Here is a 72089-nt window from a genome sequence, read left to right as displayed (position 1 = left end):
ATGTGGCAGTAACTAAATGCATGAAAGCATGCAGCATGGTCAAGAGGTTCAGCTGTTATTCAGGCAAAATGTCAGAATGGGGAAGAAATGTGATCTAAGTCACTTTGACCGTGGAATGATTGTTGGTGCCAGACAGGGTGGTTTGAGTATCTCAGAAACTGCTGATCTCATGGGATTTTCACACACAACAGGCACCTTTGTTGTTGTGTTGCATGGCAGCAGTACACCTGGCTAGTGCAGCGGGGCTTGGTCAGGGTTGCCAACTGGATGTTAGACGCCCTCACAAGCTCTGTGTTATGCCCCCACGCCAAATTAATACCACAACTAAAAACAAAACCACTCCCTGATTCAACAAACTGTGCATCCGTTTGCAGGACAGAGTGAGATTGGCTCATAATGCATTGGCAACCCTGGGCCCACCCGTTAACAAATGTTCATCAAGCATATGTTAAATGCACAAAATTGCACATATGTGGCCACATTGTCAAACATACGCATGGATGCACACACGTGTACACACATAATGAGACATGCTGAAGGATGCACAGACGTACGCATGTGTGCACGTACTCACGTGGGCATAAGCACATGCACTACTGTACGTGTGGTTCACACTGCTGTTGGAAGCGTGGCTGAATCAGCCTCGGACAGTGCTGAGTTTGGTAGAACTGGAGTGCTGTGCTAATGTGTGATGTGGCCTCTCTTTTGTCAGGATTCAGGGGAGCAGATCAGTCATGGACAGCTGTGCGTGATGTGTAATCCCAGTGTAGCCCAATAATATTTCCATCCCAGCGGACATGCTATTATGTAATGCAGTCCTGTGGCAGAGCAATGAGTACAGTAGAAACTGACATGTTGTTCCAAGCCTTAGTCATCTAGCCTGATGGCCTAAGTTGGGAAATGAAGCATGCTCTCTTCCTGATATTCAGGCCTGTTCATAAAAGCCGAGAGTGTGTCTACACACACACACACACACACACACACACACACACAATAGGAAAAAATTATATTTCCTTGTGGATGTGTGTATATGTGTGTTTGTGTGTGTGTGTGTAGACACTCGTCTTTTATGAACAGGCCTGAGTGATTTGTGAGATGTGATTGGTTTGCTTGGCCCACTCTGGCTACTCTGGATGAGGAACAGATATTATGAATGGAGTGCTGAGAGGTGGTGTAGCAGTTCTGGGGCTCTTTCCAATCACTTTCCAATCCAATTTTTCACTTCCTTATTTCACCTCCTATCTCCTTGTTCTTTGCCTGACCCTGAAATCTGTTAAATGTTCCTTCTAAGAGTTAGAAGCTAGAACTTAGGAGGCTCCCAAACTTTTCTTGAGCAAGGAAATATGAGCTCATCCTTTGCAAAAGTATTTTTTTCAGAAAGTATTATGTATGAATGATCTGTCTGTGGATCCCCCTCTCCCCCATCTGCCACGCATAACAGTAACTGACATGCACTCTGTAACTGACGTCGCTTCAAACTGACATTTCATGGATCAAGGATATTCCAATGGCCTAATTCACATTTTCTCGATTTCCCGGTCTTGACTTTGTTTTTTCGGCACGGATGGTGCAGTGGGTAGCACTGCTGCCTCACGGCAAGGAGGTCCTGGGTTTGAATCCCCGTCGGCCGGAGTTTGCATGTTCTCCCCGTGTCTGCGTGGGTTTCCTCCGGGTACTCCGGTTTCCTCCCACAGTCCAAAGACATGCAGGTTAGGCTGATTGGAGAGTCTAAATTGCCCATAGGTATGAGTGTGTGAGTGAATGGTGTGTGTGCCCTGCGATGGACTGGCGACCTGTCCAGGGTGTATTCCTGCCTTTTGCCCAATATATGCTGGGATAGGCTCCAGCCCCCCTGCGACCCTGTTCAGGATAAGCGGGTTCAGATAATGGATGGATGGATGGACTTTGTTTTCTCACCTCTTTGTCTTGCCTCTCCCGATGGGTGGAGGTAGTAGCAGGAAAAGGATCAAGGAAAGGAATAAGCGAACGGAAAGAGCCCCAGGTCTCTGACTGAAGTTCTCGGAGAGTCCTGGCTCAGATACGAGGTGAGGACTGAGTACAGCACATGCAGCCTCTGTTTGGGTTAATGTCAGGATGTTTATATACCAGGACAGCAAAGTTTGAAACGCTGGCCCTTGTGAAGTTTCTGGACTGCTGAGTTCTTGTTCATTTAATGTATTTGCATTGCAATAGGATAGGACATTTAATGAATTTTGAATGATTTGTTGAATGCTCTGTAAAAAAAGAAAAGGTCTGTTGTGCACCGTATTGGGTTGCATGATACTCTGCCACACATTTTATCTCACTCATTGTAGCCATGGACATTTCTCAGATAACATTTCTGGAGCAACTCTCTTCCAGTTTACTTTGTGGATTCTCGGTTGACTTCATTAAATAATGCATGAGGTGCATGTTTCATGGATATTGACTGTAAACAAATTCAACACTGTATACTGAAGGCACTGAATGTAACTTCGAATTTTGTGTGAACACACCTTGTATTGGTCCACCTGCCGGATATCCTTATTTCTGCCATTGAGATAGGCTTTTCCCAGAAGGTTTGCAGTTTAATCATGAGTAGTGTTCATTGACTGACTCATCTGGGCCCATGCCAGGGGTAAAAGCTCTGATCATTGACTGGTTGTGCAGACAGACCTCTGACTCTGCTGCCTCTGCATAATGTGAACTGGGGATACAGTGTCATAAGAAACTTAATTATTTATTAATATTGTGGGAAGCTTTTGTCATTTGCACTTTTGAGCATTGGCACTCTGCAGCCATCCCATTTACAGACCCATTAGGCTATTACATTAACAGTGTGTTATACTTTAAATGTTTTGTGCTGGAAAATCTATTTGTGTCAGCCACCAGTACCATACAGTAAAGTATTTCTGGAATATTGCATTTGCTGGAATTGAACATAATATCCGTTAGAAATCATGAGTGTTTGTTGAACAAAATATCTGTTTATATTTCACATTAATTAATGCCACAGACTCATTAAGCCTTCATGAAAGTTAATGAAGTGCAATACAAAAGTAATGTGCACCGCATTTAGGAGCAGTAATCAGTGGCTGTACAAGGTAATTATAGTTCTTACTCTCACAAACTGCTTAGTTACCTGGCCCATCCCAAATGCATTTCCATTGTACTCTGCTGGACAAAGGAGAGACCGAATTTTAAAAAACAACAAAAATAACAGTGAATTCATCACATGCTACAAGAGTCCATTTCCCGTTCCCCATTTCTGTAATTTGCGATATGAAGGGAGGGTATACGTTTCCACATTTAGAAACATACAACTTCCTTTTAGAAGAAGGCTTCTTTTTTTCCTACAAACAGCCTCTTAAGTATTTCCGACGTGATTGAGAAACTTTACATCATGGCTACAGCCACGGCTACGGCGACATTGTCCTCTGACCCTGGTGCGTGCTTGAGCTCCGGGGTCTTTTGTGAGGAGAAGTCCTTTCATGGAGGTTTAGAGGTAGGCTTTCAGTGTTATGGGGGAGGGGTTGATACTCAGCCAAATGGAGAAATTAAAATCCTGGCTGATCAGTCGTTGTTGTCTTGAAGCATACCAGAGTTCAGTAAGGGCAGATGATTAATTGGGTTGATGCACAGACTAGATGCACGACTGGCCATATCCTTCATAATTCACTGCCTTATGACAGTGCTGTATTATTGGAGCCATAGAGGAATCCTCCTAGCAGAAAATTATGGAGCAGGGTTTTATTGTTCTTTCATGAAGGAAGACTGTCTCTTTCGTTTTCACATCACAGTTTGGGTCAGTTTGGGTAAAGCCAGGCTCACGTATCGAATGTCCAGTCACCTGAATGATAAGTGGCAGGTGACAGTGGCAGGTCGTGCTCTTTAGACTGTTTCTGGTGCATGCAGTTTCATTCTCTGACGTCTCCTGAAGCTGCTTCTGCCACTTCAGCCCTCTCCATGACCTTTCCGTTATGAGAGTGCTTTTGTGCTGTAGCTTCCTACTGTGTCTCCCTTTTTCCCCCAGTCTCTGTGGGCCCACAGACGCTACTCCGTAACCATGGCTCCGAAGATCTGGCACCAGGCAAGCCCACTTCCTTTCGCATCCCGGACACTTGGGAAATAAAATGTGGCAGCAAGCAGGGGGGTTGATGTGTGAAGAAATATCTGATAGTAAATTAGCAGTAATAATTGCTGTTTGACCCCTGTCACGCTTAGTGAAGATGGAATGAATGTGCTGTACACTGGATGCCAAATGGAGCCGGGAGACATAGCAACGGAAAACAAAGCAGGGATTGAGCCTGAGGCCTGTGGCGTTGCGGTGCGATCTATCACCCCCCCAAATCATTGCCCCCCCTGCATAACCCCTCCCTACAACTCCCAAAAAGTGATCCTTTGTGTGAGGAAGAGGAGCCTTTTGGGGTGGGGGGTACATGGCTGAGCTGTCCCCCCTAAGCCTCCGATTCCTCTAAAGGACTTATAGGAGGGGGAGGGCTTGCTTTGCATTTGGATGCTTGTCATGCTGGGTAATGGGAAGTGGCTATAGCTCCCATGGGAAGAAAATGGGCTTGGAAAAGTACTGGAAAAAATGGCTGGGAAAAGTTCACATGACAACAAGGAGGAATGGAGATGTAAACAGCAATTTCACCAATGGCAATCTTTCTGATTTTATCAGAGATTTTGTGTCATGCAGAGATGTTGGGCAGGAGAATGGGATTAGCTCTGTGTTTGTGGACTGAGTGATGAACCGAGTGATGAACTGATTCAGTGTGTTGACTGATTGACGATTGATTAGGTTTGTGGACTAGGTATTGTAGGTGTCGTATCTGCAGGTTCATGGTATGGCTGTTTTCTCACCATTGAAGAGAGTTTGCTATCTCAACAGAAGCTTGATGAACAACTGGATATGCTAATGAAGTGTGCCTGGGGCAGTTTTTCTTCCATTTCAATTACAATGATTTGTAATGAATGTAACTTGTATTTCGTTTTCCAAATGTAGTTTAGTGCGAACGGTATGGCTGCCCCCTCATCTAAATGAAGTATTGTGTGGATTGTATGGCTTGTGCAGGATGGCAAGGGCAGGATAAAAAGTCTCAGGATATTCCTGTGCTAAAAAAAATCCTACGATACCAACATTGTTTTGATGGAACACAATGGTCCGCTCAGCTTGGACTGCTTCCCACATGCTAAGAGCTGGACAAGCCCAGACTCCACTGCTCTCTACTCGTGGAAAAGCACACTGTATGACTGGCCAAATGTTTCACTTCATTTGAGATGAACATATCCTGAAATCATTCATTTGCACAGGTGATCAGATACGTTTTTATTCCATGAGTTTCAGTAAAGTTTCAACATTTTTCAAGAAGCTAGACGTTTCAGAGCTGCCACGGCCCTCACAGATGAGTTTTCAACCCCCGTTACAGTCTGTTCTGGTCTTATCACAGAAATATGACGGTGGAATGCTTTGTGGGTACTGCTGCACATTCTCCTGCAGACAGGCTGTTTACTCGATTTAACTGATATAGGGTGCTCACCTTGTCCAGGTTTAATGCGATGGCATGCAGATGGCATAGCCAAAGTGTGTCTGACACTGGGATGTGTTCAGGCCTGCATGTGATTCTCTCCCTATTCCTAAGATTTGTCCGTCAGTCCATTTGCATCCATGCCAAGTCTTAGAATCTTGGATCTGTGTCTAAAGTAAAGAGTCTAAAGTAATGCACTAATAACCAGAGCACTGTGTGTACACAAGCGTGTTATTTGTTCAAACTGATATATTTGACATCTGGGAGAGTATGTTTTTGAGCTACGTAATGTTCCTAGCAACTAGTCTTCTTTTTTTACTTGTCAGTCAATGCGATTCAGGGATTGAAATAGCCCTCCCAGTTTCAGCTGTGGAGGCTGTAAACAGGTTAGTGGCTTATGATTAGCGCAGTTAATAAATGTGTTTACATCAAGCACAGGCTTAGCCTTATCACTGTGCATTGTGAGCTTGAATCTCTGGGCTATGTCATTGGCTATGACTGGGATTCCACATCTGTAGGGTAGGCTTAATTAGATTACCGCTGCCTAAGAACAACTAAGCTACTCACCAAGTCCATACAGCTTATCATTGTCATACTCCCTGATTGAACTATTGGCATTACGTATGTGCGCCTTATCAGAACTTCCCGAGCTTGCTATCATGACGGGCTAGTAACTGATAACTGACTTTAAAACCAATCAGATGACTCAACCTTCCTGACTCCCAGTAGTGAGTAAAATGCTCTGAAATGGGGCCACTTTAAGCTCAGAGAAGGACAGTGGAAAACATAGGTGTGCATCACACGTCTGTGGAAGATCTGCTGTGGCTTCTGCAGCTTGATCCACAGATGGGAAGGTCCACATTTCCACCCCTAAGAAATGGAGTCCATGAGAGTGATTTCCGAGTGGGGCTGTGCTTTAGAGCGAGCTTCACGTGTACCCCTCTTCTTTTGATTGGCTAGCCTGTTCGGCAATATTTCACTGGCAGCAGATAATGTTTTTCTGCTTTATACAACATGATGTTTGATGGCTAATGTGCCGTAATTGAGATCAGGTGAAATTAAGATCAAGTTATTTTTTTATGACTGAGTAATGAATCAGTAAATTGTAATTAATGAAGTGTGGCCTCATACTGTAGCTGTGTCTGAAGAAGAGTTGGAAGTTTCATGTGTGTTTGAGAGATCTAAATGTGGCTGCTTGGAAACGGCTCTCTGTTGGGTTTCCCTCCAACAGAGTAAATCACAGAACTGCACAGACGTTTCTCCCGATTCTGCCTTGAAAAGGCCTTTAATTCTATCTCAGTGCATGTTCCTCTTGAGTCCGGCTGTAGGCTGTGATGTCACTTCCTGAATTCTCTGCAAGAATAGCAACCTCTCAGTTAAGACTGCAGGACAGTGCTTGGAGACCACAATGAGAGAGGTCCCATTTGTATCCATTACTTCTTATTTCTTTCTTTCCCTTTCTACGCGTGGATTATTTGTTGAAATATTGTCATGAAAAGTTGAGCGGTAATTTTAGGAATCTCATTCCATGTGATTTTCCTATTATACCTGTCACCATACACCAGCAGCAGTAGCCACAGTTTCTGTGCACAGGGTGCAAATACACACATACATGCATGCACACCAGCAGTAGATACTACACCTCAAAAATGGCTGGAATAGACATTAATTTCACAGTCATTCTGAACTTAATTCCTCTTAATTAGATAAGGATCAACCATTAGCAACTGATTCATGTTTTCACTGGTTTTCTCAGTTTCGTGATTGCGTTGAACGATATGCCCTTCTGCATTACACAAATGCCTATTCATTTGTCTGTGACAGCAGTGTTTCCCTCACTTCCCTACGCCTGACAGACGCAAACAGAGGAAACACTAGAAGTTATTCTTTTGAAATGTGTCACTAGGCTAAAATAGATGGTGGATAAGGGAAATAATCCCATTCTCTATGCCCTCTACTCTAAATGATTTGAATCCCTGGGTTTTGGTCCCAGGTCAGTGTACCAAGGTGTGTTGTTAGCTTTTTAACTGCTTTACTTTTCCGAGTTTCTATGTATTTATTCAGTCTGGGGCAATGAATACAAACGGGGATTATCAACTGGTGATTGGATCACAGCAGTCTTTAGTCTTTGAGACTAAGCAGATAATAGTTAAGAAGGTATTACACCTACTGTGCTTTTAATCTCATTGCTGATGTGCATTAACTGAGTAGCTGAGTAACACATGATGCAGGTTCTAAAAGCACAATTCAGAGGTGCCGTGCTCCTGGGAGATAAGGAGCTAAGTGAAGGGAAAGACTGTTTCCTCCTTGGTTTGCTATTGTAGATGTTACTATATTAAGCGTTTTGAATACCTCTTTCATACCCTTTTTCTTGCTAAAAAGATAATATCAGCATTATGTAATTGTTGTGATCCATGCTCTGTGTGGATACATTCTGGGAAGGGACATTGTGAATGAGCCCTGAATCTCCTGTATTTTAGGTAAACTGCTAAGAGCTGAATGAGCCCTGAATCTCCTGTATTTAGGGTAAACTGCTAAGAGCTGAATGAGCCCTGAATCTCCTGTATTTAGGAGTCTGTGTGTGTCTCTCCCCACCCCCAGCCGTGCGTTCTTTGACCGTCTGTGCCTGGTGTGAACGCGCTCATTGAAGTGGTTTATCCAGCAGCCGGAGAGCGGGCTGCCGCGCTGCAGTCTGGCTCCAGAGCTGGAGCGGTCCCAACACGAAGGACGTGTTGCGGGACACGGCCCTGGAGCTGACCTGGGCTCCCCGGGGAATGTTCCTGGATTACAGGGGACTTGTGACCGGCCCCCTCTTAAATTTCATCCATGCCCTGCAGGCACCTCTTTGGGAGCTGAGGGTGGGGGTTGGGGGGGAGGGGGTCGTCAGTGTTACAGTTGGAGCTGAGGGTGGGGGTTGGGGGGGAGGGGGTCGTCAGTGTTACAGTTGGAGCTGAGGGTGGGGGTTGGGGGGAGGGGGTCGTCAGTGTTACAGTTGGAGTTGGGGGCACTTGTGATGATTTGGGAAGTCCCAGCTGGAATTATAGTATGGTTGTAGGACAGTGGGCTCTCTACCCCTGTATGAAAGTGTGCCCTACATTCTGTTCAGACTATCACATGGGCCACAATCAGACCTGTTTTCAGTGCTTTTCTCTCCTCAGACTATGGTTCTGTATGTCTCATTATCTTCTCTTCTTGGCAGCAGTAGTGTCAGGCAGGCTATGTCCAGACCAATTACAGGTCTCTGCTGATTAGAATAAACCACAGTCCAGATTTATCTTTGCTGTTATGGCCAGTTAGAAAGGAAAATAACAATGTAACTATTCATATTTACTACTAGTTACATAGTTACTTTGCTGCTGAAACTCACACCCATCTGGTTACAAGACCAGGTACCTTATCACTGTAGCAGGCTGCACAGAGAAGGAGAGCCTTATAGACACAAACTTCAGATTCAACAGAATGGAACCGTAGAAGTTCCTGGAAAAAAGGGTGAATCCTTCAGAAAACTGGCAAATAAAATAATCAATGATAATGTGTTCATTCATTAAGCTACAAATTGAGGCTAGCTCATTACGAAATAAGGCTATAGTAAATTAGGCTATAGTAGTATACCGTAAGGCATTACGGATAAGAGCGTCCGTCAAATGCCATTAAATTTAAATCAAAAAAGGATAGGAATTTTAGAGTGGCGTACTTTGAAGTTGCTTTCAAAATAATGTACATTTCAGATTTGGGAACAGCCTCTATTCCTGATACTTTCTTAGATATTAGAGGTTGTAACATGTCATAACATGGAAGACTGAGGTTTTGCTGTATTGGTGATGGGTGTGGTACAGTGGGCAGAAATGAGCAGGCTGGAAAAACTCACTCACCAGGAAACCTCTCCCCAGACCAGCGCAGTGCTGATAGGGTGAGGGAAACGCTCCTTTCTGGATCAACCACTTTTGCTGAAAAATTCAAACAAAAATGTCTTTGCTCAAAAGTAATAAAATTGGGGCAATGTTGAGATAGGCAATGGTTTACATTCACCTTTAACATATTGTACACACATTATTTATGCAAAAACAAGTGAGAATGTGAAAGAAACTTTCTTTATTATTTACGAGGAACTATTTATTTTGAGGCTTCCATTTTCCCAGAAATGGAATCAGTCACACCCTTGTTATTAAAAGCATTTCTCATCTGTTTTGCCTATTGGTGCAGTTTGTGAAAATGAGGAGGATCAGGAAGATTGGGGTGGAAAACTTTCAGACAATTAGTTTGAATTCCACCTGACCTTCATAGAGAGGCATGTGTAGAGAAAGCACTGTTGTTATGGTGATGTTTGAGGGGGATGTATTATAATGAACCAATTGCCTGAGAGAATCTTGAAAGTGGGGGTAGAGAACCACAAAAAGACAGCCATTGAGCCGCCAACGCCACCGAACGGGGTACGTAAATGGCATCTCCTCGTGCTACCGCGCGTGCAGCCAGCCCACTCTTGCTGCGGCTGCCCTGCTCTCCCCCCGCGGGGTGTTTTGATTTGAATCACTCGTACCCGAGGCGTTCTCACGCGTGTGCGTGTCTGTGAAGGGCACGTGTGTGGTCTCGCGCCGGCCGCAATGCCCTCGGTGTCACGGGCCGATCTTCCGCACGGCTTCCTCCGCGCGCGGCTCGCTGGGAAGCAGACTGGCCCACAATGCACTGCTGTAGGAGAAAGGGCAATAGAGTGCTATAGAGGGCATCCATACTGACACAGAGTGCTCACCAATGGCAATTAATGTGCAGGAGAAGCCTATTTACAGTGTTACTGTTGTTTAAATACAGCTGGAAGGAGTCTGAGAAAGGTATCTGTGTTTATCTGTGTGCCTTTGTGCGTACGTGCATGTGTAAGAGTGTGAGTGTAAGAAGCCAGGGACTGACAGCTTTGCTGATTGGTTTCTGCATTTGGAAGCACAGTGACAGCTCTGGTGTCACCCCCGAGGGACCCGACCAGTAATACAAGTCATCCCAGTGAACAGATCTATAGGACTGTGCTTAATTTAACCACTACTGCTGCTCCCTGCCAAGCTCCCAACACAGCGACACAAATTCAGATACTGACCTCTACATGATACATATACACAACATTAGTACCAAGGCCTAAACTGACCTCTAAATTACAAATATACACAGACCCAAATTGCTGAAACAGTGACATCTACATTACAGATCAACACAAACCCAAAGTACTGATGCCAACTAGGGCTGCACGATATATAAAATTAATTCTTTTTTTTCATGCGTAATATGAATAGCAGCCGCCATGGGGCATATAGGTCTTTCAGTTTTGTTCTTTAATTATACCTGATGCAGTAGTAAACAACCGTCAGAGATTATGTGAAATGCTTCTGGGAATAAATATCACTGATATCTACTGGGTGTTAAGCCAATCAGCAGCAAGGTCATGATCATGTGATTTTTTTGTTTCAATCACATGGAAGCTACAAGGCTTTGCTGCTGATTGGCTGTCTATCAGCACCCAATGGAAATCAGTGATGTTTTCTTCCAAACGCAAGACAAATATACACAACCCAATATACTGAGGCTGACACTGACCTCTACATGACAAATATACACACCCCAGTGTACTGAGGCCCACACTGACCTCTACATGACAGATATACACACCCCAGTGTACTGAGGCCCACACTGACCTCTACATGACAGATATACACACCCCAGTGTACTGAGGCCCACACTGACCTCTACATGACAGATATACACACCCCAGTGTACTGAGGCCCACACTGACCTCTACATGACAAATATACACACCCCAGTGTACTGAGGCCCACACTGACCTCTACATGACAGATATACACACCCCAGTGTACTGAGGCCCACACTGACCTCTACATGACAGATATACACACCCCAGTGTACTGAGGCCCACACTGACCTCTACATGACAAATATACACACCCCAGTGTACTGAGGCCCACACTGACCTCTACATGACAGATATACACACCCCAGTGTACTGAGGCCCACACTGACCTCTACATGACAGATATACACACCCCAGTGTACTGAGGCCCACACTGACCTCTACATGACAGATATACACACCCCAGTGTACTGAGGCCCACACTGACCTCTACATGACAGATATACACACCCCAGTGTACTGAGGCCCACACTGACCTCTACATGACAGATATACACACCCCAGTGCAGTGTACTGAGGCCCACACTGACCTCTACATGACAAATATAACCCAATGTACTGAGGCCCACACTAACCTAGACACAACTAATATACACAACCCAATGTACTGGCCTGTAGATTACAGGGACGTAGAGGTCCAGAGTACTCAGGCCCACATAGCACAGAGCAGTACAGAGCCTCGGGGCCTCAGCAGGACTGACGTGGGGCAGTTTCTCTCAGCCCTGGGTTCATGGCCAGGCCTCAGTCCCAGCAGTGACCTCTCTGCAGTAATGAAATCCCTCACAATAAGGAGGGCGTTGCTAATGTAATCTGATTTTATCATGAATGTGAGCAAGCCCTTTGATCTCTTTGGCTTTTGGCAATTTGAACCCAATAATATCAGGTATTCAATAGAAGACGAAGTGCACAGATATTGTTGCAAACAACCGCAAGAAGGGTTGGGTGTTGCGTACTCAGAGATATCAGCACTTCTATATATTGTTTGTTTCTGGCTGGGAATTTGAAAGGTAAAAATGTTACAGGAACACGAATACAAATAAGTTATCACAATGCCGTGCATTTTCTTGCTTTCCTGTTAGTGCCTCTTCTTCGCAGAATTCTTCATGCAAGAATTGAACCTGATAATCAGTCTTTAGACTCCTATTTGCACCCAGTTTGTTAGCTGGGCATTGTTATTGATATAGTTGCATTGGATTGATATTTGGTAAAGACTACACAGTTATACAGTAGCTACAATTGAGATTGAATTTCTTTCTCTATGTAACATCACCTCACGTCAGTCTTCCTCCTATTGACTTCAGGACCACATATTTGCAATTAATCAGTCATCTATAACTTGATGGAAAAAATGATGAATCTGTTTAAATGATTTCTAGATAGTAGCCATGTACCTCCACAGTACTCAGGGTTTGCCTTTGCAAAGAGCCAAATCTCACTTGTTAATCAATGAAGGTGAACCAAACCAATAAAGTCGTTCTTAATCTAAATGGCCTGTGTGCTCTTATTTTATCCTGTCACTTGAGATAATGGGTGCTTAGAACAGGAGAGTAAACTCTACGCTGTGCTGAGGTGCACTGAGACGTGCTGAGCTGAGAGTAGGGTTGCTCAGCAGAGCTTAGTGCTGTGGTGAAATGCTGAATTGGCGTCCTGGGCTTGTAGAGATATGGGGGGGCTGTATTGTGACACTGAAGTCTAGAAGACAGGTGAACCCAGCTCTGTCTTAGCTGATAAAGTCTAATGACAACTGGGGTCAGCACGCTTGACAGACGTTTTGTCTGTTTTTCTGTTGGAAGTAGCAGATATATGGTACTGTGGAATCTCTTTTTGGCTGCCTTCTTTGGCCGAGTTTCAGTTTCAGACTTGGGTTACAGACTGCCTCGGGGGTCATACGTTGGCTTATATTAAGAAGAAGTCGGAGTTTCACACCGGTCCGTGAGTTCACTTCCCTCTTCATGTGGCGAGTGGCTGGGTTTGGGTGCGTGCAGCAGCCATTCATGGGTTTGACTGTAAATTGAAAAGCTGTGATGTGGGCCCCTGTCATAATGGTTATCTGCAGGTACAGTATTAATATAATTAAGGCCTGTCGTAGATTGTGTTTGAAGTGTTTGCGTAATGTGACTGTTGCACTCGATGCACTGGGCTCATGTTCAGGGGCCTCGCCTTTCTGAATGACTCACGCGTGCTACTCCAGCACATGGTCTCCTGATGATCTGCCGTAGCCTGCTGTCACACCAAGTGCCCTCAGGGCAGCAAAGTTCAAACCGCAGTCAGCAGAGCCCTCAGGGCTCAGTTCTGGAGATGTTTGTGAAAAACACACACAGTATTTAGAAAACACTATAAGACACAAGACCTTCCGCTGACATTTTAATAAGCAAAAAAAAATATCTTTAACAGAAATGTACTACTAGGGACTGGAACAACAGACATAACAAATGTATGAGGTGGGTCACAGAATGAGCCTGTAGTCCGCTACGCCTGAAAGGTACTCAATTTATAATTTGAGTCCCGATATTAAAAAAACCGTAAGCAACAGTGAAACGCATGAATAAATAACCGTGAAAGTGGCCACTCTAATGTTAGTCATGACATCCTGTCGGCTTAACGTGTGCTGATACTGATGTGTTTTTGGATGGGGCCGTGGGCTGGGACGTGACGTTTGCCTGCCCTGTGTTCACAGGTGTCCTCCTCCGCCCCTCAGCTGTGCAGAAACAGGCCCCCGCCCCGGGCTGCCTCCCTGCCCGCCCGCCCCGCGGCCCACGCTGACCCCACACATGGCCCCTGGAGCCCCCCTGTGAAAAGCAGCCAAGCTGGACACCGCAGCTTCGCCCCCCCACGCCTCCACCTCGGCCCCCTCGGGGCCCCCGCGCCCGTGGACGGAGCCAGACTCCGGCCCTGCTGCCGATGAGGAGCAGTACGTGAACGAGGCCCTCAGCCCCGAGGACATCATCCTCAGAGATGCCGGGACCATCACCGGTACGTATGCCTGCGCTTTTCTTCATGCAGCTGCGTCCTTACACTACCTGGGCATTTACTCCAGGACTTACACTACCTGGGTATCTACTCCAGGACTTACACTACCTGGGCATTTACTCCAGGACTTACACTACCTGGGTATTTACTCCAGGACTTACACTACCTGGGTATTTACTCCAGGACTTACACTACCTGGGCATTTACTCCAGGACTTACACTACCTGGGCATTTACTCCAGGACTTACACTACCTGGGTATTTACTCCAGGACTTACACTACCTGGGTATTTACTCCAGGATTTACACTACCTGGGAATTTCCTCCAGGACTTACACTACCTGGGTATTTACTCCAGGACTTACACTACCTGGGCATTTACTCCAGGACTTACACTACCTGGGTATTTACTCCAGGACTTACGCTACCTGGGCATTTACTCCAGGACTTACACTACGTAACCTACGTGTTATTTAGCTGATGCTTTTATCCAAAGCGACTTACTGTTGATTAGACGAAGCAGGGGCCAATCCCCCAGGAGAAATGTGGGGTGAAGGGCCTTGCTCAAGCCCAACAACTTTGCAGATCTTAACATGGCTATAACAGGGCTTGAACCATCAACCTTCCAGGCCCCAGTCATGTACCTTTGGGTCTGTGTCCACTACGCTTCTCTTCTGGCTGAAAAGCACTGGTAGTGTGCTGGGAAACCCTGGGTGTGCTGAGAAAAAAAGCGGTGTGCATGGGTTACGTATCTATGACAATATCTCACCTAAACATTCTAACGTATACCATCCGTCCGTTGCGGAATATATTGCTCGTTGTTGTTTATTTATTTATAGTTTTTGATATGAGTTCAACAAACCGAAGGATGCTTGCCCTAGTACTCACCCTGGAGGTGCGTCACTGTGACATTGTCACTGTGACATTGTCGAGGGCTGCGCCTTTCTGAAAAGTTGACCTGTTTTGAACTTGAAGCCTGAAGCAACCGCACAAAAGAGGCGGAGAGCTCTGAGAAAAGGTGCAGCATGCAGCACTTTCGCTGGAGGAGCTCCTGTGTCAATGTGTCACTGTGTCACTGTGTCAATGCATCACTGTGTCAATGCATCACTGCATCACTGTGTCACTGTGTCAATGCATCACTGTGTCACTGTCAATGCATCACTGTGTCACTGCATCACTGTGTCACTGTATCAATGCATCACTGCATCACTGTGTCACTGTGTCAATGCATCACTGCATCACTGTGTCACTATGTCAATGTGTCAATGCGTCAATGTGTCACTGCTCTACAGGCTACCCCAACTTGTATGCCATGTGAGGTCAAATAAGTCTGTTGCTATAATATCACCCTGGAGTACTGGGTACTGTGGTCTTTCAACTCAGTGACTGGAAGGTCATGAGCTCTAGACTCACTGACAGCAAGGTTAAAGGCTTTAGACTCAGTGAAAGTTAGGTTATATCCTCTTGACACAGTGACCTCTATACAGTAATATGAGCTTTCAGTTCAGTTACAAGAGGATTATGAGTTTCAAATTCAATTGCAATGATTGTTGTTCTGATTACAGTTGGGCACGCAACCACACTAAGTTTGACATTTTATTTAACAATGAAGGCTTTCTCGGATTGGGCATAGTATCATTACCCTTCTGCCATTGCATGTTTTGTATAGATTTTTAATGTGCGAGTGGGAAAGTTAAGGTATGTCAGATATAAAGAATATGCACTAAAAATAGCCTTGGAGAGAAGCTGTTGTCAGGTGCATTGGCACTCTTGATTGACATTTCCTCTGTCTTAGTTGGAGCTCTGATTATTATAATACACTCTTCTATCTGTTCTATCTATCCTCTCTGTCCTATACCCCCACAAAAATCCCCTCAGGCTTACCTTCCATTTGTTCTTTCTAGTGACAAAGGATTATCTATAGCTAGGAGCACTGTCATTATTTGCTACTAGAGAAGATGGTGATTTGAGATCTAGGCCTTTTCTTTGTTGGGTCTTGTTGCTCTGGAGAAGATCTTCTAAACGGCTAAAATATAACATGTAAAATGTCAATGTTTTTCCTTGTCTGCTTAGTCCCAAAAACAGGCATACAGTGCCTAATGCATTTGGTTCATTATCATTATTAACTGGCCCGGTCTGGATCTCTCTGCCAGTCAGTAAATAGATGACATATGTAAGAGCAGTGGCCTGGAATGAAAGCCTTGCTAAAAATGGACTTTATTGCACTGAGGAGATGCTAATATTCATTTGCATTCCACAGTTATAGCTGGGCTCTGAGAAACGGGCTGACTCCTTCCTTTATGTACTCTTCATGTGACAACATTTTCCAAGGCTGTTAGAGTCGAGTTAAAAATAAAACAAAGCTGGAAGGCAGGCAGGAGTCAGTGCCTGGGTGCTGATTAAAGGCACGTAGCACCAGACTGGAAGGGACATGGAGGCTGCTACTCTCTCCCAGTTAAAGCACTAGCAACGTAGCCGTATGTTTCAGTGTCACCAAGGCTCAGCAGTTGAGTGTCCACACAGCCTTATCCATGTTCAGCTGCAAGGCACGTTGTGCCTCTTTGAGTAAAAACACACTTAAGCAAGTGGTACATTCTTCTGGCCGCTCAGTATGACGAAATGGACTGTTGCTAAAATGAGGGTTGCGTAAGACGAAAAAAATGTTAAGTACAGAAGAGAAATCTTGCTCTCACAAAGACGAAGTGTTGCATTTGAGTCATTAATGTCTGTGTTCTGGCTCACTCAAAGGAAGTTCTCTACTGCTTTTTTTTTTTTCAACTCGAGGGAGCGGAGATAATGGAAATCATGAGACAAATTCACGGCTTTGTTTAATCTGTGCTGCTGTAAATGCCCTGCTTTATGGCTTATAGAGATGTATCAGCCTTGTCTCTTGTTAGTTTCACTACTGAAGACCTGGGGCTGATAAGAGACTTGGCAGGTGTGTGTGTGTACGTGCGTGCGTGTGAATGTGCAAGTGTGTTTTATGTGTACGTGTGTGTGTGCATGTGTGAGCATCTGTGCTAGATGTCTGTTGGACCATTTATGTATTTATATTCGAATTCATATATACCTTCGAGTGGGGAAATTTATTTAATAATTTTTTTGTGGGCTTCAAAGCTATTTTGCTTTCAATTAAGTGGTTAATATTTAATGAAACTACACATACACTATTTGAAGTGCTGATTTTTGTGAAGTGTAACATGTGTGTTACACTGTTTTGACATTTTGACTGTTTTAATGTGGGAACGGAAGAGTGTTTCACATTAACATAAACTGACTGCGATTCAACATTAAGTTGCAGCTTAAATTGCAACTGAATTTATTCTGAAGTACAAGCTTGGAAAAAAAAGTTTATATATGACACTCCTGTATATTTAAATACAGTATATGTGTACAGTACAGTGTTTGAACACATTTAAAACATGTTACATGTTATATGTCACAGCTATGTTCTGTATTTGTATGTGGGTGCGTTTGTCAGTGGGAGCCACAGGAAGTGTGTTAAATGCTTTCTCATATGCTGTTGTGGAGGCCTGATAGTACACTAGCACTTCCTCCGGTCTCTAGAGAGGCAAACACTCAAGGGCACTCAAGGACTGATTAGGGGTCTGCTGCAAATCAGTGCTGCCCCCTGCTGCTCGACTGCTGCCTCACAGAGGGGTGTCGGCAAACACCGGTCAGGGCTTATCCAATACCCCACTCCACAACACTACAAATGTAAAATCTATTCAGTCGTGAATGCATCCTTTCCAAAGTAAATGAATAAATAAATAAAATAAATTAATAAAATAGATTAAAAACCTATCTTTGATTTATGTTATGCGAGTCCTCTGCTGCCATTAATACTCACCGCACCCGGTTTTCTCTTGATTGTAGACTTGGAAACAGGTTTGCTGCTGATGTTGGCAGTACATTATGTTTTAGGCTCTTTTAAATGACCTACTCATCGGAGTCTTCAAAAGTGTGTATTTGTCGTCTGCTTTATAAAGACACAGTGGTGTTCATGATTGTCACAATAGACCATTGTTATATTAAATAATTTGGTAGGCCTAAGATGCTAGACAAAGAGTCAGTGATATTGTGAAGTAATAAAGTTCCTGTAGACTCAGGAGCACCTTCTTCACCCTCTCTGAAGGTTGTTTACAGGGTGTTTGGTATGTGGACATGTGGCACCATCTAGTGGAATGGAGGTGAAACTGCTGTAAAAGTGTTGGATGTAAAATTCAATATATATATATATATATATATATATATATATATATATATATATATATATATATATATATATATATATATAATAAAGTCTAGGGTGCCGAAGACTTTTGCACAGTACTGTAGATATTTCTTTTCTGGAACTCTTTCAGTCTCGGTCTGAGTGTGAGGTTTTTTTTCCCCCACTTGTTCAGCATTTCTCATAAATGGTTAACCCTCTCAAAGCAAAATGAAAGCCACAAGTTGGACTTTGTTATGTGTTGTAAAGTTTGGCTGAGTTGTCAGTATCTACTGCTGACCCAAGTATGGCTTTTACCTTTAGAAGACTTTTTTTAAGCCTGAAGTACACATTGAGTGTGTGCGTGTGGGTGTGTCTACTGTCTACTGACATGCTGAATGACTGGGTCACCCAGACTGCTCACTCAGCTCTTTGTGCCACATGTAGACACATTCCTAATCCTCTTTGTTCAACTCCAGAGCCACGGATGCGTGCAGCTGATTGCTTTGCACACTACTTCCAAGTGTTTCTTTTGGGGGGTTTTTTAACACTCATCTGTAAAATCTTTAACCGATAGCCTCAAACATTTTTTCTTAAAGCACCCCTCCCGGCCCTAGTGTGTTACAATGGTGCGCTGGTTCTTCACTGAAACACTTGGTCATTCTCCTCCATTACGGCTTGTAGCCCCATTGAGGACTTGATTCATTTCCTCAAGTGTTCACATGTTTCTGTGATTGTTTTCCTGGGCTGACCCAAGACAAAATGTTCAGGCAGGCCTCGGTTGCCATGGCATTGGGAGCTGTTTTTCTGTCAGGCTAAAAGGGCTGTTGTCAGGTCTGATGCAGTGCAGAGGAACAGAGTGGGGATTCCAGCTGAAGGAAACGCAGAGAAGCAGCCCTGGGTCTGCTCTGTGTAAACCCGCCATTCTGGCTCCTCCGGGTTACTTTCTGCTGGTTTTGCTGGTGAGGCCGATGGCTGCTTTCCTGAATGGAGCCTCTCTGGGGTCTTGTCTGGCACTGAGAGGGTGGACGAATGGACTCAGCATTTAAGCCCGGCAGCTGCCCCCGGCTCCAGCCAGTTGGACCCCTCCCAGCAGAGATGCACAGCAAATAGGTTTTCACGCTGCCTCCCCCTCACGCGGGTGACGTGCAGAACGGCACGCTCTGGCAGGTTCTGCACTCTTTTTGGCAGCTCGTGTTTTTTAGATTAGAGAAAGCGACCTGTTTTCTCTCAGCTACACAACAATGTTGTATTGAGAAGACTAAATATTTATATTTGGAGAAGAGACAGAAGCTCCATTTTGTGATTAATCTCTCCCTATTGTCTACTGACGGCAGTGCTGAGTAGAGGGCTCTTTGTAAAGCTTGTGGGTGGGGCGTGAGATGTCCCCAGCTGTTGATTCTCTCATATTAAACCGGCAGTTTCTTTCTGTTCTGTTGCTTTGTTACTTATTTACAGGATGAAGCTTTCATCATCCAGGAAGCTCGCCAGTGTGCTGCCTGACATTTACAACGGCAGTTATTGTCGTTATTCAGTGTCATTTACCTTGCAGTAGCTGAAATACGTGACTGTCATACTGGCTTTCGTTAGGTATGGTGACATCACTGCCAGCTGAACTTGGAAAAGTAGGGTAGAGGTCTGGAAATACTCTAGCTCTACTGTACTGATTTATTATAAGTCGGGAGCTATAATATTACCCGCCCACATTAAATTAACATGCACCACTTTCAAAAGACAACACAGACGTTGCACCGTAATACCACTCACTTAGGCTTCGTGCCATTCATGAAATAAAAGACTCAGGACAAATGCCTATTGGCTCCTGTGCCGTAGGAATTGATTTCCTTCCAAACTCTTAACGTCTTTCGTTCCAAAACTGAAGTTCAGACCAGCGACCGAGGACTGAGACGGCAGACCAGCTATGTCTGTCCTGTGTTCGAAGGCCCACCCCCTCTCTCCCCCCGGCCCCCGGCCCCCGACCCCGGGCCCCTGGCCCCTCCCCCGGCCCACAGCTCAGCGCGCAGTGACTGGCCCAGCACTGGAGACCCGACGGGCTGGCGGTACTGAGGCTATGTATAGTTAGGAGGCTGCCGCCCATGTGACTGCGAGCGCTGGTATGCGCAGTTGGCCGCGGTCTGTGTGGCGTCCCCCTCTCCTTCTCTCGCTCGCTCGCGCTCTCTCTCTGCCCTTTCCTGGCGCGGAGTGGGAAATGTAACTGCCGCCGACTGGAGGGAGAGCCCCGGGCAGCGGCACCATGAGTAAGTACTCCACTCTGACTTTGAGCTTGGGACCGTAACCTTCCGTGGCCCACCTTAACTTTGAGCTGCGCTTTGTGACATTTCCAGATGCTAATATGTGAGCTATGCTGCCGGACGCGGTGTGGCTCGGGGGTGCTCCGTGCTCCATCACACTTTCCCTCGCGCGGTTATTTAGCACTGGGACGTATTCTGACCTTTAATACGTTTGGATTAAAGGTCACTATGTACACAGCTGACATTAAGCCACTGCTGCAATAAAGTGTGTAGTGTTAAAAGGGCTGGAACATTTTAACAGGACACTTTAAAAGCAGTGTTTAACAGCGTTCATTTCATCGAAATGGACACTTTTTCTGGGGGAGTTTTAGGGAGTGGTGGCAGTTCCTGTGGCTTGTTGGAAAGGAAATGTTTGGAACTGAACAGATTGTTTTTACATGATATGCACATACATCACACAGAGATTGCGATGTAGCATAAACGTGTGTGTAGGCTGTCTGTGTGTTTATGCTGATATTTTTGTAGTATATTTATAATTGTTAAATGTGGCCATTGGCTCCTCTTCAAGGTTGAATCTGTTCTAGGGTCAGTCTCTGTGAGGCCAGGGGAGGGGTTATATTGTGTGAAAATGCCAGCGAGGTAGAGGAGAGAGGAAGGACAGAGGATCATAGCTAACAGCGCGCACAGAAATGCGCCTATAAATACAGCACATCCACAGATAATCACCACTTAACACTCAGCAACTGTTATGCGGCTATACATGTAGAAATGAGTCAGTGAGTGAGAGTTCAATTGATTAGATCCAGCAAAAGTGTACGGTGTAGTGGTCAGCACACTGAATTTATCACCAAAGTGCTGAGGGCTTCACTTCTAGACAAGACCACTATTTTACCACTTAGCAAAATCCATTTTTACAGTATTTGTCAACACATTCCCAAGCAGCCCTTCAGAGCAGAGAGAGTGGGGGGAGAAAAATAAAAGCAGTAAATGTGATTTATTGGCTATTCCTGCACCCAAGGCTCTGTGCAGAATACCACTGAAAATCCAGTGAACCAGGTCCAGAATGAAATTGGGCAAATGAACAGTGAATTAGAAACAGAGCGTGTATGGCACATCTGAAGTGAAGAGGGTGATTGACAGACATTGATGCAACTCCAGAGGCATGGGGCTGTGTGGTTACAGAGAGCTGTGTCTGCTAAGGCTAACCGACTGCAGAAACGCTATATGAGCCTGAAATAGGAGACGATTTAACGAGTCAGTATTTCATTGCTACATCTTTGCTATTCTTCTAACTACTGTAAGTTTTACAACCAGCTCCTATAGATAATGTAGTCGGTAGCCTTGTAATTCACCCTTATCTGCAGCTCTGTCTGGTTGACTGATGAGCGTTAAAGGACGTTGAACTTTGAACTTGTGGGCTTTTCCATGAAAATTGCCTCCACATGCCATAGTGTTGCCTCCTTTTGAAGTATGCTTTCTTAGCATGAACTAGCTGGCCAATTAGCTACCTGTGTCTTGTATATGTATCATATGTGCTTATACATCAGATAGACAACTGTGTGACTGCTGTATGTAGCTTGGTTTAGCATTCCCTGCATGTTAAATTAAATGTTAGCTAGCTAACAGCGCTGCATTGATACAACAGAATAAAGCTACTTTTAAGCTACTTGGCTTGGTAATAGGTAGATAGATTGCTAGCTTCAGGAATTAGTTACTATAAGCTGTCATAGGTAGCTGGTTTGTTTATTTGGTCCTATTGTATGCTTCTCCCTCGCACTGTCTCCATTCCTGTCTGCTTGTACCTCTCACATTAGCGCTTTACGGAATTGCCCTCTTGCTTTAGGTCTGTACAGGCCGTCACTGTTCGTGGAAAAGACTGTCACACATATGGATCCTTTGCAGAGTATGAACTGACTTTATTTAAGAGGATAAAGCTCTGTTACCGTGCCAACAAAAGCTTGTTTTCAGAGATTATGCCAGTGTTTTCATAGATCAGCACATCTCATACATCTGTCACTCTGCTTAGAGTGAAGTCTACTGAAGTGTGTATTTTGCAGTGCCAGCGAGGAGTTTTGTTATGGACCTGAAAATGAGGTCGGTGACTTAACTCCCATATCTGGCTATATGGCTATATTATCCATATTATCAGAGATAACTCCCCTGTCTGGCTGTATAGCTATATATGCACCATGATCCATATTATCTGAATTTGCCCTCTTAAATCCTGAATCCTGAGGTTAATGCAAACAATACAACGTCTGTTGCCTCAGTGTTTCCTGTATCTTGGTAAATGATCATTCCTAGACATGCCACAAGAGGTCTTACTGCACCAGTGTGGAAAGGACCGGAAGCAGTAAGTGGAGCCACCACATTCCAGCCTCATTCATATGGATGGAATGTGAGGGGAAAAATATATTTTTCATTTTTCAGTTCACTATTAATCAGCCTTGAGTCTTCATTTTAGATGTAGATGTAATAGTACTAAACCTGTCTTCACAGATGTTACAGTCAATATCTCTCCCTGCAGATATGTGACTTTCATCTCTTTTGCAGATGTGTCTAACAGTACTGATCTCTCTCACAGATGTTACAGTGAAGGTCTCTCTGCAGATGTGTGTAACAGTACTGATCTCTCTCACAGATGTTACAGTAAAGGTCTCTCTTTCTCTCTCTGCAGATGTGTGTAACAGTACTGATCTCCCTGAGGTGGAAATCATCAGTCTTTTGGAGGAGCAGCTGCCCCACTACAAGCTGAGAGCCGACACCATTTACGGGTATGACCACGACGACTGGCTGCACACACCACTCATCTCGCCCGACGCCAACATCGACCTCACCACAGAGCAGATTGAGGAGACCCTCAAGTACTTCCGTAAGTCCCTCTCTCTCTCTAGCGCTGGCTGTCCTGTGTGGCTCTCCTTTCTGTTTAGGTTCTCAGTTAGCACCACTCTGCCAGGGGTGTCTGTCGCCTGCCTGTGGAATCTCATAAATACTAAATACTGTACAGGCAATGGGCATAGCAAATTCAGCCACATCCAGGCCTGCTTGTGTCCTGGGATGCCTCTCACTATTCTCCTTCTGCTGAGTTCTTTCGGTTTTCCTATTACCATATCATTTCAGCTTTAATATATGAAGCTCCCTGTGAGATAAGGAATATTAATGAATGAAGAAGGCAGACACAGAGAAAAGACAATGCGTCTGCATTGACATGACTTCTTTTTCGATTAATAATAATAACAACACCATCGCAGTGCTTCGCTGTTTGGTTCCAAAGCCATTACAGAATGCACATGGACTAAACGTGCATTAGCTTCATTCATGTGTAATAGCTGAGATAAGTGATCTATTTTATGCTCGTGCGTTATGACAAACACTTGTGTGTGATGAGTATTTTCCTCATGAGCGTCCCCATTCTCAAGGTATCCCTCAGCAGAGTGAGTCTGAATGGCTGGCTGTGCCTGTGGCCTGTGGGCTCTGTGGCCTGGTGTTTGTGGCGGAATGAGTCAGCTTTGTGTGCGCATGTGGCTTCACAAAGCCAGACAGGCCATGTGACCTGGCCTTCCTTTCACAGTGAACCCGCTGAGGTCACAGCCCAAACTGATGATGCAAATGCTGGCTGTGATTGAGAAAAACATGAGAGGATGCAGACATCTACTCACCACCATTAGGAGACGCATTAGAACCGAACACATACTGTTGATAGAGGTCATCCGTTTTAAAGCAGGGGTCACTGTCGGGTTCCCTTCCCCCTGAGGTACATCGAGATAAACCGTATAAGAACTGGAGACAGCTTCCATTTACCAGTTCCATGAATTCCTATAGGAGCTGCTCAGTGGAGCATGCAGCCAGTTTATGGAGGCTTCCATGTTTGATTATGGGGCTTTTGGCACCTGAGCATGCTCACCGGGTACCAAACGTGAAGGGATGAATGGGAATTAAATCTTATATCTTCTCTGGAGAGTAATTATTTCAGTGTGAAGACATTTTGGTATTTAAAAGTACTGTCTAAATTATGAGAACAAGGTGAATTCATTGGGGAAATCCCTGACTTTCACTTCCTCTTTAGCTTTTCCTCTTGACCTCTGCCCAGCCTCAAGGGTCACTGCGCATAATAAAGATTACACAGAGGGTGAGGCTTTCCTGTAGATAACTACTGTACCACGTGCTGTCAATCACTGGTTTGTTTCAACCAATCAAAGAAGGGAACTCAGTGAAAATGTTTATCTCTCTTGATCAGTGGAATACAGTTATAGTATTCTCCTGCAGGGTGTCTGTGGCCGCCATGTTAGTTTTCGCTGGAAGGATATTTTAAGCGGCTGGTGACTGCGGGAGGGGGTGTGAGGAGGTATTTACATCCCTCCCCAGGGAGGGGGGACTGGAGTCATGCTGCATGTGAACTGATGGTGATGTGTAAAGCCAGCAGGTCACCGGCACTTTGATGTGTTTTTGCTGTTGATGGGGCGCTCAGCTCAGTGTCTGAAAGGCCAATGGGCGTGTACTGCTTTCTGTTCCAACCAATCACTGTGTCCTTGTTGATCCAGTTGGTATATCCTGTATCATGTATATACAGTACAGTGTATCCTCCCGCAATCTAACAATGTGCAACGTGCAAAGCTGAGTCAACCAGATTTTAGCGCCAGTGTCATGATCATGAATGGCGTGCAACTATCTTTTACCAGAGGGTTGCATTTGAATCCTGTGTATGTCATTGCTGCTGCATTTCTGAGCAAGGTGTCTGAGCTGTGTCATGCCATAAGACACGTACATCACCCTGGATATTGGCATCTAAGGAAGTAGGTAATTAATTATGCGGAACGCATTTTAAAGAAGGGCGGTGAGCACAGTAAATATTCACATACTCAGAACCAGTGACCTCATCTCTCTGGAATCTTTTCAACCATTTGCCTGACATTTCTGTGTTCAACTTCAGTGAATATATTTGCATTAGGCTGCTCTTTGCATTAGGTGCTTTAATGGTTATCATCTCAGAAATGTGTGTGGCCAGCATATCGATTGTATGCCCTTCCCCCTATCCTTCTCTCAGTCACTGTGCTTATTTCATCTCCTCCATTTGGCATTTGCTTTTGGACACTAGACAGCATCATTCTACTAAATCCATTTATATTGTTTCCCTGCCTGTGGATTTCTGGAACAGGGATTATTTTAGCAGTTGGAAAGTGGGAAAGTGATGCATGAGGGTGGTTTCCATTTCAAATAGTGTTTGCAGAGCATAATCCAGGGTGCATCCTTGTGTTTTTAGGAGTGGCCAAGCCCTTATGTTCACATAGACTTAGAGCTGTGTCTATGAACACTGAATCGCAGACAGATGTCTCATTATGTGTACTGTATTATACGTATCAATATTGTGTGGATGGATACGGAATTGATATAGTCGCCATGCTTTTGGATACATGGCATTGTTGTTCCTGTGGAAACATGCTTGCTAAATGGAGTGGTTCGTTTCTTAAGGGGGGAAGGCTCTATCAGTGCGTTTCGGATTTGCAGTTCAGTTCATATTAATAACTGCAGGAGGCCTTTTAGCTTTTTTGTTAAAGGGAGAGTATGTCCAAGAATTAAATACAGACATGTTTTTATAGATAGCTGGAGAGCTATCTTTCCATCCGCTGCGATTTGAGTTTTCTCGATATGTTCTGTGTTTTCTAGACCCTGATGCAACAGACAGCAATGGAACCAAGGTTCTGTGGCACTCAAAGTACCAAAATGTTTCATTTGAAAAGCTCATCAGCAACGTCTTTTTTACAAATATACATAATGACATGATTTCTCACGAAAATCCAGAGACCTTGTTGTGCATGGTTTCATTCAAAACGACTTTCTACCAAAGTACGGCAACTGTCTATATCCAAGCAAAGTCTCAAGCAAAGCATGTCGGAATTCTGGGATGCAGTGTCAAAATTGTTAAAACAAACAATATCTAAAAAACAATGTTGACAGTGAACTCCAGAAAATCTTGGTTGAGATTTTGTGCGGATATACAGTTGGTGTAATGTAAAATTCAAAGAAACCATGCTCAAATCAAGCTCTGTGCTTTGAGCGCCTCAAACATTGGCACTTTTGAACACTGAAACTGTCTTCAGGTGTGCCGTGTCAAAAAATCATTTTCAAAAAAGTTAGGATTTAACAAAACGTAAATAAACAAATGTTATTCACAAAAGCCAAAATAAGTCATTAAAATGTTTATTGCGTAATTAAAACCCCAAAAGAATGATTTAGGCCTACTTGTCAGTATGTTGCTCACATTTCAGTCAGGTCAGTATGTTGCTCACATTTCACAGTGGTGTGCCTTCAGATTCTGATTTGCCGTCTCTCCTGTTCTCCTAATGGGCAAGATAGTGTGTGCTAGTTCTTAATTCTGTGTCCATGTTTTGTTTTGTTTTGCATTTTCATGAGCACAGGAGGGAGGGAGGATATGCACATACAATACTGCCAATAAAGTCTGTTTTAGTATCCATCTATCCATCTAGATTTATTTTGGACAGATTTTTGGGCATTTTCCCCCACCCTGGGCAGTTTCAGTGAAAATAATTAGCATTCAAAATTCTTGTCTGTAGTCATACCTTGATATTCCTTTGTCATGTATTACAATGCTAGCTTCATGGTGAGGCTACCTTACTGGTGTATTTGAGGAGTATAATAATTTGCTTATATGGTCATGGTCTATTAGCACTCCTGTTAGTGCTCTTCTCCTGTTAAAATTTTGGTCAGATTGTCTTGTTTTGTTTGACTATCTGATTTGCAGACTGTGGATTAGCGCTAGTCAGCTGCCCTTCTTGGTCCTCTGGTTCTGTTAGCATGAGGAAAATACGTGACTGATTAGCAGACCCTTCTTCCTACCTGAAATAGATGTGAAACGATCTCTAATGAGTAATGATCAGGCGTGACCCATGCGAGTGTCGTAAATGAAGGTGCGTGAAAGTTAAAACGAACAGCGTTTATTAGGAGCTGGAGTCAGAGCCAGTCTCCATAGCAACGGATAATAGGAAAAGATGTGCCGTGTCCTCACGTAGAGCTGGGAGGGCGGGGGTGGTGATGATTGATACGGGCTCACCAGGGGCGTGTTCCTCTGACGTAGCCGGTTGCGACTGGATGTCACTTGCCCCGACTCCACCTCCTGGGTGGCTCAACCTTGAATCAGCAGCCGGAGCTCCAGGACTGTGGAAGCGGCTACGCAGCGTCCCGTTTGCCGGCGTTCGGGTGTTTTCGGGCCGCTCGCTCTGCTCTGGGTCTGAGGGAGGCGGCGTGCGGAGCGGGGCGCGGTCGGGCCGGACGTGTGAAAGGATGGTGACCGCGTCGGCGCCGGACGGCCGGACCCCTGCAGAGGGACTCTGATGATGCAGAGATTCGTGGAGGCGGATTACTACGAGCTGGACTGGTACTACGACGAGTGCACTGACGGTACGGAGCCCGGGTCCGCCGCGCTCCTTCAGCGTGTCCTTTTCACTTTCGTTAGAGGAGAGAGAGAGAGAGAGAGAGAGTGAGAGACAGGGAGAGGGAGAGAGGAGGCAGCGATAATGAGAGAATACTGGTGATGCAGTGATTCTATATATGTGTGTGTGTGTGTGTGTGTGTGTGTGTGTGTGTAATTCTGTTTTAATGCTGCAGTGTCCGTTTGCACGTGCATTTGTGTGGATGTGTGCGTGCGCGTGTGTTTGTAATGTCTTCAGTCTCTTTGCAGTCTATTGCATCAGACGAGAGTAGCTGAGGAGATGTAAAACTCAGTCCTGAAGAGCCCTGTGATGTGATTTCTCCCAGCGGAGATGATTTAGTGTGTAATGACCTTTTTATAAAGTCTGCCAAGACTTAAATGTAATGTAAATTTGATTTATTGATCGATCGATTTACAATCGTACAAGTACAGAAATACCTGCTGTTCATTTCCTTTGCTCCATATCAGATTTGTTTATGGTTAGATTGCTTAGTTTATCGGTTAGATTATGGGTAAACTGGTGCACTGCTGTGTTTGGTCCCTGCTCTGGTTTGTGTGTAACTGGCATGCTGTGGTTCTGTTCCACACGTACAGTAGTAGTTATTAATCATTTTGGTCACTGCTTCTCACACTGCCTGTATGGTGGCTAAATGTGAAAAACAGGTGAAACTAAACCACGGGGGGATGTGTCAAGAGGAGCTGAGTTTCTCCAGAGTTTTCCGGCGTTTCCCAGTGTGCTCAGAGGGTGGAGGTGGAACAGACCCTGGCCCAAGGAGAGCTCGCTTTCCCTGGGCTCAGCCAGCAGCGGGCTGCGTCTGTAACAGGCGTGCTCCATGGCGTGGAAGGCCGACGTGACCGTTTCATAATGTTTCAGGGCCTGAGTCATTGACCACACTCCTCGCTGTGTGCCTTACATAAGCCTGAATGGAGACGCGGCGAGACCGTTGCAGCAGTTTAGCGCGTGGAAGATTTGGGACAAAGCGGGTTTAATGTTTTACACTGAAGATGGGGCAGTAGGACCGGAAGGTGCAGTGTGAGCACAGAGAGAGAGGGAGGGGGGGGGGGGGGGACAGGAGGAAGAAGGGTGGGAGTAAAGAGTGGAAAAAGAGGGAGAGAGGGAGGGAGGGGGCAGCACGCAGAGCTGCAGAGCGGAGAGATGCACGCATGGCGACGCGCAGCACTGACCACATGACCAGGCTGTGTCGCAGCGCATGCTGCTCCGCCGGGTGTCGGTGCGAATATCGATCGCCCCGGCCGACGGGAGGAGGAGAACGGGGGTTCACGTGCTTCCCGGGGCGGCGCTAGAACGCTGTTCTCTCTCTGCCCGCTTTGCAAACCCTCACAAAAGGGCTGGCAGAACCGGGGCGGGTCTTCTCCCTTGTGTAACCCCGCTGTTCTTTGCCTTTATGTTTGTGGTTGCCACGGCGCCTGTGCTGGAATGCAGGCTTTTCTTGCGGGTGTCCGTGAGCCTGAACCACCGCTTTCAGTGCCGCAGCGACACACAGCAACAACAACAGAGAGCGACAATGAGGGTGTCGACGGACGCACTGAAGCGTAAAACCTTCCTGCCAGCGTGTCTCTTCTAGACACCCGTTTACCGGACGAGCGGAGTGAAGTCACTGGGCGGTTTTGTTTGTCATGCGTCCCGGGTGAATTCAGCATACCGCTCCTGTCTGGGTTCCCTTACCTCTGCAGCTCTCCGGGGAAGCCGCATCACATTTCTTAGCAACACTGTCAACACAGGAGACCGGGGAATGGGAAGGAGTTCAAGTTTAACAGTGTTCAGCTTGGCAACAATACAGAGCAACAATTCAAAAATGTAACCTTTTAAAGTATGTGCGATGTTTAAAACGAGCTTTCATTATAAGAGCTTGTTACTTATTTATTTATGTACTTATTTGGCATAATTTGTCATTTAAAAGTGTTAAAGTATACTGTTAAATTGTCGAGTTTCTTTTTAAATAGTTTTCTAACCTGCTCTACTAAAAAAAAGACTTAAATAAGGTTTACTCATCAATTACATGCAGTTGAAGAATAAGTCCTTTATTCTTATTTTTTGTGTTGTCATATAGTCTGTTTGTTGTACTATTATGCAATGCTTTGCCCTCTACCTTACAGTAGAGATTAGACTATTGCTTCCTGTTATTTGGCACTTTGCATGTATTTGCAATAAGAGCAGAAGGACCTACCTGTGGATATCTCTGACCACGCCCTTGGAACAGGTGTGTGTCTGACTCTGCCTTGTCTTGTTTCCATGGTGTCTCTTGTGGGAGCTACCATTCCATACAAGGAATGGGGGGGATCAACTATACCCACATGTACATAAAAGGGAATTGTCGTGGAATCCCAGATAATTGCTACTTCATTTGTGGCATATAATAATACTTAATCCCTTGCCTTTTAACTGGGGTGAAAGTCTTCTCGGAACTGGAGTATTTCTGGGAAGGTTTTTGGTGACACCCCCCCTCCCCGGCGTTGCCTTGGTGGTTGAGCGTACACGCAGAGCTGGGGACACGGGTGCTGTGAGTGTGGGTGTGTTTAGGAAGGCTGGCTACAGGAGCTGGACAGAGCCTCAGACATGGCTGTGGAGCTCAGGCTGTCTGGGTTGGCTTAGACTCTCGCCCCTGAGAACATGTCAGAGCCTGCTCCCACAGAGGAGAGAGGAGAGTACTGCTATTCCCCCGAGCCCTCCGACGGGCCACTTCTTCTGGAGGAAGATGATAATGAGGAGGAGGAGGAGGAGGAGGAGGAGGGGGGGGAGGACAACGATGATGATGATGATGATGATGATGATACTAGAAATGAAGAGTTTTCCCTGGAGGAAGGTACACTCTGTTTTTCGGTATTCCTTTATAATTTTTGCTTTGTGATGTTTTGCATTGTTTTGCCAAGCTGGTTTTTGTGCCAGTGCTTAGCCTGGGGCTTTCTGTTTGATGGGCACACTGCCAAGATGTGCGTTGATTTGCAGTGTTCATGTCTACAGATCCGGCGCAAGAATGGACTGCTATTGTATTCAACCGTGCTAATGGATATGCATTTGAAATACTTTTAGTGCATTTTAGTACATGAGAAATGGAAAGAACATTTGAACTTGGGTGTAAGAGAGGAAAATTCCCGTGTGCACTCCTGTTTGAGGACTGCACAGAACACCGTGCATACGAGCGTACGAGTCGTTTAGCTCAGTTGCCTTCTGCACGTGTGGAGCACATTGATATTCCCTCTCAGGTCCCGAAGTTAAGCGATGCAGACTGTCTCTCCTTGCTTATTGTTGTCTTGAGCAGGGAACTTCGCCCCTGGGTGTGTGGGTGAAGCAGGTAGTACAGAATAGCATCTGTGTGTGGGTAAACAGGAATGCTAAGAGGCAAAACCTGGGCTGGATACTATCAACAACCAAATGCCATCAGTGCACGTCACAGGCTAGGTGCTTCATGACTGCTATGTAATTTTCTGTTCGTAATAACTTTGTGTGATTAATTTAATTAAGGAGCTAACTTAATGTCATCACTATTTTGGATTGCATTCATTTTTGTAAATATACTTGCTGAAACGTGTTGGTTAGTGGAAAGAACAACCGACTGCTGTGAATGTATAGCATGCCTGTACCTACAGTACTGTAGTTCTCTAAAATATGGAAAGGGAAACCAATACTGTAATATATTATTCTGGAGCAGAAGTGGGATTCCAGGTCTTACAATGAATGATCTGATTCCTAATGAACAAAAGATGTATTTTAACAGGCAACACATTGGCAAAATAATTTCACAGTACCACATAGTACTACAGTACAACACTTTCCGCAAGTATATAGCGACTATGGTGGCTTAGTGCATTATTAGTGTTGTACTCGTTATCCTGTGTTCTTGTGTTTTTCGGGTGAACAGTGTTTTGTTTTACCACTGCCTTTTACCTGCAAAAAATGGTTTAATATTAAGAAACTAAACACTGAAATGCACCTCTTCCTGAGTGTATTTGTGTACCTCCTTGGAATTTAGATAATACTTTCTTGGCAATGCCTCTATTAGAAAGTAAGCATTGTCTTATTTTCCTCAGAAGTACACAGTTACACTTGGCAATTGCCAAGATAAGCTTTTGATGAATACAATACAGCCACTTAGATTGCAATAGAGGAGGTGTTTCTAAAGTACTTCAGTTTTAGTTTACCTATTTTTACCTGTGGCCTAGTACTTGGGGGACTGTAGAAGGAAGCATTTGCATTAATTTAGATGAAAACAGGTACCATACAGTACATTATTATGAAATACTGCCAGTTTGTATACTTTGGGGGAAATCTCACCCTTTGAGGGATTTTTATTTTCTATTATAAAACTACTGAATGTAAACCATGTATTTGCTATTATTTTTAGCATTATGTGATGTCAACTATTAAGAGACCCCTGCAGTATTGTAATCGTGACTGAAATGAATGTCATATTCATTCAGGACCGACTGCATTTGTGTTAACTTGCAGTATTTTTGCCAGCTAAAAATGATGCTGCTGAGAGGGTCTTTATTGCTGAGATTGCACTAACTGCAGAGCCTTAGCTGTCTTTGTGCAGCAGTGTAGTATATTATCTTCCACCTATAGTGGCTACCATACTATATGGCATTCCTTTCATACCCAGGGTGTTTAACACCAGTGCTGGGGAGCCACAGTATATGCAGGTATTTGTGGTTTCAGTTCAGGCAGAAGCCAGCTAAGACCTTGAGAACAAGGTGTGTGCATTATTTAGACAGTCAGCAACTTAAATAAAACAGTGGTGCTGAAATTCACTAAAACGCACTGGAGTGTTTGGCACTCCAGGACTGGATCCTGACTCCGTAGGTTGAGGCACTGTTCACTGCATGTAGTCTCCCTCATAGATCTGTGTTACATTCTACACACAGACATATCATCCCTTTGTGTGTAGCTTGAGAACAGTTTGCGTGTTTGATTAATCATTTGTTCAGCATTAGCTCACTATTTACTAATTAATCCAACCCTAATGCTGCCCTTGAATAAGGTGACTTCTGTGTGCTGTTGAGCAGGGAACAGTACAGCTGAAAGGCTTAAAATGCTACAGCTAGCCTGTGCTGAATTTGAGTGTAGGAAGTACTGCAGGCAAGTATACAGTTGTGTTTCCCGGGAAACTTTAAGGGCCCATCCCAACCGGACAATGCGTGAATTCAGCTCCATGTAAATCTGCGTGTGGTCGTGTGCGACGTGTCTGTCCTCAGTAGTGCCCACAGAAAGACGTTTACATGTGGCCTGATTTACATTGTTTCCGTAATGGGAAAGTCAGCTGTGGTGCAGCTTCTCACCAAACGCATTGGGCTGCAGAACCTGAGCATCTGTAAGACTGAACTCTCTGCTGGCCCCCAGCACTGCCCACCCCACATCTGTGTGTTCACTAGCTGGTGGTGGAGGAAAACTGGAGAGCAAGCCTTTGACACGTGCCTCCTTTTTGATTAGAGCTCATTGTGGAGAATAGTGCTGTGTATTAACACAAATCAAACATTTGGTCCCTGCCATGAACTATTAATGAAATACAAACTAGTTCTGGGCAGGTCTGTGTTGTGCGCATGAGGATTGAATTTTTAATAATAACAGGCTGTCGGTGAATCTTATCACAGGCATTAGCCGCCGCTAATGACAGGCTTTCCTTAGCTCTGCAGGGGCCTCATTGTGCATTGTGTGTGTTTTATGGGTGTATATCTTGTGCATTCTGCTTGTATGGAGTGTACTCTGTGCGCCGTGTTTGTTTCTGGCTGGACTCCTGTTTAGTCTGTGGAGTTGCCAGTTATGGTCTCTCTGTAGCAGGTGCAGCAGTGCAGCCTGAATTAAAAGTCTGGCAGGTCGTGGGGTGGGGCGGGGGGCGGGTTCACATCTCCAGCGTTGGCTTTGTCTGTAGGAGACGTTCACCCACGTGAATAATATGATATTGATATGATTGAAAATGGTCTTCCATTTAATTTGATTTTATTTGCATTGCGGTTTTTATTGAGACGCTGTCATGAAGATGCACATGAGAATAGAATGAAAACAAACCAGGACACTGCTGGATGGGACATGGTGTGGTATTTTGGCATTGCTGGTAGTAGGTGACACAGGGTGCAGTTAGGTTTCTTATCATTTCTTTTTCCATAATTCCCCCATTCCTTCCCCCAGTGATATTCATTAAGCAAATTCAAATCTCAAATCCTCCAGAAATTCAAAACCTTTGCTGTGTAACTTTGTATTTGCTTTCCAAATAACTTTACATGAATTCCTTTGATTATGATGCAAAATAAAGAAGAATTACAATGTCTACTACTAATTAGGTCAAGTGAGTCTGATTACTATGCCTTGTTTTTTTGGGCCTGTTTGCCGCAGGAGAGCTCAGTGTATGTGCGCTATGTGAAGAAGGGTGAGTCAGCCGGGCAGGGCCTGGGTGTGGAACAGGTGTCACAAGTCCAACTGATAAGAGCAGGGAGACTGGGCCATGTTGTCATCCTGCATGCCACACATAGATATGGACATTCTCACCGCAGGGGAAAGATGTCTCCTGCACCACAAAATCACCCGTGTGGCACTGGAAATAACCCCTTTCTCTCCTCTCCTCTCCTCTCTCTGCAGTTCTATGTGCTGAACGAGTGGGCCAGATGACTAAGACTTACAATGACATAGATGCTGTGACACGTCTGCTGGAAGAGGTAAGCCTTCACCGAGCGTCCGGCGCTGCGTGGCTAATGCGGCAGGGTCCCTCTATTGTCCGCGCCGGTGAGCACAGTTTACAGCCGCGGCCGTGCGGAGATGCAAAGCAGCCTCACCGTTCGGAAGAGTTCCGGCCTCAAAAGCACAAAAGCTGAACGGCAGCCAGTGTTACCATGGTGCCGTCTCACTCCCTGCTTACAGTAGTTCTGCAACAGGGCCTGGTCCACTGGGGTATGGGGGAGGGGGGTGTTTCTGAGAATAGAACTGATTTCAGCACAGTCCTCTACAGAAGTGGAAGTTCCTCCCCCCCCAACCAGAACTCCTGGTATTCTCTCCCTAGAAATGGAGATAGTGTGATGAAACAGTAGATGTCTGCGTGTCTTTGTGTGGGAGAGTGTGTGGGGTGGGTGTGGTGCAGCACTGGTGGCTAATAGTGGTGATGCTGTGGGAAGTCTTGTCCTCTGAACTTAACTGCCTGATGGAATGTGACGTTCAACAGTGGAGCATAGAGACAGCTGGTCTCATTTATTTATTCTTATCTCTTTTTCTTTTTTTTATGTACGCCCCCCTCCCTTTCCCTATTTGGAATACCCCACATATTCATCAGCACTCCCTGCCACAACATCTGCTATCAATTTGGGAGGCTGCAGTCAGGCATGTGCTCTCCTCTGAAGCACGCCTGCCCCCTACTGCTGCTTATCCTACTGCAGTGGTCGGTCTCACTGACATCAGTGTGTGGAAGGTGCTTCCAACAGCACGTACCTGTATGCAGCTCAACAGGCAGATTTGTGGGGGACTCGGATCAACCAGCTGGGGTTGCTAGCGTGTGCTAAAACTGTCTCCCTGGCTGACTGAAACCCTCCCATCCCTGGCTGATGCTAATTGTGCCTCGTCCTTTGTGGCTGTTGGGCTCAGATTCAGTACGCTGAACACTTCATCTCAGTGCAGTGTGTTTTTACACTGAACACTTCACTTCAGCACAGAGTGTTTCCACTCTGAACACTTCACTTCAGCACAGTGTGTTTCCACTCTGAACACTTCAGCACAGTGTGTTTCCACTCTGAACACTTCAGCACAGTGTGTTTCCACTCTGAACACTTCAGCACAGTGTGTTTCCACTCTGAACACTTCAGCACAGTGTGTTTCCACTCTGAACACTTCAGCACAGTGTGTTTCCACTCTGAACACTTCAGCACAGTGTGTTTCCACTCTGAACACTTCAGCACAGCCTGTTTCCACTCTGAACACTTCAGCACAGTCTGTTTCCACTCTGAACACTTCAGCACAGTGTGTTTCCACTCTGAACACTTCAGCACAGTCTGTTTCCACTCTGAACTCTCGTGCAGTACGTGACTGTGTGTTTGTTCACAGTTTTGCCAAGGTTGCTGATTCGGCTTATCAGTGCTTTTGTGTACTTTGTAATTTGTCGCGTTGTTATGACTTTCATCCTGCGCACCTCCATTTGTCCAGAGAAATCTGGGCGGGCCTAATTGAATCTGAGTCATGCTATTAGCTGACTGTGCCTCCCAGTCTGTGGGCTGGAAAACATTTGGCTTCCTCGTAAGGTTGGGCTGAGATGCAGTCTGCCAGGCATTCTAGGGTTTCTGCTGCATGGGCAGTTCAGTCAGTTGGAGGCTATCTGCTATAGAGAGAGTGGTGGCTCTGTGCCTGTAGTACGCTGTAGGGCAGGGGTGCACAACTCTGGTCCTCGAGGGCCGATCCACATGCTGTTTTTGCTCCAATCACATTCTTGAATTTTAATTTACTGATAGCTATAAATTATCCTTGTTCACTTCTGTACTTGAGCTCAGTCTAATATTTAGGATACACATGCAGTCTGTGACTGTAGCTGGTGCTTACACAAATGACCAAGATATAGTATGATTGAGCTAGTTAAGTAATTAAGAGCAGAAGTTGCCACAGAAGTCTGAAATGGATGCTGTGCACCCCTGCTGTAGGAGTTATAGTGTGGGAAATGGCCGTCTGCAGGTCTGTGTGAGAAGTCCAGGCTCAGCTGAAGTGCTCTGAATGCAGGGCAGGTAGCTTACTGCTAATGAGAGCAGAGAGCAACTGGCCATTCCAAAAGAGAGTCAAAATCAGTGAGTGAAAGGGTAGAGAAACAAACGAAAAAGTGGAAGAGCTCTGCTATGTATGAATGATGGATCTGATATGAAGTTGTAGCCTGAAGCCTCTGATGTTTGTGAAATGAGAATGGACACTCCAGCCTGGACCCTCCAATTAAAATCAATTCAGTCAATTCTTCATGAGCATACGAACATGTATTAACAAGTAAAAAATGTATTAAATTGTAATACCTCTGTATTTTCGCAACACACCATCCTCTTCCTGGAACACAAGATTTTATAAGATTCATTGTGTACCAGTGAAAGAATGGAAGTGTTCTCTTGGCTATGCCTGAATGGTTGGCTGCAGATATGTCCTTACAGTATATTTGTCACACGGCTGCCTCTTGTGTGTTTGCTTTGCACTGCCTAACCCATCAGACAGAACAATGCCTTAATTCAGGACTGCGTCCTATTAGGTATGCACGTTCAATGTTTGTTCTTTGGTGAAGTACTAAGAAGTTTCAGTTGACCAATATACTCAGTTTAGCCTTTTTGCAGTGTATGCTCTCAAATAACAACTAGGTAGGGAAACGTTGGTGGAAGCCAGCCTGCAACCACAATCAGTTCAAAAGATTACATTTATTCATCGACAAGTTTCCGCTAATGCCATGGTCAACACTGAGAACGTCTTTTTGCCGAAACATGTCTGTCAGTAAATTGTATCTACTGCTGAACTGATCATGGTTCCTGTCATTTAAGAGTGCCAGACCCAGATAACAGCCATAGGCAGCAATTTAAAACAGTATGATAGTTGTCCTTTTCAGAGATGACATTGGGAGTATTTGCATGGTGTACATGCCTCTTAGTAAAATCAGTGGTTAACTGTTCTGAAACCCATCTCCTTTTGGTGAAAACATTTGAATATCACGTCTGGTCCAGCCCACAGAGTACAGTGGAAAGGACTGCTGGTGCTAGTACAGCTCTTTGCAAGACACTCAGGTCACTGAAACACTCTGTATACTATTGCTTATTATCCAAGCGAAGAATACATATCTAGTTATAAAATGATACCAGTTTGTTATCGGTAGCAACAAGCAAATTAGCTATTAGTTACCTTGTTGAATTTACAAATATCCACGTGAGACACAACGTGTGTGCAACAATGCTCGCAACGCCCCCTACTATGTTCGTGGATATTTGTAAATTTGTCAATAAAGGGTTTCACAGTTGTTATATTTTGAAGCAGCCCCACATACCTGCAGTGGCTGAGTCTACATTTTCATAAGGTATGAGCTTCATTCCTGCTCTTCCTACTTGCTTTCTAACCAGAGTCTTTATTCCCCACAGAAAGAGCGTGACTTGGAGCTGGCTGCGCGAATTGGCCAATCACTACTGAAGAAAAACAAAACTCTCGGTGAGAGAAATGAGTTCCTGGAGGAGCAGGTGGAGCACATTCGAGAAGAGGTGAGGGTGGCTCGTTTGGGGTGGAGTAGCAGGGGTCAGGGGCGGAGTAGCAGGGGTCAGGGGCGGAGTAGCAGGCGTCAAGGGTGGAGTAGCAGGGGTCAGGGGTGGAGTAGTAGGGGTCAGTTGGGATGCTGGTCTGGGTGGAGGGGTTGGTATCTCCAGGAGAAGGACAGTGGGTGGTGCTTTGCGGGTCACATGGTAGTGATGTCAGGCAGACGTCGTCATGGTGCTGTTGTTCTCCTGCAGGTTTCTCAGCTGCGACATGAGCTGTCTATGAAGGATGAGCTGCTCCAGTTCTATACCAGTGCAGCCGAGGAGAGTGAAGGGGAGTCTACCACCACCACCCCGTGAGTTTGACACCCTGCACCTCTACTAGTGCCCGCCCTCCCCTGACCCTCCCTCCTCTTACCCTCCCAAAACCCTCCTCTCCATGCCTAACTCCTACTTGCCCTAACGCTCCCCTCACCCTCCACCTGTCCTCTTCTCCTCCAGACGTCCTCTAAACCCACCTCTGCTTTCCTTTATGACCACTCAGCATTCTCTTCTCAAACCGTCAAGACAAAGACGGGTCCTCCTACTGCCTATTTGTTAAGTACTGTATGTGCTGTTTTCCTGTATCATTTAGACAGCCCACTATTTACTTATTGTCCATTTGTGCTGCTCGATAATTACCAGAGTAGTTCACCTTGCTGACATTAGTTACTAATTTCGGATTCTAAGAAACCCACATTGTGGTTACATGATGGTCCGGTGGATAGCATTGTTCTCTCACAGTGAGAAGGTCCTGGATTTGAATCCCGGCCGTGGCCTCTCTGTGTGGAGTTTGCATGTTCTCTTCGTGTTCGTGTGGGTTTCCTCCGGGTACTCCGGTTTCCTCCCACAATCCAAAGATATGGGGGAGGGAGGAGGGGTTAACAGGGCATTGCTGTAAATTAGCATGTGTGCTCAGTCAGCCTACCCTGTATATAAATTAAGGTAAATAAATAATTACACCTAACAGACCTCCACACTAGACCCTGTAGACCTGGTCAGGTTATGGTCTTCGTACAGGGCCTGCCTGTGTGCACAGCAGAGCAGACCACCTGGGGGCTCATTACATTGAGTGCTTCAGTGTGAGGTATGGAGTATAGGAAGGCCTCTCCTCCTGAGGTTTCCTTACAGGTTATGCGCCCTGTAGCTGTACTCCTCCTACCTTGTGTGTCTGTTGACACGCATTCAACAGGCTTCGTTTTACATCTTCAGTGTTGGGTTCCCTGCCATACTGAGGCCACATTCTCAGGCGAATCTGATACCTGGTCGTTCATGCCTTGGCTCCAGCTGAAAAGGAGCAGAAGAGAGATAATGGCCTTTTCATTCCACAAGGAAGTTTTTTCTTACTGAGAGCTCTTCGTGTATGACTCAACTGGTTTATCGCTGTTTTCTGTCACATGGGCCTAATGGACACCAGCCTGGAATCCACCGGGGCCCGCCCCTCCTGCCCTACGGTTACAGTAGTGGACAGTAATGAAAAAAACATGGAGCAGCACCTGAGCCATGGGGCTGGAGGCATGGAAGACGTACTGTATTACAGGCAACGTGCACTGCAGAGCAATCATATGAGAGTCCACCGTCCATCTATTCCACCTAGTTTAGTTTCTTCTTTAATGAAGGTGGTCCTCTCCTGTCCTGCTGGCCCTGTATTGCTGGTTTGAACTTGGTGCCAGTGGATTTTGCAGGTATTTCTAACTTGTGCAGGGTCAGGGCCTCCACACCAGAGGGCTGCTTCTCCTGGATTAGAAGAATAGTGTCTGGTAGAGGGAATGGTGATTTTCATACCAATATGAGACTGTTGCCATGGGGCTTTTTCCTCGCTAGTGTTCAAATGCATGTTTGCTGGGGCCGGTTTGAGTTATTTTCTTGTTGATTTGCTCTGATACAAATCCATCAGGCAGACCAGCTGTCATTTGAGCATCAACACAGCACTACAATAGCCACTTTCACAGATTTGCTGTCTCCCTAGGCTCACATTTGTGGGAGTTTTAGGCCAGTGTATTGTGACAAATGGTAAATGGACTGAATTTGTCCAAAGTGCTTTACAATTGATGCCTCTCATTCACCCATTCACACACTCACACACCAACAGTGACAGGCTGCCATGCAAGGCACCAGTGAGCTCCTCGTGAGCTATTGGGGGTTAGGTGTCTTGCTCAGGGACTCTTCGACACACCCAGGGCGGGGGATCGCCAGACGACCGCTCTTTCCTCCTGAGCTAATGTCCCTAATGTTCTGTAAAATGAGGTGCATAAAAAAAAATTGGTTTGTTTTGAAGTACAGAGACATGAGCGGGCTTTGTTTTGTGTGTGGAGTGATAAGTAATTGACACTCACTCTCTCGCACCCTGTCTCCCCTGCTAGGATCCGGCGGAATGAGTCCACGTCCTCCCTGCCGAGTTATTTTCCCCTGGACTCTCTGCAGAAGAAGCTCAAAGAACTGGAGGAGGAGAATACGGTGTTGAGATCGGAGGTGTGACCCTGTGACCCTGTGTCCTGTGTCCTGTCTGAGCACTGCCAGGGAGCCTGAAGTGCCATTCAGACCCACATTTCACTGCAATGTACTATGTCAGGGGGTGCATCCCAATGCTTGAAAAATGCATTCTCCTTTTCTCCACTTTGGGGGGATGTGGGGATGAGATGAGTGGAGAAAAGGTTTTGGGGTGTGTATTGGGGTGTGAATAAGAATGGCCCTTTCTGAATGTATGTGATGAGACTGCTGGTCTTGCCTTAGCCTCTGTTAGCGGTGTTAGCAGAGTTTAATGTTTCTACAGCCAAGCTGAGTGGCAAGCCTGTCATCTGCAAGAGGTAGCAGACAAAAGAAACCACACTAGGTCTTGTAGTAGTATTTGCATTTGTCCACACCTCTGTCAGACCAAGAAAGCAGACATTCATTTACAAGGAGAAGTGTTTCCATGTCTGACTGAGTTGTATGTAAAGTACACAGTGCTGACACTATGTCAGTACTGACACTAACTACAGGAGCTAGTCCTAACTGTGGTGCTGATAACACAGGCTGAGACTGCGATAACACCGTATTTGGGTCTTTTATTCATATCAGGCCTGTCATCTGGAGACAGAGACCATCTCCTATGAAGAGAAGGAGCAGCAGCTGGTGAATGACTGTGTTAAAGAACTCCGTGAGTACATCAAACATATGCTTGAGATGTGAGGGGGTTCACTGTGTGCAAGGTGTGAGAACTGTCCCCTGCATGTGTGAGAAGTGTGTGAGATGATCCACCACACGAGAGAGATCAGGGAGGAGATCCACTATGTGAAACAGATACTATGTGAAGGAATTCACCATGCCAGAGATTCGTGAGGAAATCCATTGTGTCAGAGCTGTGAATAGAAGAGATCTGTGAGGGTGTTCACTGTGGAAGTACATCTATCATATGAGCCAAGCCTGTTGGGGATCTACGGTTGGAAAGAGATTTGAATAGATCCACACAGAAAGACTGAGTAGAATGGCCCTGCCAATAATGTAATATCTACTGTTCATTTTGACAATAAAATTCAGAAGTACCAGTGGAGTGTACAGGTGGGCTGTGTCAGATATAAAAGACAAACGGCAGGAGTGCAGCCTCTGCAGTGAAACAAAGCAGTTTATTTTTGTTATTAAAAATGAAGAGCTGAATGCACTCAAACAAAAGAGCTCTCCAATAGGCTCACAGCTCTGAATCCTCTTCAAGCTCAGCTGCTGGAGCAAAGGCTGCTCTCCTGCTGTTTTCTCAATTCATCTCAACAGGCCCAGTTCAGTACACGTTTGATTACGTCGGCTGATCGTTCAGGTTTTTAAAAATCACAGCTTTTCCATTTTTCTGGATTTATCCTTTCTCAAAATCAATGTACATTTACATTTACATGTAAATAGATTTTTTTTTATTAATTTCATAGTAATTTACTGTTTACTGTTCAAATTTTTTTTTAAAGGTTTATAACCATTCCCTTCAGCATTGTAGTATTTGAGAAAGTCACTATCCCATTCTGTAATATGGGTATTAGGACCACACCGTAGGTGAAAATGGCTGCCATGGTGACCGCTTTTGCCCTCTCGCCTGCCCAGGAGATGCCAACCACCAGATCTCGTCCATCGCCGAAGAGCTGGCGAAAAAGACGGAAGACGCTTCCCGCCAGCAGGAGGAGATCACCCACCTGCTGTCCCAGATCGTGGACCTGCAGAAGAAGTCCAAATCAGTGAGTACCTGTCTGACTGCACCCCACTGTAGGGCTATCATTACTCACCGTAGATCAGTCTGGATCATTATAACCCTGCTCCATGGTACAGCTGCTCTAACACACCAGAGGGCAGTCTATCATCCTCCTCTAGTGTGCTGCAGCCATTACACAGCGTAGAGCAGTCTGGCTCATTATAACCCTGTTCCACATGGATCCAGGCTCACTATACAGCTTGACGTAAGCTGGCTCCTTTTCCAATTTAGTCACCCGGAACCAGGTTTGTTTGGTTCAGGTTTTGAGGGGGCCTACAATGTATTCTTAATCACACTGCCTGCAAAGCCACACAACACAAGCAATCTGTGGGTAGAGTTGACAAGCTGTGTAATCGTGTTCCTTCTGTCAAAATTGGCTGTAATATGGAGAGGCGATAATCATGGAAGGGAAAAAGGCAAATATTTCAGTATTGACAGAAAACAACCAGGAACAATATTGAGTGTAATAAGTCTTCTTGGTCTGGTTTGTGGGTAATGTAATAAAAAACAGACAGGCTGTTTAGTGTCATCAAGTTGAAATCTGTTATTAGTGTGAACATAATAATGTAATGACTTTTGTATCATGGTGTTTCTCTTTTTTTGAAAGGAAGCAGATGCTCTGCCCTCTTTTAATGTTTTTGAAAGGAGGAAAGCAGATAGGTTACAGATAGAGATGTGATTACAGCTTAAAAAGTGTTCCTTCACTAAGACTTATTTTTCACCCGCTGTTGAACCCATACATGTTTTCCTGGATTCCTGCTTTAGTTGCATCTCTTTGGCAGTGTTCAGCAGTGTCTTCACTCCGCTGTGTGTTCTCATGTTGACAGTACGCCGTGGAAAACGAGGAGCTCACCCAGCATTTGGGAGCTGCTAAAGATGCACAGCGTCAACTGACAGCTGAGGTAAGGAAGCTGGGGCCCTTCAGAAACAGACCTGTAACCACTCATGTACAGTCGGGAGCACAGTCAAATGGGACTCAAATGTATGCAAAGATACAGTCTATGACTAATGCCCAAATGCAAGTGACCCGAGTTCCACCTCTTTAATATTAGGATATGCTGCCCCCAAAATGATTCACCATTGGTTGAGATGAAAAAAAAGAACTGTGTGTCTCTTAACAAAATATAGATGCATATTTTATTGTCTTTGCCTGGCAAGCCTTACAAAAAGATTATGAGAACGGATGTGGTGAGTTAACACTCACTCCCCCCTTTCAGTCGATACGATGTATGGTATAGATAACGTGCTCTCTCTTCCTGTAGCTGAGGGAGCTGGAGGAGAAGTATGCTGAGTGCATGGAGATGCTCCACGAGGCCCAGGAGGAGCTGAAGAACCTTCGCAATAAAACACTGCCACTGAGCACGCCCAGACGCTTCCACTCGCTCGGCCTGTTCCCCATGGTGAGAGAGCAGTTTACTCTCTGTGTAATCACTGTACTCACTGCACAGTCAGTTACTCACTGTATAATCAGTGTACCGCTGTATAATCAGTATACTCACCGCATAGTCAGTCTACTCGGTGTATAATCAGTTTACTTACTGCACAGTCACACTACATGCATTATATCCATTATGCTCTATGCTGCACAAATTACTTAAGCTTTATTTTTTCCACGAAGAACAGTTATAGAAGTTTGTAAATGGAAGTCCAATGTCTTCAGTAAAGTGATAATGTGACAGAGTGTGGTGATGAGGAATTTGGTGTGTTATAGGTAATGTGCCAGTTGATCCCCTAACTGTGCATATGTGTGTGTGTTTGTGCGTGTGCGTGTGTGCATCTCTTAGGACTCGTTAGCTGCAGAAATCGAGGGCACAATGAGGAAGGAGCTGCAGATGGATGACCCGGAAGTGGAAGAACAAAAGTGGGTCACCGGCTGACATCAATTTTTACTCTCACTGTCACATCTTTTAGTTTCATGGTGAAATTAGTTTAGTTCTGTCTTTATATCAATCAATTTCACTGTGAATGGTGCGAAAAACAAAAAACTTCCAGTGAACAGTGCAGGCAGAAATGCCTTTTTAATGAGAAGGAATGTGACGGTAATGCAAATAAGCACACATTACAACAGTAATGACAGAGCATCTCTGAACCCACAACATTTCAAACCTCTAAGTGGCTAGGCGACAGCAGCCGAAGACTTAAGTCTAAAAAATAAGTCTAATAAATACCTAATAAAGTGCTCACTGAGTGTAGATTCAACTTGTATAGCTGTGTGGTCTCACTAGGGGGTGCTGTGTGTCTGTTTTGAGCAGAATGCATCATCGGCGAGTCTTCGAGGCGGTGAAGAACATCAACCAGACGGTTCGGCAGCGATCCCTAGGCCCCTCCCCCATGAACATCCCGGGATCCAATCAGTCGTCCTTGCTGAACTCGGCCCGCTCCAGCTGCCTCAGCACCCCCCGCTCCAGCATGTACGGCAGTGACTTCAACAACGTCGTCATCGACAACCGTGCCAACAGCATCATTCAGGAGAACGAGTCTCCTGATGGAAGGTGTGTGAGCGGGAGTTCCACTTTCCTCTGCCTGTCCCCCAAACACAGAGTCTCCGTCCAGGACTGTGACCTTGCGACCTGCCCAAACCCTTCCATTCTTGACCTCCAGTAACACTGCTGCTCATGTAACGTAACCTATTTGTATTAATATCTTGACCTCTGTTGAGACCGTTTGAGTAGTTTGGAGGAGCCTGTGTGTTAAACGTTCTCCCTCATAACAGCTTTTTACTGAATTCAGGTGCTTAAGGGTGTGACACTGGACTCCATTTTGGATGTGAACCCACAGTCTCCTGGTTAGGTGTCCAGTCCCTTAACCGCCATTGTTAACGTCTCCTCCTTCCTCCCCTCTCCTCTGGGGCGCCAGTGTGGACGACTCCAACAAGAAGCCGGGCACGCCGGGCACGCCGGGCTCCCCGGACCTGGAGATGGCCCTGCGGCGGCTCTCTCTGCGGCGGGAGAACTACCTGAGCGAGCGGCGCTTCTTCGAGGAGGACCGCGAACGCAAGCTGAGGGAGCTGGCGGAGCAGGGCGAGCTGTTCGGGGGCAGCCTGACGCCCACCGAGAGCATCATGTCTCTGGGCACCCACCTGTCGGGCCTGTCCAGCCTGTCCGGCCTGTCTCTGCACAGCCGCTCCTACCTGCCCGAGAAGCTGCAGATCGTCAAGCCGCTGGAAGGTGACCCGCACGGGCCCCGGCCTCGCCCCTCCCCCCTCCTCCTCCTCCGCTCCCTGTGGACCCTGCTTAACCAGGAGTCCAGCAGCCTGTCGGCTCCGCCCTCCTTCTACTTCAGAGACGGGCAGCCCCGCTGCTGGTTTGAGATCCCTTAGCAGAGCTCCAGTCCTTCTGATGTGCAGCCCCGCTGCTGGTTCCAGATCCCTTATCAGAGATCCTGTCCCTCCCTCTGACGTGCAGTCCTAGCTAATCATTAATAGGCTTGCCAGCATTCCAAAATAGGTCACCCTGGTGTAAAATCAAGCTATGTCAGCTTGACAAGCTTGAAAATTGAGCTGGTCAAGCTGGTCATAAAGCTGGTTTAGCTTGGCATGAGCTGGTTAACCAGCTAGTGCTGGTAGCTTGTCTGAGCTAAACTATGTTGGGCTGAGAGCTGGTCTGTTTCAAAACCTAGCTTGAGCTGTTTTTTTTTCAGCAGGGCAGAAACAATGTGACGTCACATAGTCCATTACCAAGGAAATGAGCACTTTCAAAATTGATTGATTTATGTCAACAAATTCTGGAAGTGATTACTGAATGCTGTATTTCAGTTTCCCGGTTGTCAACAATGAAAATTGTTTGTTTGTTGATTGGACGTTTGGTGAAACTGAGGCCGAAGAATGATTATATTTTAAAAAATGGATCCTGGCAAGTCTATTCATGACCACAGCTGCATGAATAGGCTGTTCTAAAGAGCAAGCATACCAGTATACCACAAATTTAACTAAATATTGCACATATTTACTTTGTCCAGCAGTCTGCTTGGCATTTTCGCTCTAACTGGGGATGGCTAGACTTTTTATAGATGTTAATATCTGTACATATGAGTAGTAGTTTCTTGTGTATTAAATTATAAGGTTTGTATAAGGCTTATCAGAACACCAACTCTGTGCATTAAATTAGGACTGTTTGCTTCCACTCTGCCAACCCAAATGCAACCAGACCCAACTAGAGCAAATGTATTGATTTCTTGATCAGATGAGCAAACTAAATAAGTGAGCTTTGTGTTTTATTGGAAAGCATGGCTCACAATCTGGCATAATGACAGATACTTTGGATTCTAGTGATGGGTTAGAAATTTACTTAACCTTTCGTGGGTGGTCCAACCAGCCACTGACTTGAGCAGATGATAATATTTTGTTGCCCACCGTGACTGCACGAAATCGAGCAATTACTGATAATATATCGTAACTGGGCTTCCAGAAACTTGGTTCCCCCGTGTGGATAATAACCAATTAAGAACAGAGAAGACTGTAGTTCCAGTAATGTCTGGTTCTTTCCTCCCAGTGTGGGCTGTACACTGAATTCATACAGTGTTCCTGTATCACTCCATTTTGATGTACATATAAAACATGAACAGCAAGAAGGAAGAGTGTACAACATCCATTCATGGCTGTGAAATGAAATGCAATTAGAAGGCCTGTTCATCTGAAAGAACCAAGGCTTATAAAAAAAACATTTGTGAACTGTAACTGTGTAAGACAAAATACTACTAAAACTAAAAACATTGATTGGGTAGCCATTCACTGCTATACACTGCCACCTGCTTTTAGACAGGCAGTACAGTCATTTGCTGTGGTTTCAGTATCTGATGTGAGAGGCTGCTTTTGAAAACTTTCTTTTGACCATATTATATGATGTCTAAACAACAGTTTTGGGCTTTATGCCAGTTTTGGCCCGGTAAGCATGTTCTATTCTCAGTGTATGTATGCCAAAGGTTAGGTACAACACAACTCTATGCATAACTGCTCCTCTCTTTCTCATAGTTTTTATTCTCTTTTGGTGTATGTCTTGTTTCATTTACTTCTTTGTTGATAGATTATTTTCCTCTTTTGATTTCATTCACCTGCCTGTGTTTTATATAATTCCTCAATAAAATCTTACTAATTTCTTAACTATCTCCTTTCTATTTATTTCTCTCTCTGTCCTGCTGAATGTGTATGTACCTAACCTTTGTGCTCTGTTCTGACTACAAAAAGCCCCTCATTAATCAGATTCTCAGTGTCATTTGAGTTGCCCATTTGAGACTTGCCATGTGTCTTCTGTACAGGATATATGCACACCATTTCTGGCTGTTATAATTAATATAATTAAGCTATAATAAGTGCACTCAGTTGTGTGTCATATGATTTGTGTCATATGCTTTTAAAGTAGATCTCAGAAACATGTTTAGTAAATATAATCTTGGCACTTTAGTTTAAATTGTAACGTGCCATTAATAAAGGTCATTGCACGCGTCATACTATGTGGAGTGATAGAGTTACTAGGCCTGCATAAATAGTTTCCATGATGTCATAAACTTTGTTTTATGGTTTCTGTGCACGTGAGTGTGAACGTGTATATGCGTGTGAACGTGCGCGTGTGTGTGTGTGTGTGTGTGTGTGTGTGAACGTGTGAACGTGCGTGCATGCGTGCGTGCATGCGTGCGTGTGTGTTGATTGTAGCTTGATAGTATGTCTGTGTTGATAATGACTACACCTGTTGTGATAACTGTGTTGAAGATGACTCATTATTTTGTCTTAGTGTTGCTGTGATATCTCTGGTGATTAATGTGCTTTTAATAGAATGTCTATGGTGAGATCAGGTGGGAAAGCAGACTGGTCTAACTCTGTTGTAACTCTTGTTTTACTCCACGCTCTGCTGGAAAAAGGCTCGGCCACACTGCACCACTGGCAGCAGCTGGCCCAGCCGAACCTGGGGGGGATTCTGGACTCACGGCCGGGCGTGGTCACCAAAGGCTTCCGGCCTCTGGAGCTGGACCTGGAGGAGGTCTACCAGTTCACTGACTTTGAGGAGGACGAGTCAGGTGACCTTTCGTTCCCGAGCCTTTCTACCTCAGCCCCCACGCCCCCACGGTGCCGCAGCCCCGCCTCCTCCCCCTCGTCTTCCTCCAACTGCGTCAACAACAACAACGACCCCCCCGAAGCGTCCAAGAGCGCCCCCCCGCCCAGCGTCCCGGAGCCACAGGAGGAGCTGTCCGGTGAGGGAGCGGCCTACACCTCGCCCTGACGGACGGACAGACAGACAGACAGACAGACAGACACGCAGACAGAGGCGGGATGACCCACGGGATGCTGAGTTCTGCTGCATTCATTGGCCGTCCCTCATTCCCACCCCCTCCACGCCCGCGTCCACTCACGTGCACACCCACGTGCACGCCCACGTGCACGCCCACCTCACTCCAGAAGCGCGCTGCCACGTCATTTGAGTATATCACCATTTTTTAATTTTTCTTTTTTCTCGATCATTTTTGGCTAAAAGTCCACATTTTCCCTTGCCATGAGTGTGCTGAGAAAGAGATGGTCTATAATTCGAGCTTAAAACTTGTTTGTACAGGAGTGTAAAACTAGAAGTAATGCAAGAGAGAGGGAAGTATTAATTGTATAACGTGGTCGGTGGCCGGTTCATGTGAGATTTATATGATGAAAGAATATATGAATATACATAAGAATATATGATAAAAAAGAAAAATAATTGAGTGAGAAAAACATCTCCTTGAATCTGACAGCTGGTATAAGCAACTGACATCCTGAGAGAGTTGTTTTTATGTGTAGTGCAGTTCTTTACATATTGATACATTAGAATAATACATTAATTAATTATGCATAGTAATTATTTTACAATTAGGTGTTATTTACTGACCATAGTCTTGGTTGCCAGTTGGAGATATGAGGTCTCTTTCTCAGTACACAGCTTTTCTCTCATTGTTTTCCTGGATTCATTTTTCTCCTTCATGTTTAATTTGGCCTCCCTGATCCAATCGTTCCCTTTTAGCCTTTTGTGATTCATGCCAAGTTGACATCTAAACCAATCATGTTTCAGCCCCTGCATCCTGGTGCATCCTGGATAATTGTCTATTAGCACACACAAGCATGTAGACACAGACACATGCATACAAGCATTAAACATACGGCACTGGACTGCTGTCTTGTGCAGGTACCAGGGAAGAAACATGTCTCTGTATCGTGTGTCCCTGTTCTATTAAAAACAGCCTCTCGTGACTGACTGTCAGTAGAACCCGATACTGTGAAGAAAGCTCACACAGCACTTCACTAATTTAAAGGAAACGTGTCTCACACACGCATGTGCATGCACCTTCCACACACACTAATTTAAAGGAAAAGTGTCTCACACACGCATGTGCATGCACCTTCCACACACACTAATTTGTGTGTTCACATGTACACACAGTTATTCTCCCTCCAATACTCTAATTTCGGGAGAGTCGATCTGTAATATAAAATCCAGAAGCTCTTTCATCATGCCAGCATCTGGGAACTAATCTCTATCGACCTACCTACCTACCTACTCTACCTTTTACCAATCTTTCTGTATACTGGAATTTTCTATTTAAAACTGCATCAGTAATGCCAGAGTACAGTACGAAATGGCCAGTGTGTGAGCAAGTACTGCACACATGATTTCATGAACCTTTAATTGACTCAATTTATGAGAACATGAATTTAATTTCTTAGTCATTTTCCTGAATCCTCAGTTTAAACAATTTTAATAAAGAACATAATGTGTAATGTGACTTGTATCTCACATTTGGAGGATGTGAACATTAGCATTTTAGGCCAAGCCTGATGCAGTTTTAATGTTTTTCTGTGTGTCGGAATGGGTTTGACTCTGACCTCTGACCTCTGTGCTGTAGATTTACCCCTGTCCTCTGCCCCTCCCCCACTCCCCCCTGCCCCTATCTGCAGTGCATTACCCTGGTAAATGTATGTCTCACACCAGCTCAACCTACACCTTCACCACCTGCCGCATCCTTCACCCATCGGACGAGTTGACGCGAGTAACACCCAGGTGAGCGCTCTGTCGCGTGTGTAGCCCCAGCCAGGAGCGGGCTGCTCTTCTCGCTACGTTTTAACCCAAAATACGGTGGGGGAAGACATTTACCCTCCTGACAACAAGTTTCAATGGACACTGCAGAGCGTTGGGGTTTTTTTTTTTTTTTTTTTTTTGGTGGGTCACCGCGGGGACCATCTGAATGCTCCGGAACTCTTTCCAGGCCGTGTGACGTTGAGGAGGAAGTGGCTTTCTGTGGTGTTGTTCTGCGGCCCGACTTGGAGCAGACACACTGACCTGGTCCAGGGGTGAGCCGGTGTCACGTGACTCAGTCACGTGACCTCAATGCACAGAGTTTGGACGTCCTGAGAGAATAACAGCCTGCCCCTCTCCTTTCTAATAGTGTGATGCAACCGGGCGCTTTAATACCCTCCAATCACACAACCTCCTCTCAGCGTTCAGTCGGTCCCTAATGAAGGAGGTAATAGAAAAACGCTCTGTAGAAATACTGGCAGCTGGCTTCTAACATCTAAACATGTCTGCATTCTGTTTACAGCAGTTTTAACCTCTATGTGAAGTGCAAAAATATTTTTTTAATTTAATTTTTTGGCAATTGTGATGCATTACTCAGAATTGCACCATTGTGTGGAAATCATCTAAATTCTACTAACCAGATAATAAGCATGTTTTGTCAACAGGGTTTGCTCTACTACATCATGAAGGTCTTTGCATTAAACTTAAAACAAAGTCTGACTTTGAAGTGCACTGACTGTTGATCTTAGAGAGAATTCATTCTCCAGGCAAAGACATTGCAGTTATTTTACACTTACTTTGGATTGAGTATTCTTGTGTTTGGTCCGCAGCCATTGAGCACACAATTCCATAACGGCACGATCAATCAAATAGCACAAAGAACACAATCAGAATATTACCATAGGAACTGCACCTTTATACACACTCCATGTGGTTGTGAACTACCACACACCAAGCATGAACCAGATGAATATTGCTTTAGTTTAGGAATAACAATTGAACTATGGTGTTTTACTGTATTGTCTCGGTTTGCATCAGGTTCTGGTGAATCTGAGGTGTTATAAGGGTTAGGGATATACTCGCGCTGTCTGAGGATGACGTTCAGGTCTCTGACCTTCCCTCCCCCGCAGCCTTGTGTCGGGGCCCACGGCGTCCTGCGTCACGTCCAGCAGCCTCAGATCCACCCCGGTGTCCACCCCCCGCCGCCTCAGCCTGGCCGAGTCCTTCACCAACCTGCGCGACTCCACCAAGACCATGAGCACCTCCCTGGGGCTGGTGCGCCTCCTGCAGGAGCAGGGCATCTCCGCGGCCGTGTACAACCCACAGAGCTGGGACCGGGCCGACGCCCCGGACGCCCCCGACGTCACCCCCGCCCCCCGGGGCCCCGAAACCCTGCCCTCCACCCCGCCCAACTCGCCCACCGGCCAGACGCAGTCCCGGCCCTTCCTGGCCTCTCGGCCGGCCAGCTCCATCCTGAGGGAGGTGCGGGAGGAGGCGCGCAGCCAGGCGGACTGCGGGAGCCAGACGGACGTCAGCGTTCACAACCTGCGTCTGGTGGACAAGCTCAAGCGCTTCGGCGTGGCGCGGACAGAGGAGGCGGGCCCCGGGGCCGTGGGCCGCGCCCCGTTACTGGGGCCCCTCGGGCGCGGCCGCCCTCTATTCGGACCCCCCGCCGTGACCAGCGCCATCGGGGGGCTCCCCGCCCTCAACGCCGGGATCCGGCGGAACCGCAGCTACCCCGCCATGGTGGGGGCCAGCATGGTCATGAAGGGCCCCGGTCCCCCGAGCTCCGACACGGCCCTGCAGCCCAAACTCCCCAAACAGACTAGTCTCAAATGAGGGGCACTGGCCCCTCTGTCCACTCCTGACTCTCCGTATGCTGCTTCAGAGATGAAACGGCTCTGTGCCTCTAACACACTGTTTTGTTATCACCCCCCCTCCCTCACACGCACACACACGCACCTTCTGCACACTGTTCAGCACCCTCACACACTCTGCGGTCTTTCTGCTCCTGCTGTAAATTGTCCTGAGGTGGATCCCTGCTGAATATCCTCCTCTTTTGTGAGAGACTCAGATGTATGTACGCCCTGTGTAAAGCACTTTTATTCCCAGGCCCGGCCGTGTGGAGAAGCAGTCTGTGTCTGTCCCGTTTCTGTAGCGTAGCTCCTTCCCTTGTCCCCCTGGCTCTCCGTGTGGCCCTTTCCACTTTGAGCACACGACACTGTGCACTGAGAGAGTCAGTGTGAGCACCTTACTGAATCTCACACTGTGAACTCGTCCACTGAGGATCAGTGATATGTATTAAGTCCAGTTTGCACATATAGTTCCCTTTGAAAAAGGGGTGGGGTTTACATATCGGCTCCTGCCCGTTCTGTTATGATGTCACTCGTCTATATAAAGGGTGGAAGCGGTCACATTGGAGTGAAAGGGGTAGACACGGGACGTTTGCAGTGAATGAACGAATGTGGTTTGAACTTGAAAACACAAGCCTATCTATTTTTGTGACAGACCAACATAGTTTATGCGTGTGTATTATGTTTTAATGAGAGGCTCATAAAGATATCAAAGACTTGAATCATATTAACTGTTAATAATCAAAAAAGGATATTTCCATCGAAGTATATTATGCGTATGATGGTGACTGAAGAGGCCATCAGATAGCCTGTGTGAAAAATTAAAATGCAAGTTGCCAAAAGTAAATGTTTGATGACTGAATCATTAGCTTTAAAGCCATTGTGAATGGTGAATATAATAGCAGGACTGAAGTGATGTCATAGTGCCTGATAGTTTATTTAATTCTTATTGGACTGACTTCTGTGCAGTACATCAATCCCAGAATGCAATGCACATTGCATTGCTTGTTAGTTGTGCTATGAGGTGACCTTCAAAATCTTTTAACCTTGGTCTAAAAAATTCAAAACATTTCATCTTACATTTATATTTGAAGCAAACAAATGTAAGCATAGCGGTATTTGAAAGTATGTTTCTATACTTTCGATAACAATAGTGTAAAGACTATTTATTCTTTATTTACTTAAATGTTTTAGTAAAAACAAGAGATTTGTGAGCTGATATTGTGTGTGCACTTATCGTCTGTAACTTGAATTTGAATGTATTTGATAACAGCAGATATGTCCATACATGTACATTGAATTATGTGATGAGTTTTATTGCATCGCACCACAAAGGGAAGTCTGCTACTTTACATTGTAAATGAGAAGTATGCAATGAAGTGTGTCCTGTTAACTTTTTATAAAAAAATAAATAAATGACTAAAATATGAAAAAGAGAAAAAAAAAATGAAAAAAAAATACAGTCCATAAAAAAATAAAAAGTCAAAAACACTGGTTCCAAGTGTTGAATTGTACTTTCAGGAATTTCAAATGCTGTTCTCAGAAAATAAAATATCAATAAAGCAATTGATATGACTTCCCTCTTGTGCCACTAATTCATGTCCTCCTTGGTTATTGCTAAGTTGCAACAGATGCTTTAGTGTTACTTGCCTCCTCTATAGCCTATGTTTTTTAAAACATATTCATTAGAGAAAAATAAAACTTCAGGGTATTATAACCAAATGTCAGAATGGGGAAAAATGTGATCAAAGTAACTTTGACCGTAGAATGAATGTTGGTAGCAGACAGTGTGGTTTGAGTATCTCAGAAACTACTGATCTCCTGGGATTTTCACACACAGAGTTTCTAGAGTTTGCAGACAATGGTGAGAAAAACCTAAAACATCCAGTGAGCAGCAGTTCTGAGGGCAGAAACAAATTGTTACTGAGAGAGGTCAGAGGAGAAGGGCCGGACTGGTCGAAGCTGACTTGAAGGTGACAGTAACCCAAATAACCACACATTACAACAGTGGTATACAGAAGAGCATCTCTGAACACACAATGTGTCAAACCTTTAAGTCGATTGGCTACAGCAGCAGAAGACTTCAGTCTAAAAAATAAGTGATAAATACCTAATAAAGTGCTCACTGAGTGTATACTTAATAGATTTAACATGTTTACTTTTTATAAGATACATTTTCATTCTTAATCATTCCAATATTCTGTCAACACCGTTACTTGGTGAGTATGTGATGCTCATGAATGAAAAGGCCGTTTCTATTTCTATGTGAAATGTGATATGGCCTACTGTAAACAACGTTTTTAATCTCTTGATAAATCTTTATTTTTTCTTTATTATTTAGAACTGGGCAGTCTCATGGTCAGAGCATTTCACGGTTAGCATTTTCAACAGGAAATTAAAAAACCTATTTGAGCGAGTGTAAAATGAGTGCAATGAAGAATACTTTACATACTTCCGAAAGTTTCTGACAGGGTGCCGGCATGCATTGCATGCTGCATTAGAGAGCCTGTGATCTACATACACTTCAGGTAGCTTGAAAGCAGCTTTGAGTTGTTTTCCCCCTAAAATTGCACTGAATACTCTTGACCAGTAGAGGGTGTATGTTGTACAACTATGAAGAAAGTATTTCTTCATAACAAGACACTGTCTTTAGACCTGGAGAACCAGGTTCCAGCACTCAATGATTGGCTAGAGGCCATACACGTGGGTATAAAGAAAAGCAGCCAATGTATTGGCTGTGGTTTAAATGGCTGCTGGTTGAAATGGTAAATATGGTTGTTTTTCCCAAAATAATGTTTTACAAAATAACTTGATGCATTCTATCCATGGGCTGGAAGGTATATCTAGATCAGTATCCTGGAAGTGTAGAATATGATTAAATAACCAAGCTAAGAGACGTGGAACACACTGTTTACAATTTACTGTTGTTACCGTTACAGTCTCCCAAACGTTACTATTCTTTAATTCAAGAGGCCTATTTTTTTTATACATTCATTAAATTTGTGTTTTTGTAATCATTAAAAAAAAAAGAATGTATATAATTGTGCATATGTAGCCCATGCATTGGAACAACTTCCGTGTAGAATCGACGTGCAGTTGAGAGGAGTCCTGTTATCAAAAGGGGTCGCTCTAAACACGAGTCATACAGTGGCTCTGGCAAAACTAGCTTTAGTTAATGTGCGACTGAAAATTGCACACCACTTAGGCCTACAAAACAAATTAAATTTAAAAGACAATACAAAAAGTATGGCTAACCTCCAATCATTTTTTTTCTGGGGCTTTCATGTTGGGTCGTGGTTTTACATCAGTGAGTCTCAGAACGTAAGTGGCTTTTCATTCAAATTCAACGAGCCCCACACAAAATCAGACAACGGCATTCAGCACACGGCATTCGCTTTCTTGTGGATACTTTGGACCTAAGAGTGCGGGCTGCATATTACATTTCCTATTTGTTTAAAAGTCTCCCGTTTAGCTGCCATAGATCTCTCCTAAGTATGCCTATTTCATTTTACGAATTTATGTGGGTTTAGCGCCTGTGAAAGGTCCCTTTGATGTTTTTTGTTTTTTTCTAGCGTTACGATTTATTGTGCGATAGAGTGATTTGTGGTCTTCATTCCATGAGCAGGAGGGCGTCGTTACACCGAGTGTGAGAAATTAAATGACTTCTGTGACCATCTCCCGTGGGACTGCATCCTTCATCATTGTGTCTGTTGTTCATTAAAGTCAGTTTATTGCAAACCCAGTCGCTTTTACCCGCTGTAAGTGCTAATGATACAATGTACAAGTTTATGAGCAGTTTATGTATAGCAGAACAGCTTCACAGTCCACATTTAAATAATTAGGTCTGGAAGATGAAATTACATGCATACACTCTCGCTCTTTACTGATCACGAGGTTAGATAATGCACCGAAGGTTCAAACAGAATGTACACAAGGCAGTGATATGCACATACTTTCTCCAGTAAACGGTCAGCATTTATATAGCGCCTTTATCCAAAGTGCTGTGCAATGTATGCCTCTCATTCACCCGTTCACACAAACACTCACACACCAAGGGCGATTGGCTGCTATGCAAGGCACCAACCAGCTTGTCAGGAGCAATTGGGGGTTAGGTGCCTTGCTAAGGGACAACACACCCAGGGCAAACTGGCAACCCTCCGACTGCCAGATGACTGCGCTTACCTCCTGAGCCAATACCGCCCCCACTGCAAACCGTAGAGCCTGCTTTACAGCAGTAAAAATATTTTCCCCACCACTGTGTTGCCAGACATAATCTTGCAATGGAGACTATGGAGACTCTTAAATGAGAAGTGCTGCACAATGATAGAGAATAACTAGGCAGAGAGAGACGTGTGTGTGTGTGTTTAATTCTTAAAATGTCCCACAGGGTAGGCCCATGGCAGAAAACCCAAGATTCTCACCAAGATCTGATTGTTGACCCCTGGATTTATTTTCATACACCCGACAGCTCCTCACTGAGAGCACATGACTGGACTTTGTATGAACAAATATGTGTATGTGATTAAATCATTTAATGCAATGTCATCACCAAATGAAAAGAAGCCAGAACAAGAACAGTTTCTCCTTTTCTGTAAAATAGGCCGTAGGTAGGCTATATATTGCATCATGTTAGGTTTACAAACAAATGTACATCAAATACATAATAAATATATATTTTTAGACACCAACTTCCAAGACTACAAATTGAAATGAATCTCTATCTCTCTGTACAGAATTTCAGGGTACAGATGCGCTTTTATGACGAGTATTCGTATTCCTCAGCACTGCGGCGCCCGAAGTCCATCCAGCCCAGGTAATCTCTGTCCTTTATCCTGTGCTTGGCACTAAGGCCGCTAAGGCCGGTCGCTCTGCTGTTTATGGTGGAGTTCCTGCGGGTGTTTCCTGCAGGAGCACACAAAGTGCACAGAGACAGTCAGTCTATTTCAATTCACCTATGGATATTTGGAGGGCAGCAATGTTCAGGCAAGTGGTGTGACATTACAGTTGTACAGTGTGTGATCAGATAACTGCACAAAATATATATCACAAAACATGATTCTTTACATTATGAAAAACTATGCTGTCCCCACCTGAGGGGATTTGTAGAAGCCATTTTGTGACCACACATTATTTGTTGCAGAATGGATGGTACTTTCAGTACCACTCATGTATAATATGGAGGATTTGAGGTTGAGCAGAACACATACAACACCATTTTTGTCAACCAAGACAGCTGCAAAATGAACCACTCCTGAATATTAAATATTAATATGTTGGGCCTCCGGGCTGTTAAAATGTAGGTGTAAGGTGGCATCATTTGTTTCTCATCTAAATCAAATTGCACCCATTATAACTCCTCACATGTCCATTGTCACAGTGCTGAAGTTTTGCTGACCTCCTTTGTGCCTACTCTTTTCTGCACACTTTGTTGTTGTGCATAAATTTCTGGCTTTTCAAGTCTGCACAATTTCATGCCTTGAATATCGAGCCAAAGTGAAAAGGCACAGCAGGTAAAATCTGCTGAAAAGTCTGTGAGTGGAGCAGGAGGAGAGTAGGAGGGTTGAATCACAGCTCTTTTGGCAAAGTCGTGGTCTGCTATGGCTTTGGGTGCTGCTCATACATGGCCTGTTCTCAGCTCCGTACCAGCGTGGAGACCAGAGCGAGACACTCTTAATCAGCAGGGGTTATAGGTTTGTGATGATGCCAGTTCAGCACTTGATAAATGCAGTCTACAGCATCGCACACATACACCTCCCACACTGACACTGGGCAGTAAAAGCTTGCGTAACAATCTGCAGCGTGAACTTGTTGACTTTAATATACTAATTTATTCAGAGGGTAATTTGTGTCACAGCCAAAGGAATAAAGCCAGCTAAGTTATGGAAACGAAGCCAATGTATGTGTCTATCCCGCTGTCTGTCTCTCTCCCTTTCCCACCTGTAGTCATAGTCAGCACTGAGCAGATACTTCTCTGTTGTTGTCCTCTCACACTTTCAGTGAATAATTCACACAGCATCCAAGAGCCAAAGTTCTCCACAAGCACATTATCTACCACCACTTAACTCTATCCCTGTCTGTCAGACTGTCTGTCTGCAGCTGCCAGTCTCTGTCTGTGTCTCAGTCCGTCTACGCCTGCATGCGTCCGTCTGTCAGTCTGCCTTAATCATGTTTCTGTCACTGCGCCATTCACTGCTTGACTGAAACCGTCATTTAGACATTAGCTATCTCAGTTTCTGTCCATCCGAATATACATTTACACTGCCACCATAATGTTTATTGTTTAGGAGGTCAAAGAAAGGAGGTCTTCAGCCATCCTGGCTAATGGAGGGCCAACATAAATGCCCAATTTCATCAAATGATCTGAGATAAAAGCACAAAATATCACAAAAGATGATGCTTTACATTATGAAACACTATGCAGTCCCCACCTGAGGGATTTCGTAGAAGCCATTTTGGGGCCGCACATTATTTATTGCAGAATGGATGGTACTTTCAGCATCTCTCCTTTATATTTTGTTTCATATTTGAGGTTGACCAGAACACATACAAAATATTTTTTGTTTATCAACCAAGACAGCTGCAAAATGAACCACTCCTCAATATTAAATTCTAATATATTAGGCCTCTACCCATTTACAATCTAATAACATCCATCCATCCATTATCTGAACCCGCTTATCCTGATCAGGGTCGCAGGGGGGCTGGAGCCTATCCCAGCATACATTGGGCGAAAGGCAGGAATACACCCTGGACAGGTCGCCAGTCTATCTCAGGGCACACACACCATTCACTCACACACTCATACCTACGGGCAATTTAGACTCTCCAATCAGCCTAACCTGCATGTCTTTGGACTGTGGGAGGAAACCGGAGTACCCGGAGGAAACCCACGCAGACACGGGGAGAACATGCAAACTCCGCACAGAGAGGCCCCGGCCGACGGGGATTCGAACCCAGGACCTCCTTGCTGTGAGGCGGCAGTGCTACCCACTGCACCATCCGTGCCGCCCAATCTAATAACAATGTGTGTAAAATAAAATATGCTTATTTTATAAATGAGAACAGGCCATACAGCCCAAGTGATGTTTTTTATGATGTTATTAGTGTCTCTCAGGTAACATGGAGGAAGACGTAATTCTCCAGTAAAGCACAAATGTATGTTCATCCTAGCTCAAGACCTGTTTCAGTTCAGGTGTCCAGTCCATTTTAGGCCTTAATCATGTTTGATGATATAACCTTTTGGCTATGTGTAGGCCTATGTAGAATGGAACTGCATTACACAGTACGTTGCTTTATGAAGTCACTGTATTTCAAACCAGTGAATTCAAAGTGAATCCCTGATTCCCTGATCCTATTGCAACAGACAGGGCAATTTTGTATTGGAAAATTAATTGCAATTCAGTCATAAAATGAGTTTGAACACTGAGAAAATATTTAAGCATACTTTATATATGATTGGCGTGTTTGAAATGTACTGAAGAATAATAAATATGAAATTCAAAGTCATTTATTCTCATCACATGAAGGCAAATGATTAGGTTGCCCTTACAGCGGAAAATGTATCAATGAAAAAAAGGCTTTTTTCAGTAGCCACAGACTCAGAGTGATGTGGAGAGTGTGCCCGGTCTTTTTATCTGAATCAGTGAAGCCGGGTGGGGACTGTCCCTTCAGCTAGAGTGGCACAAGTTGTGCTGATGTTAATGATGTGATATATCCTCATTACTGGAATAATGGTTGCCATAGCAAATGTATGAAAGGCCCATTGTTAAGATCCACCCACCAGTTTATTTCAGAACAGGGAGCAGCTTGTTGCCAAACAAATTATTTCAATTCTTTGTGTATTTCTATTTTATGACAGGAATATCAATTGAAAGCATATTAAATTGGGTGGTTCTAAGGTGTAACTTATTTTGATGATAATCTTGGGCGATATGTTAAATGATGGTCCTGGCTCTAAACATTGTATATACATTTTTCTTCTTTTCTCTATGTAAAATCAAAATGATTTAAAAATAATTGTATTATAGAACTTTATTATAGATAGCAGCATAGGCCTCCAAGGTTTCTTCATATAAACCTTTGCCTTTTGCCTTTAAAATGATTTAAAATTGCCTAGCCTTGCTTCTGTATACAAGTTTTGCCTGCAGAATTTTTTCATTCAGTAATATTTTAGCAGTTGGTCTATACTGACCATTCCAGTAATAATCGGTTTTGTCTGCAGCAATTATACATGTCTGCGATTCTGATTGTCCCTCCAGAACAACGCTATTTCTCCCACGTGCTGGAATTCTTCAGCAGCACTCACCAAACGTCACTTTCCTGTCAGTCATCAAATCCCCCTAACCACAGTTCCCACTGTTCCAGGCTGTTAGTGCAAAAGGGAAGCTCTAATACTGTACCCACAACTGTGCTTTATCAAAGCCTGTTCCTGGAGTGGTTCTGTGCATTTCAATGTCATAATTACCTACATAAAATATGTATGGCAATATTTAAAGTCGATATTTGAAACAATAAATCTTTCTCTAAAGTACAGTCATACTTAGGAGATCAGGTGTACTAGATTACTAGGCATACTGTCCACCATCCACTAGGAATGACTGGGGGGTGTTTCCAAGTAAACACAATTATGTTTTTCTTTCTTATTATGTGCCCCTTCTACACGCGTTTCACTTACCGAAAGATGTGACGCATGAATTGCGTACTCAATGTAGAAAGAATAGAAATAAACTGCGATCTGAAGGTAATCTATTATCAGGAACTGTCCTGGAGAGATGAACATCACTTCTAAATGAGACATAACAGTGAGTTATCATGCCCATGTTTAATGTATGGAACAAAGAGTTTGCTCACCTTTCCTCGATATCAACCTCGCAAGAAGTTCCGTCAGGCTGGCCCGGGAATCCACATCGTCCTCTGCTTTCGGGTTTTGCTGGTCGGTGAGGGGCGTGGAGCGGGCTTGGCGCATGTGTTCAGACAGGATGGTGTCCACTTGGGACGGGGCAGCTCTGCTCTCATTCTGTGTGTTTGAGGAGGGGCGTCCGAGACAGCTGGTAGAGAGAGCTGCCAGCAGCACGCACACACAGATCCCACCGTTCATCACTGAGGAACACACCAATGCACATGGGGTTATGACCCATTTAGGAGCCAATACGCCAATTGCTACACGGGATACACCAATATTATGAGACAGAAAATAACAAAAAGAACAGCTCCGTCTTGTATTTCCTAATGAACAGCTCGGAATGCATATACACATTTTCTAACTCTAAATAGGTAAGATATAATAATTCTAAATCAGATTTTATAAATAGCCTACATCCGGTTTTGAGGTTATATTACATTCTATTTTTCTATGACAGTGTATTAGATTTTCTCCCATAAGAAATATATCACCAGGAACGTTTGAAATAATTTTCGAATTATCGACCCCTAACAAGAAGATTTATATTCCACTGAATGATTATAACCTTGCAGTTAACTGTGCAATAAAGGGTACCAAGTTCCTATGATTCCAATATATCGAATATTTCGTCGCAGTTGTATTGACATAATAAAAGAGTGTATTTTCTTTTTTAATTGGCAACCCATGTTCTGCCGGTTACGCAACGCCTTGAGCGCGGTCCCACAGGACATGTAGCTAATTTTCAAAAATGTTGTTTTAGGCTGTAACCTGTCTCTTTAGTTTCAGTACACGCATATCAATGTTACAGTTGTCTATTCGGCAAACGAAATGATACCTCGGATAAGGGGAAGACAAAGTAAATCAAAGTTGTGGAGAAAGACGTATTTTACAATTAAACAACGAATCGGTATCTTCATCACGCGCTGATAAAGAAATTGCTCTACTGTAAAAAATATGTATATATTAGATTTATGTATATATAAGTCTCTTTTTTACATTATTTAACGAACAAAAAAAATATTAACAAAAGGCAAAGAATGGAACGGACTCAGGGAACAAAATTCACACCTAAGAGTTCGCCATGAAGTAGAAGTAAGGCTAAATATTGTATCATCTACAATGTTAAAAGAAAAATATTCACAAATTGACCTCAAATACATAACTTCCTTCGAGGAAAAACGGAGAAAGCGCCATGCCTGGAGAAAATTCCTTGTGCAAAACCGTTTTCTCTTGGGCTACAATACAGCTGATCCAGGTTCACAATATTCACCCAATGAACCTACTGCAAAGTAAGGTGAATGCATGCAAAATGTTTTACATGGAAACCGAATCCAATGGAATTCTAATTGGAGGAGGATGAAAGTAAACCTGAATAAAAGTAAACAGCAGGCTTAGAAATACAAAGCTGTTGACTAAACTGATTTTGAAAGTAATCTCAATCAAACATACATGTGAACAGGAGCAGAGCAGCAGGTCTGTGGAGCTCACCTGTAGGTTAAGTAGTTGAATGTTGAATCTTCAACAGAGACAGACGAGAGCGGTGACAGAGAAGACCAGGTGAACAGCAGGCTGGGATAACTTCTCAGGACTGTGTTAGGCTGCCCCTTAAATACCCCTAACAGTGGCTACGCTTCCTGTCGCGTGTTTGCAGTGCACTGACGCAGACAGGGAGAGACGCACACAGCTGCACCCCGCCCCTCGGACACGCAAATTACTGCTACTCCAGGGAGCAGGGGGCAGTCTGCCCCCTCCTCAGCCATAAGCCCTTCCTTAGTCTCCCCTTCAGCCCAACAATACCAGCAAGACATGTGGAGAAACCCTGCTCCCCCTCCTTCCCTCTCTCTTTTCTCAGACTCTTTGCATGTAATGAAACTGAATTAACAGTCAGTAGATTGAATACAAGGTTATCATATCTTAAGGAAACCAGCTGTTATAATCCAGAAAATTGTGCATCTGACAATGGGTATTAATGTTCATGAAGTACACTTAAACTATGATGGTATTTGTGTTTCATAATTCATGCCAAAGTTCAAATGAAGGTAATTTTTGTAGAGTGAGATATATGTGCCTACCTGTTCCTCCCTGTGCCCTGGTGGTTGGAGCCCTGTGGGGCAGCCCCATGGACCTCATCTCAGGGTGTGATTCAGCCAGGCAGCTGCTAACATATGCAAGTTTGTGGTAGAATTATTTTATGGCAATGGGAAGAAAGTAAACAGAAATGTCCCAGGGGTTTTGGAAAGCCGGTATATCTTTATTAGATAGGCTCCCTTATTCTGGATGACGTATAGCACATTAGAAGATATACAATGCAGAGAGAGCACATGCTCTGGGATCCAGTCCCTTATGCAGTTTATTATCTAATGCTCATCGAATCCATCACCACCCCTCCTCCCTTGCCTCCAGCATATCTCTCTCTCTCTCTCTCTCCCTCTCTCTCTCTCTCTCTCTCTCTCTCTCCCTCTGTCTTTCTCTCTCATCAGAATGTTAATTGTTGCTCCTTATCAAACACAGCTGCCCATTCTTCAAATCTGAATTATGGTTATGGATGATTAGCTTTAACAGTCATTTTTACACTGTTTTTCTTCTTCTATGGATTTATATTTAGCAATGTTGATAGTGATACATTTCTGGTTGGTCTTTACGGCTATTCTCCTGTTTTACATGACATTTGTTTTCCTGCAAGAGTGTGTGTTAAGTATTGTTGATTGATCATCAAAGGCTTGCTTGTAAATGGATCCATTGGGTGATGATGAGGTCAACCTGCACCAGTCAATGGTAAAGCCGATGTGAAAAAGATTCTGACTGCGTGAAAAATGCTGGTGAGCCAGGAGAGGGAGTCTCATCTCTGGACCAATGGTACCAATTTCCCTTCACAGGAAACCTTGATGTGGAAATCATTTTGAACCTTTTTAGTGGTACTTCTATTTATTTCTTTCTCTTAACTGCCTTTTCTTTCACTGTTAAAGTGTTTTGAAACCACAAAAGCGGTGGCCCCTAAGCTGTTACCAATTCAGGGGCCTTGAAACACCTATTATAAAGTGATTCAAAACAACTTTTCAGTGGATTGAAAAATCTCCTTGAGGTTTTCAAACACCAATGACATTTTGCCTCATCATTGCTATTTCAAAATGCCAAGGAGGTTTTTCAATCATCTGAGTATGAGCTTTGAAATACTTGAATAGTGCCCCTGAATCGGTAGCAGCTTAGATGCCACCCTTTCTGGATTTGAAACACTTTATTTTAACAGCATGGTCCAATATGTCTAATATGCAAACACAAATGGAGTATGAAAAAGAAAGAATCAAATTCTATTTTCTACAGTAACATCGACATAATTTGACTTTGTATCTTCAAACAAGCAATTAAAATGAAGGCCATCATACAAAATCATCAAATCATCATCCCTCATCTTTATTAGCACTTTAAATCTGGACAATAATGCATTATCTACATTTTTACACAGTCAAAATGTACTACTGCTCAAGAATTGCTATTGCTATTGAGGGAATTGAACGTGTTCCATGGCTCTCCGCTAGAATATATTATAACCTTCTTGAGGTGTGATGTTCTGAACTTTGGTCTCAATTACCAGAGAGCATGTGGGTGGCTCATTTACTTCAGCCAAAATCTCAATCTGTCAGATTACTAAACCATGTAATAACATAAAATATATATTGTGGGACTTGGATTGAGGCAATTTTCTTGTAAATTGAAGGTTTTGGTTCCGAATCCATGGTGGGTTGCTACCATATGAATTCCTGATGACCACAAAAAGTGTTCACCAAAAGAGAGGCCATCAGTGCTAGGCTGTTAAACCAGAAGGACAACCTCAAACATATTGATTCTTTTTTGGGTAGCTGAGCAGGCATGGTGTTGTTTCACATGAATCAGGTTGTCTAGTCCTGTCCATGTAAGGTCTGCTGTTCAGTCTTTTGTGGCACATTATTGAGTCTTTCGCTGTCTGCTATTATCGCAAAGCACAAAAGCGTAAAGCGCATCTATGACCAGGGGGAGGGGGTGACATTGCTTTGTCCCATGTGACTTCTTTGAAGTGAAGTGAAGTGACGCGTTTCTCTTATTTTCCTTTAAAATTTTCTTTATTACCCAACTTATAGTATGGCAAGCGACAGAAGGTTTATATTAAAAAGGGACAGTACACAAATTATTTTGTATATTGTTCTCAGATTTTTATGAGCATCTCAATCAATAGACTCATTACCACTGGTGCTAAGTGAGGGAGTTGAGTGTTGGGGCAAAGACTCTGATGACCCATAAACAGTTATATTGGATGGACACACACACACACACACACACATACACTTAAGGATACACTTAAAAAGTAACTTAGAGCATCTTGTTTAAACTCATCTTTCTTCAATCAGACAGACACATTCAAGAACATTACAACAATACATTCATTTTTGTAAGTACCCCTCACTCCGGCAAATGTTGTTTTAATGTGCTCCTGTTTTATGATTGAATAATGTTGTCTGTGAAGTGTCATTTTAGCAAAGCAGTTAGCTGTAAACAATTATTGGTTGCTCCAAATGTAAAACAACAGTTCTTATATTTTTCTCCCCTAATGTTAATGCGAAGCACACACCTATGCTCATTTCCAAGATCTTTTTGAATTGATGGCACTTTGTACAAATTACATCATGAGTAAAATTTTTATAAGTGTTATTCCACAATGAACGGCCATTTTTTCATTCCAATACGCATTATCATGCCAGTGAGCTTGTTCAATTAAACTTACTCAACTTAACTTTATTAGGTAGACATCAATGCATGCGGACATAGTCAAGAGGTTCAGTTGTTGTTCAAACCAAACATCAGAATAGTGGCACAATGTGATCTAATTGACTTTGACTGTAGAATGACTGCTGGTGCCAGCTGACAGGAAGGCATCAAACAACCACACGTTACAGCAGTAGTAGTGGTATGCAGAGCAGCATCTCGGAACACAAAACACGTCAAACCTTGAAATGGATGAGCTACATTGGCAGAAGGCCAATACGTCTAAAAAATATGTAATAAATACTTAATAAAGTGGTCGCTGAGTGTATTTGCATAGCACATGTTCCAGTGATCCTGTTGTGAACTCTCCTGTGGAGTTTTGATAGAAAAGTCCACTGTGGGAGGATATATCATGAGGAGCTGACACAGGCTATTATACTGTAGGGTATTAGACAACAGTATAATATTATACGGCAGGGTGTAACCCATTATTCTTGATGGGTGGAAGGTAGATCGCAATCGAATGCAATCTTGGTCAGGTAGAAAGCAGGTCAGAAGAGCAGAATGATACATGTAGGCCTGTAGGTTGCATCATGGTCTGGGCGGAAATCAGGAGAGATTTGGGGCTGGAGTCACTTGTGAAAATGGGATTTGGGAAAGAGGTAGAAGCCTCGAGGAAGGTAACAGAAAAATACGAGTTAGAAATGTATGACGCATGGAGAGGGCAGAAACGAATTACAAATAAAGGATACACACAACTGTGGGAGTGATCTTGGACTGACAGCACCCCACACAGTGAAGTACAGTTAACCAGAGCAATCACATCTGGGGACAGGTACTGTCAGTTTAGCTCAAATGATAGCTCTGTGCTTCTGATTCATGCCTCCTACACATCTTTGAGTAGTTGTAAGTCTATATTTTAAAGAGTTGATCTATAGAATCGGTATATTATTACATTACATTATTGGCATTTGGCAGACGCTCTTATCCAGAGCGACATACAATTGATTAGACTAAGCAGGAGACAATCCTCCCCTGGAGCAATGCAGGGTCAAGGGCCTTGCTCAAGGGCCCAATGGCTGTGCGGATCGAACCACAAACCTTGCATGTCCCAGTCACATACCTTAAGGAATAATAAGGAATAATATAGGGAGATTATTCAATAAGAAAGGAGAAAGGAGCTTTGTCTCTCTTTTGATATTTCTGGGATGTCTAAGTAGCCACCATCTTGTGAGATGGTGCAGTCTTAGTAACTTTAGGTCCGGAAAATAACGTTGTGGGTAATTATTAATTTAACAGGCAATCATTGAAAAATATTGCCAAAAGCAGGTTGATTAAATAAGTCTCAGATGGACAGTGAACCAGCTGCCATCTTTACAATTTTGTGGCCCACCGCCCAAGTTGAGCAGTTCTAACAGAGTGCTGGTGAAGTGGAGATCTGTGATTACAGATGAGTCATTAGTGTAACCAGTATTTCTTTTCAACCACTTCTCACATATTTTGTACTGTGTTTTTCACACGTGCCACATTTCAGTTTTGAATGATTAGTATGTTTGCACCTATCTGATACATTATAAAGCACAATACACAGAAATGTAGTCAGTTTATTTTAATCTTGACAGATGTGGTGGTGTTTTGGGAATTCATTTTTGGACAGATAAAACTGAAACTTTTCATGACTGTGGCAGTGTTAAAAATGGCACCATTTTCATCGCCCCTCCCGCCCCTCCCCCCCACGATGATAGTCTCCTTAAAGATTATTTTGAGATTAATTCCATAAAATTCTACTTCCTTCATGTCTGTCTTTGTGGGATTCAAATATGTATTTCCTGTGGTATTGAGCAGTTGTAGGGTGAGATTCACATATCTATTTGGTGAATGATGCCTCGGCAGGGGTTTTGCATATTTATTTCCTGGGTCATTTGTGAGATGGCTCATTATTGCATTGGTAATTAGTGAGTTTGGGATCTGGATGTTTATTTCCTGACTCTTATTATAGAAACAAGAGTTCAGTGAGCTGAGAGAGGGTATAGCAGTGATCCTGAAAACATGGTCCTCCCATGGTCCTCCAACTGCTAGTTTTCATCTTCCCTTTACCTGCGAGTCAGGCGTGAAGACAGTTTGGCCAATCAGTAATAGTAATATATTACCAAGGAGAAAAGAAAACTAGGGCTGTTTTTTTAACTATTTGACTACAAAAGGACAGTTACAAATAAGATTTTTCATACAGTATATTTCAGTTATATGAAATTGCATGCACAATTTGATACACCACCTGTTCAAATGACATCTGAAAACCATCCAGTACTCATCAGCAGGTGTGAATCATTTTCTAACAGTAATTTTGCTTGATCCTTGCATTCCATCTGAAAATTATGTGTCAAGGGGTGACAAGTTGCTGACTTTGAAGACAAAGAATAGATTCTCCAACTCAACTTTGCTTCCATTTCTAATGCCTACTGCTGTTATAACAGCAGGGTATGAGACATGGATTGCAAGGGCAGATTACATATTCTGTATGAATATCTTCAATTAGCATGTCCTTGTGTTCGAGGGATTCAGATTCAGGCTTGTACTGTGCAGTATGTTCAACAATTCTTCCAGTATAATTGTAGCTGAATTTGCCATTGTGTGAATGGATATGAAGGGGATTGGGTATTTCATGGTTTCAAGTGATTGTTAAAACGCCCTGGCCAATGGGTACCACATCTGGTGTTGCAAATATGAAAAATTGATGGAGAGCAAGACGAGACAAAGAAGAAAATGTTATGTCAAATGGTCAGCTTCTTGCCAAATAAGGTGCATGCATGTCAGTGATAAAACTCGCAAATGCAAAAGTTTACTAGTTGCTTTTAGTGATACAGTACATACAGTAACTGTAATTTTGCATGGACAGCTTTTTATATTCATCTCACTTGCAAGCCAAAAAGCAACTCACATAGTAACTACCTTGGAATAGCTGGTGAACTTGCTACATTTGCAGAGGTCACGTTTCATTTTACATTGTGCTGAGCATAGTCCAACGAGGGAGGAGAGCACCTGATGATCAAAGTCCCAGGCACAGATGGCATTCATAAGGAGTGCACTGGGGCACATACAGCTCTCTGCTGCTAAACTACTACCCTGCTAGCAATGTGTGAGCCAGAAGCAGTCCCCAAGGCAAGGCAAGCTGTCATACTGCCTATGTGCAAGAGGAGAGAGAAAGAGGCACCACAACACTCAATGGTTTTGTATTGTAACGCTAGGAAGGGAAGCTATTTGTGAAAAACCTTTTGGGTGAACAGATGTAACTGCACAGCGGTGGTTTGGCAGGAGTGGAAGGGCGAGTGCCGTGCGGGGAAAAGCACAGCCTTCAGCCATTCAGCTGAGCTTTGGAGAGACAGGCTGTGGCTGTGGACGACATGTTTACAGATGATTAGGTAACAGTAGACCATACCACACCACACTTTAAGTTTTCTTGTGCTTTGAGTAACATTGTGTCACGTCTGCCTACATTTCTTCATATGGCCACATGGCCAGGACCCATTTCTTAAGAGGCTTATTTGGGCAAACCCCATAAGCAAACCCCAAAGGGCAGTAGCAGTAACATTTTTGAGGATATGAATAAATAAATATCAATACCCATCCCCAGCAGCCTCATAACTTGATGATATAAAGAGAACAGGAAATTATAAAGGTTGTTAAAAAGGATTTTGGCTAGTAATCATTAAACAAAAATTATGAATAGATTTGATTTTTATAGCAGTCTTGACACAAAGGCATTGTAGCAAAATACAAATCAAAACTAAATTAATTAAGTTCTTCACAGATTGCAAAAAAGTGCAGTCTTTGTGTAGGTCCTTGAGTGAAATTTAGTTTGTGTAAAATGAATTATAAGCAAATAATGTCATGTCATGGTCAAGGTTTTTGTCACAATTTAGAAGTGAAACTCATTTTTCTTGATATAAGCAAACATGACTGGTCACACTTTATCTGCTACTTTCTCACCAATTAATACAGCTAATTTCAGAATTATGTATTCAGCTCTCAAACAACATATGACAGACAAGTGACTTACACTGAATTTCAGGCTACAAAATGCAGTCATGGAGGTAGAAAATACAAGTCATTAAATAAATACCTTTATTGACTGATTGAACATTCAATACCATACAACCTTAATTTCTTTCCAACATTAGAACATTAGGACCTTAGAGGCATAAATTGAAACTAGAAACTACTGCTCATATTATTGTGTTTAAATACTTTCATTTTCAAGCTGGTGTACAAGTGTACCTAATAAAGTAAAGACTGAGTATATATGAACTCTGCTAGAAGAGGCTATAGTGACATCATCGGCTTCCATGAGCACACAGCTAATTTGCATAAATGATCTAGACTGGCTGAACTGCAGAATATCCGTCAGAGTGAGAAGAAAGCTGTTCTCAAACAAATGCTCATAATTCAAAAAGTACACATACTACCCAAAATCCGTTAACATTGTGAGAATAGTATGAAAAGCTGAACATTTCGATGTCTAGTATATATACACTCACCAAGCACTCTATTAGGTTTTTTTGTTTTTTTTTGCACCATACTTTGCAAACTCTAGAGATTAGTGTGCATGGAAATCCCAGGAGATCAGCCGTTTCTGAGATACTCAAACCACCCTGTCTGCCAGCAACAATCATTCCACAGTCAAAGTGACTTAGATCACATTTTTTACCCATTCTGATGGTTGATGTGAACATTAACTGAAGTTCCTCACCTGTATGATTGTATGCATTGCACTTTTGTATTGCATTGCATTTTTACAATTTCATCATGGTTCAAGTGTGTGACTCAGAAGAGCTTCCGGTCTCATTGACTCTCCCCAGATACTTTTCAGATTCTTTGAAGATCTGAAGATGGCGTTTTGAAAGATAATTTTTGTAGCCAAGGATCTGTAGGCAGCATTTCACTCCATGGATTAGATCATCGCAGTCGGTGCAATAGAGTAAAAATGTTCCTAATAAAGTGCTTGGTGAGTGTATGTGTAGTCACAAAATTGAGAGAGTAATGGCAGTAAAAATTTAAAAAAGTCAATTCCATCTGTCACCACTGGAAAGCCTTAAATATCTCAGAAAGTAATGGGAATATCAAGCTATGAACAAGCATACCATTCAATATGAAGCCAGACATTTTTCAGTTGGTTTTTCAACACACAAATTAAACCTCCAATCCCCAAAAAGCTTTATGTGATTCAGTAAATGAATAATTTCAAGTGTTTTTATGTTGAACACAATAGTTGGCTGCAAATGTTTCAGAAGAGCTCAGAACATTGCAAGATTGTGTTTTTACAATTTCATCATGGTTCAAGCGTGTGACTCAGAAGAGCTTCCGGTCTCATTGACTCTCCCCAGATACTTTTCAGATTCTTTGAAGATCTGAAGATGGCGTTTCGAAAGATAATTTTTGTAGCCAAGGATCTGTAGGCAGCATTTCACTCTGTGGATTCCCATGTGAGGAAAAGCTAGTGCGAGACAGAAATTCAGAAGAGAGGGGGGTGTTCTTTGAGATATAAAGTGGAAGGGTAATCTCGACAAGAATCATCACCATTCTAACAGAGTGTCCAAACCAGGGGTTTCTGAAGTCAAAATCAACTGAAAAAAGAATCCGAATTTGCAATTTAGTGTGGGTAAATGTAATTAATTTATGTAGGTCAGTGACTCCCTGTGTGCAGGTAAATGTAATTCCTTTGTGCAGGTAAATATGATTCTTGCAGATTAATGCAAAACCTGAGCAGCTCAATCAAGTTCCTCCTGTATTGGTCAGTTTGATTCGTCCTTTGATGGTCAAGCTATGTAGTTCATCCAACAGATACACTTAACTCGATGCAGTGCAGTCATGTATTCTCATAAATATAAACGGTACTGTTCAAATATCATGACACCCTTTTACACAGAATTGTACACACCCTTTTGTATTCAAGTCTAGTTATATCTGTTTAGATAAAATCTTTCTGCCCAGTTAAAGCTTTCTAGTTCCAGGAAGAATCACAATATTAACAATATTACATAACAATAACTCATATTTCT

General features: G+C 43.9%; 2 protein-coding genes across 8 annotated transcripts; one reads left to right on the top strand and one right to left on the bottom strand.

The window, feature by feature from the left end:
* Positions 1 to 14017: 14017 nt before the first annotated feature.
* On the top strand, positions 14018 to 53974 carry trak1a (trafficking protein, kinesin binding 1a). 7 transcript variants are annotated; one of them, XR_009708240.1, is made up of 17 exons: positions 20452 to 20633; positions 23305 to 23499; positions 34667 to 34743; positions 38158 to 38274; positions 38521 to 38621; positions 40668 to 40776; positions 41365 to 41443; positions 42370 to 42500; positions 43342 to 43416; positions 43777 to 43914; positions 44299 to 44375; positions 44767 to 45006; positions 45371 to 45681; positions 48368 to 48697; positions 50424 to 50526; positions 50732 to 50989; positions 51672 to 51768. XR_009708240.1 is itself a non-coding variant. In XM_061234071.1 (17 exons), the coding sequence occupies exons 1-16, from the start codon at positions 20630 to 20632 to the stop codon at positions 50802 to 50804; spliced, it is 2160 nt and encodes a 719-aa protein (XP_061090055.1). In that variant the 5' UTR covers positions 20452 to 20629; the 3' UTR covers positions 50805 to 50816; positions 51672 to 51807. The 7 variants fall into 7 exon arrangements, 6 of the variants coding, with proteins under 6 accessions (XP_061090039.1, XP_061090055.1, XP_061090024.1 ...); XM_061234071.1 differs by having other exon boundaries at positions 50732 to 50816; positions 51672 to 51807; XM_061234055.1 differs by lacking the exons at positions 20452 to 20633; positions 50732 to 50989 and adding an exon at positions 14018 to 14169 and having other exon boundaries at positions 51672 to 53974.
* A 2201-nt stretch (positions 53975 to 56175) lies between these two features.
* On the bottom strand, positions 56176 to 62926 carry LOC133137430 (cholecystokinin-like). Its single transcript, XM_061255715.1, has 3 exons — positions 62785 to 62926; positions 61245 to 61493; positions 56176 to 57296 (listed from the first exon to the last, which is right to left on the bottom strand). Exons 2-3 carry the CDS (start codon positions 61489 to 61491, stop codon positions 57151 to 57153), a joined length of 393 nt encoding a protein of 130 aa, XP_061111699.1. The 5' UTR covers positions 61492 to 61493; positions 62785 to 62926; the 3' UTR covers positions 56176 to 57150.
* Positions 62927 to 72089: the final 9163 nt, after the last annotated feature.

This window comes from Conger conger, chromosome 1 (genome assembly GCF_963514075.1).
Source record: "Conger conger chromosome 1, fConCon1.1, whole genome shotgun sequence".
NCBI classification, from domain to species: domain Eukaryota; kingdom Metazoa; phylum Chordata; class Actinopteri; order Anguilliformes; family Congridae; genus Conger; species Conger conger.
Note: the sequence above shows the minus strand (reverse complement) of the source record. Positions and strands in the feature narration are given on the sequence as shown.

Coding starts and splice junctions, on each gene's coding strand:
- trak1a (XM_061234040.1), top strand. Junction 40,777..41,364: donor ATACGGTGTTGAGATCGGAG/GTGTGACCCTGT, acceptor TATTCATATCAG/GCCTGTCATCTGGAGACAGA. Junction 41,444..42,369: donor TGACTGTGTTAAAGAACTCC/GTGAGTACATCA, acceptor TCGCCTGCCCAG/GAGATGCCAACCACCAGATC.
- LOC133137430 (XM_061255715.1), bottom strand. CDS start 61,491: ATGAACGGTGGGATCTGTGTGTGCGTGCTGCTGGCAGCTCTCTCTACC. Junction 57,297..61,244: donor GAGGTTGATATCGAGGAAAG/GTGAGCAAACTC, acceptor GTGCTCCTGCAG/GAAACACCCGCAGGAACTCC.